This window comes from Gossypium raimondii, chromosome 6 (genome assembly GCF_025698545.1).
Source record: "Gossypium raimondii isolate GPD5lz chromosome 6, ASM2569854v1, whole genome shotgun sequence".
Taxonomy (NCBI): domain Eukaryota; kingdom Viridiplantae; phylum Streptophyta; class Magnoliopsida; order Malvales; family Malvaceae; genus Gossypium; species Gossypium raimondii.
In genome coordinates, this window is record NC_068570.1 from 33,556,187 (window position 1) to 33,628,275 (window position 72,089).

Sequence of the window (72,089 nt, forward strand, 5' to 3'; positions counted from 1 at the left end):
CTAACCTAATTTAATTTAATTAAAACCCTAACCCTAACCTAATTTAATTAAAAACCCTAACCTAACCTATTTTAATTAAAAACCCTAACTTAACCTAATTAAAAACCCTAACCTAGTTTAATTTAATTAAAAACCCTACCCTAATTTAATTTAATTAAAAACCCTACCCTAATTTAATTTAATTAAAACCCTAACCTAACTTAATTAAAAACCCTAACCTAATTTAATTTAATTAAAAACCCTAACCTAATTTAGTTAAAAACCCTAACCTAATTTAATTTAATTAAAACCATAACCCTAACCTAATTTAGTTAAAAACCCTAACCTAATTTAATTTAATTAAAACCCTAGCCCTAACCTAATTTAACTTAATTAAAATCCCTAACCCTAACCTAATTTAATTAATGTAAAACCCTAACAAAATTTAACCTAATTTGATTATCTTACTAACCATTTAAGAAATTGTAGTTTTATATAATGTTGGATTTCGTAAAATGTTTTGACTGGTACTAACATTTAAGAAATTGTAGTAATTTTATAATTTTACTAACAATTAATACAATTATCAATTAATAATTGAATAAAAGGTAATTTTTCCTAATTTAATTACATTCAACTATTGCGATTAGGGCATGATCGACTTGTATGGCCTGGGTTCCTACACCATCCGCACAACTTCTGTTAACTGGCTGTTTCTCGGATATCCATATTGTTTCGTATTCTAGTGGAGAAAGGTCGACCCTTCGGTTTGCGATGCAATTCTCTATCCGGTAACAGCTTAAAAGGAGCAAGAGATACGGGCGGCCACTTACGTTCATCTGGGACCAGTGGGAAAACGTGTTCCATCGTTGTACATGTTTTCTAATTTGTACACTTCGTCCACATAACTCGGTGGATCCGCACGGAGTTTCGATGCATCGCAATAACATGAGCGTATGGATAACGGTGCATCGAACTTCCCACACTCACAAGTCCTGTTTCGCAAGTGTACACGATATTGCCCGCCAACAACACCTTGGTGCGATATGTTGAACTCCGTCACGCGAAACCATAAATTGTCTCGATCGTGACACACAACGTGCATGATGTTTGCCTTCGCCGTCGCCTTTTTAATTTCTTGAACTACCTTCGCACCATACATGCCCACCTCGCATCCGCTCGCATAAGTTGTCGCTCGCTTTGGAAATAGCGCCAAATGAAATATGTCTCGCACAACCGCCATTATTATCGGTAGATGGCGCGTTCCTTTAAGAATGTAATTTATGCATTCGCCAGTTCGACGTCATATGGCCATATCGTAGGCCTCCGTCGTATGCTTGTGCCCACTGTTCGAAACGTATGTTGCAAAGGTAGTCCGCCCCTTCTCCATTTTGGGATCGCAAGATTGCCAACATCTCGTGAAAACGATCTTTATTCATTTCATACCCTACCAATATAAGAACATAGTGAATATTTTATACCGCTTCTACCAATAAAACTAATTGAATTTGACAAATGAAATAATACAGTTATACAGTAAATACCCATGTTGGTCACTTGTCGTCGTTCCGTCTTAGATGGATATTGCCTGTAGTAGTTCGAAGCAACGTGTCTCAGGCAATATCTATGGTGTGTACGCTGCCACAAGCTTCCCTCTCGATCAAATGCAGCTAGTATACCGGCGCCCCGATCTGAAATAACACAAATATCAGGTTGGGGGCACACATGCCTCCTTAACCTAAAAAGAAAGAAATCCCAGTCATCAGACGACTCCCCCGGTGTTATTGCATATGCAATTGGAAGAATTCTCCCACCGCCGTCCTGTGCCACTGTAACCAATAGCCGATGAGTGTACCTACGGAACATGAAGGTACCGTCAATTTGTACCAACGGCTTGCAGTACGAAAATACGTCTCGGCATTGCTTAAAGGTCCAAAATAGGCATTTGAACACTTGGCATCCACGTAGCAATCGGCCGTTGTAGTACGCATGTTCCGTTTCAAGGTCTGTGATGGCACCTGGGACGTATCTCTCTAGCACCTGACACCATTGCCATATTTCATTATATGAGCCGTCCCACCCACTATGCATCTTCTCCAATGCCTTTTGCTCAGCTATCCAAGCCTTGCGGTAAGAGGGCATGTACCCCATTTGGCTACGGATATTGCCAATTATCACCGGTACTGAAGTCCGAGGATCTGCTTTTATCGTGGGCAGTATCAAGCTAGCCAACATAGCTGAATCCATTTTCGAATGATCTTCTGAAACACCTATAGAGGGAGGGAGTACATTAAATAATGCAACATTGGAAAATAAAAATATTTTTCAGATACATTCAATACTGTACCTGCAGCACATGTATATGGACCTTTGTACTTTTTGATCTCCCACAACCCTGTCCTCTTCCTTAACGAGGCGACGATCTTCCATGAACATGTGCCGTCTTGCACCGCACACTTCGCCTCAAACTTATCAGATTTTGATTTAACGACCTGGTAATTAACACCATTTTTGATGCTATGCTGTTTCAAAGCACCAATAAAACTATCCTTATTGGTAAACTGATTACCAACTTCAAGTTCACCGAGTCTACCCCCGAACTTGTACGATCGCGCACCCGATGTGGTAGATCTGGAAACTCTAACGCATCATCATTTGACAGATCGACATTATGCATGTGGGCTGGAGGTGTGTATGCTCTGAATCGTGGATTTTCTTCATCATCTGCACTCCTATCACCATCTTCACCTTCTGTTGGAATAGGCTCTGGTTCAGAAAATAATCCCACCTCTGCACCATCCGGCCCGGGCTCTCGAGGTGGATCCACATCGGAGTCACCTTCTAACCCACAATCATCTGCAGCGTACGACGTCCCCTCACCGGTTGATGTCGTAGGTAGTACGTCATCCATTCTTCTGGGCATTTGATAACGTCCCCAATTGGATGTAGATTGCCATCCAATAGAACTTGATGCAGTTCCCCAGCTCGTATTTCCAGCGTCAAACGTCGAGCCATCGACGTACATGTCCCATCCACTGACAAAGTGTCTTGGGGGGATGTGCATTCGACACTGCTACCGAACATGGGCTGTTCCGTATTTTGTAACACGCTAACTGAGTGTCGGCCAGGGGTCGTGTATACATCTCGAACACCAGACGGAAGGACATCAGTTGGCGACGTAAATTGTGCATATAACTCAATATAAGTTGCTCCGCTAGCAAGATGAGTCTGCACCATTGCCTCCAAGCTACGAGCACCTTTCATGTCGAACGATTCATATGTCACCGGATCAACAGAAGAACAAAATCGATACGTCATTGACAGAAGTTTCATTGGCGTCGTTTCGAAGATTTTACACCTAATTCTTTTACGGAGTTCTGTCAAATCTATGTTTTGGCTAAATGACAGTCGCACCGTATTCTCCGACAAAAAAACAACACCATTCTCGGTGTGGCAAACCTCACCATCGTAGTAAATAACAAAGACTAATACGTTCACTCATTTTGAAACTCTAAGTTTCTTAGCCTCTAAAATGTTTCTCATTGTGAGTTATGCATTCTAAGAACATTTTTGCCTAATTTATAGCCTCATTAAACTTGTTATCAGAGTAAAATCGCGTCCACGAGGCGCGATTTGACACTATTTGCTCGAAACGTCAAAAAAATATTTCCTACATGACCAATTGTAGCGAAATCGCGTCCACGAGGGCGCGATTTCACAATTTCTTCTCATATAGCATCCTGGTATCAGTGATTTTATAATATTTGCTAAGAAAACGTCAAAAAAAATTATTTCTTACATGACCACTGTAGCGAAATCGCATCCACGAGGCCACGATTTCACAATTTCTTCTCAAATAGCATCCTGGTAGAAGCGATTTCCCACTATTTGACCAGATACATCAACTCGAAAAAAAATTTTCCAGGACCCCTAACCCCTAAAAAGCCTGCACCCTAAACCTTAAAAGCCAGAAAACCCAAACGGAGTATCAGCGTCAAAATCGCGTCCACGTCAGCGCGATGTCATGGTACGTGACAGGACATCGCGTCCACGTCAGCGCGACCTGCTGACGTGGAAGGAAATCGCTTCTCAAGGACGCGATTTCCTTCCACGCCGGCAATCGCTACCGACGTGACGCTGGCGTCCGCCACGCACTCGACATCGTCCGACGTGACGCAATTTCGCAAAAAATGGCCCATTCTGGTAAATAATTAAAAAATCGGCCCATTTCCGTAATTTTTTAAAAAAATAGGCTTTTTTTGGTAAATTAGCCGATAAATGTCATTTTAAAGAAAAATTAAGAAAGTGAAGGACAAAATTAGTAATAAATGTCACTTTTAAAAATAATTTAGCTTTTTTAGTTTAATGATTAAATTTTGTACTTTTCACTTTTTGGCTCAAGTTTGAGTTTCTCTCATGTTTGTTTGTTTTTTTTAATATATGTTGTTTCAAGTCTTTTTGTAACGCTCCGTAGCCGAGCTCACACCTAAACTCAAGTAAGGAATGTTATATTTACAAGTCGATCACTTCACTTTAATTCTAAATTATACATTCAAGTTCTATTCATCTTTTAAGTCTTTAAAATGTTATTTAAGGCTTATTGGACCATTTCTAAGCTTTCTCTAAAATTTGAATGCAACCAAAGGTCGTTTAAGGCTTGTTTGGGCCAAATTAAGCAAAATCAGGGTAAAATATGACACTTCTATCGATACTCAGTATTCCAAGTATCGATACAACTCCCCTGACACTATTCATTTTTTCTTTGGATTGCTTGTACCGATACAAGTTATACAAGTATCGATACCTATTTGTAGGGAACCCTAAATTATGCCCAAAACACTCATTTTCTTGCTATAATCAATTCAATTCATTCTCTACAATATCATATTCTTTAAGCATTTTTCACTAGTACTCATAAATATACCTAACATACCTATGTACATGCCATAACTAATTCCAAAATAAATATTTTATACTCACTTTTAGACCTTGAGATGAGTTCCCCGTTGAAGTGCTTCAAATTAATTTTTTCATCTACACGTTAGAAAATAACGCGTTAAGCTTATGGATGCTTAGTAAGTATATCAAGAATTTAAACTTATCATTACCTTAATTAAATTTAACGTGAAAATACTTTAAATGTAACATAAAGAATTTATCTAAATAATCATTAGATGTTTATTTTCACTTACAATCTTACCATATTTCACTTACTGATTCACTATCGATTTCACTTAACACTTTTTGTTTTGCCCATAGTAGACTCAACTGAACAAACAAGATATAAAAAAAGAACACTGAAATGCACCAAAGCACAAAATCATTGAAATGCTTTGAAGAGCCACTATCACTGAATTTCACCAAAGTGTCACTATCACTGAGTTGTATCGAAGTGCCACTATCACTGATTTGCACCACTATGCACAGTACAGGTTTCCTATTAGCATGCCATCTATATCCAACAGGTTCATATATTGTCTACTTGGGCGTTTATATTTTTATTTTCATTGCTATCACTTATCAATTAATGGCATATAAAACTTGACACTTTTTACAATTTAATGCTTATTTTCGTGAAAAATAATATTCACTAAATTATCACTTTAGTATCACTCAGAATTAAATTCATTATCATTAACATTTCATCCAAACTCTCTATTCAAGTATTTTATTTTACACGTCTAATTTTTACACACTTTGGTAATTAGTCCTTATTACATTAATTTAGTTAGACTTAGCTTTATAATCTTTTCAATTTAGTCATTGCTTACATGTATTTCAAAAATCACTATCTTACTACTTCAAATTTATTTTACTTCCACATATCACCTTACTTAAATATTTGATTTCAACATTTTAGTACACAAAATCACTTTTGAATATTTTACAACTTAGGGCCACTATGGATGGGAGTTTATGTTATGCCCTAGATTTTATTTATTTATGTGCTCTAGTTTATGTCACAAGGGAATTAATGGTTTAGAGGTTAAGTGTGTTAGTTGTTTTCTTAATGTCCCAAGTTCAAGTCCCCACAAGCACATGTTTTAATTAATTTTTTTAACAATTTTGAGCCAATGCCAACACTCTTGCCATCTAACACATAGTGCCATACAAGGGAAGATTCTTTCTTTGATTACAAGGTCAACCTTCCCAAAGCTCTCTCTTTTTCACTTCCATGATCCACTTTTGGTGTCATTGTTCCCTCAACTTGCCAAAACATCTCCCTTGCCTTACGTTGGTCGGCCATTGAACCTAGACACTCCCTATTTCATTTTTATTTTCTCCATTTTCCTCTCATCCTCTCCTTTAGCCACACCACCACTTTGCTCCTCCATTCTTCTCTCATTTTCTTCCTTTTTAATTACTTAGAAGTTCTATTTTCCTAATTTATCTTCCACTCCACCACCATACAAGGCCGTTGCACCTCCACCACACCACCACCTCTCCTCCGTCGCCGCACCGCCGCTGTTGGCCGCCACCAAAATTCTCCATTTTTCTTCTTTTTTCTCCACTTTTCAAAACTCATTTCTGTAATCCCTCAATTTTGATTTTTATTTATTAAAATATCACTTCTTATTCTATATTTCTAACTTGTTATTTTGTACGTTTTAGTGCCAAATCTTCCTTTTTAGTCGGCTTTTCAGGAAATATTGTTGAGCCTTTTCCTACATTATTACGTAAGTATGGAAGATCATCTAATTCATGAATTTGTTTCGTGTTATTATTTCGATTAGGATGTTACTAACACTTTGTTTATCGTACCTTCATGAAGTGCCATTCAAAAATCCCGGAATCATATTCCATTTGTAGAAGTGTGTGATTTGACGATCAATTGTGTAAGTTTCACCAAATCACAATCATTTTTAATCAAGGTTTATTTATTTATTAAATCCGTAATCATTTTTAATCAAGGGTTATTTATTTATTAAATCCGTACTAACACGAGTATTTAGTCGAAACTGTAGTGACTCAAGAATCCAACTCTCCCATTTCGAAATGGAATTGAGATTTGTGCAATCGGATTTACAAGGTGTGAGGATTTACTTTTACTAATGATGGTTGATAATAATATTGATAAAAATAATTTAATAAGTAATAAAATATTATTTTTAATATTATTCTTTGAATAATTAAATATTAGGTAAATACAAAAGTGTTTTTAAGGATTGATTTAAGATTGGATAAAGAGGGTACAAGTAAGTTTCCAAAACTTTAGATATATGATAATGATTGTGATTTGGCGATTTCTATAAAATATGTAATTATGTGTTTTGTTACTCATAACATGTGATTTATGGCTATTGTATTATAAATGTGCAAATGATGTGAAAATATGATTATCGATGTTTTGATTCGCATGAAAAATATGTTACTATTCTGATATTCTGATTCACATGTTAAGCATGCCATATTTCTGATTCTGATTTGCATTTTAAACATGTCATTGTGATAAAATATATACGAGAGTTGATCCGCATGTTAAGCATGCCATATTCCGATATTTTGATTCGCATGTGAAGCATACCTACTGAAAACCTATTCTGTATGCCATATCACATGCATGGGGTTGGAAAAATAAGTACGGAGGAAGTATTTGGCAGTAAATTTGCTTTATCTGGTGGCTTGTCCGTAATATTTTATATCTGGTAGTAAATCTACAATATCTGGTGGTTCGAACACATTATTCTATTTTTGGCAGCTCGACTGCACTATCTGGTGGCTAGTCCACATTATTGGTGTGTTATTGGATGGTTGAGTTCTAAGGAAATCTTTATGGTGTGTAGCGGATTAGGGTAGGATCTGTTTTCTAAAAATCTGTGTTATTTTCTGAAAAGCGTTGCATTGACATTGTCATTGTGCATTTTGCTATATCTGATTCTGTGAATGAATATTTGGCATGTTATGATCTGTTTAAATTGATGTTGTTATGAGTTAAATTCTGTTATTGTTATTATTGGTAACCTACATTGGGCTCTTTAAGCTCACTCCCTTTGAATTCTAATTTTTCAGATAATCGAGGTTAGGATGGGCTCAACTACAGAGGCGCCCTCGGTCATTTTTCAAAAAAAAACTTTATATTTATTGGTATTTGATATTCCGGGATTTGTTTTATTCCTTTGGACTTAGACTTTGATTTTATTTGGACTTTGGATTGGGATTTTTCTGCAATGTTTATGTTTTAAAAACTATCATATAAAGGATTTGCAAAATTAACAACTTAAGATGGATTTTATATAAAATAATAAAACCTCAATAACGATGTTTTCAAAATTAAATACTAAGTTTCCATTACACCACATAATATGCTTACGAAATTGATATTTTACGATATGTATGCTAATCAATGTTTTCAAATCTACAAATGAGTTTTAGATATATAAATTTTGTTAAGAAATTTTACTATTTTCATGCTTAATTCGATAAAAAGTATTAAATCGTAAAAGTTGCAAAAGTGGAGTTGTAATAGCTAAAGGTATTAAATTGTTATAGAACTTTAATGTGAGAGTCTTTATGTGGTAATTAGACCATTAATGAAGTTAGTGGATGTATATGGCTTGGTATTAATGAAATTTTTAATGTTTTAAAATGTGATAAAGGTAAATTAGTAAATAATGATAAAAATTAACTCAAACAAAGGTATCATGTAACACCCCTTAACCCGTATTCGTCACCGGATTAGGGTTATGAGGCATTACCAAACAAAACATAGCTCCTCACGATCATTTATTACAATTCATGCACAAAATTATAACGACTTCTTTACATTAGATATTAAATTCAAATAACAACCATTCACTCATTCATATATGTCAAATTCATATATATATAAAGCACATAACCAATTAATTTAAACTTGCATTATTAATCATATTACAAATACGAACCATGCTTCAAATTCAATCATATCAATATCCTTCATTCAATCAAAATTTCCGAACCAACTAACATGCATCAAATTCATAAAACACGTACTTTGTAAATATAATTTTCGAACCATATGAACATCATATTCATGGTATTTGACTACCTAAATTAAAACCAAGCGTGTATCATTTCATATGTGGTACCTAGCACATAGATTATAATTTTCAATTTTATAAATCTATTTCATTAGCAAATTGTCAAACGTACATTTTACATACCTATGCACATTCGAATTATTAACTCAAAACAAGACATACCATACGGCTTAAATAACATCCATACATGAGACATTATCAAACATTACCAAACGATTAAATAAGATCTTGTACTTTACTAATTCATGCGTAATTTACCTCTTTATGTCCATACCTAGATAACCATCCAATAAATTATAAAACATATTTGTACTTTGCCATCACAAACCGTACGTAACAACCAATATGCAAGCAATCACTTATACATAACTTAGCTTATGGGAACATTTGCATTATAGTTAAAACACATCCATCAACTAAATCGTTACTCAACCAAAACATATAACCAATACACCATACACATATACCATGAAACATACTTCTCAAATTAAGCTTATACTATGACCGAATATACACAACTTTAGCATCATTATCAAGCCATTTTCGCATGGCTATATATATATACAGATCAAAATGAACCATATCGAAACTAGCCTATACATGCCATATATCAAAAGTACAAACTTTTAAAGTACCAAAATAGCGCTCGATAGTGTGACGATGTTCATTGACGATCCCCAAACTTGAGCTAGCTTTATATAACTATAAAACAGAATAAAGAAAAACAAATGCACAAAGTAAGCTTTGAAAGCTTAGTAGGTCATAAGCAAAGAAATAGTCATTAAAACATACATAATCTATTTCAACTACGCTGAATATAACTTATCTCAAACACATATAAAAACACTTTTCTCATGTATTTCACTTTGTCTCATTAAACAACATCACTTACTTTTTTTTTCTTTCAAAGTACATATCAAATTCATACATACTTGAATCATTTATCTCTTATAACCATTCCATATCGTATCAAATTTGCCCGTTGAACCTTCCGGAATTGTTAAGGATACTAAAAAACACATATATCACATACAATGTCATATCCCAGATATGGTCTTACATGTTATCACATATCGATGCCATTGTCTTAGATAGGGTCTTACACGTAATCGCATATCGATTCCAATTTCCCAGACATGGTCTTACACGAAATCACACCTCAGGAGTCCTAATGTCATGAAATTTGTATCCTATACTATTCCTAAGGTTCATATGGGACTTTCGAACGTCGTGACTCTGTCAATTTTGGCTCATTTTCATAGTTTCAATATTTGATACAATTCAACGATAATCAAACATAATTAACATAATTTAAATGCATTTATTTGAATATGAACTTACCTTAGATACGGAACAAACGAATCGGATCGACTACTCGATAACTTTCGACTTTCCTTGATCTAACTCCGATTCCTTTCTTTCTTGATCTAAATCAATTTAAATTTAACTTATTTAATCACAAATCCATTTAATTAACATAGAAATGGGAATTTTACACTTTAGCCCCTAAAATTTCACATTCTCTCAATTTAGTCCCTATTTCAAAACAACACAAAATACACATAATTTCATTAAACCCACGCTTGGACGAATCTTCCCTAGGTCCCTAGCAGCCCATTAATTCCATTTATTTCACATTTTAACCCCTCAATTTACAAATTTTACAATTTAATCCTTAATAAGCATTTTTTATCAAAAATCACTTAGTAAAACATGATAATCTAACATCAAATATTTATTTTTCATCATCAAACAACAAAAAGCTTGAATATTCATCAATAGCATTTCACAAAATCATCATCAAATTCGAAAATTAAGGCACGGGCTAGCTAGAATAGAAAGCAACGATCTCAAAAACGTAAAAATCATCAAAAACTGAGCTCAAAACATACCTTAATCAAGACTTCAAAGTGCTGAACCGTAAAGCTTCAAAATAGTTTCTTTTCTTTGTTGTTTTCGGCCAACAAAGATGATAATAATGCATGCATTTTATGTTTTGTTTTATTTAATTAACCATTTATTAATCATTTACCAAATTAACCTTTATAATTTAATTTGAAAACCATATAATGCATGCCCACTACCGTCCACTCATATATTCAATGGCCTAATTTCATTTTAAGGACTTTAAAATCAAGAAACCATAGCAAATAAGTACTTTAACAACTAGAAAGCCACTATTTCATTTTATGCGATTTATTCCTTTTATCAAATTAACTAACCAATCGGTGAAATTAAATCACGAAATTTTCACACATATCAAATAACATACTGTAAATACCAAAAATAATATTAAAATAATTTTACGACATCAGATTTGTGGTTTCGAAACCACTGTTTCGATTTACCTAAAACCGAGCTGTTACATATCAACTTCTTTATTTCATCTAAATTCAAACGAACATCACCATTAGAGGATATTTTAGGTTTGGTCAAGCTATCCCATCACATGTAAGTGAATCTAAGTTTCATTTTTAATGATTTCTATGTTTTTAAAGTTGTTGTAACATAATCTAGCTAGCCTAGGGACTAATGTGCAAAAACGTTAAAAGATTTAAGTTTTGCCATGGATGAATCTATGTTGTTTGTGAATTTTAATGGTAGAAAATGAACTCTTTTTGTTAGATAAACAACTTTTGTTAAGTGATTTTTGATGAATTTGTCAATTAGGGATTTAATTATAAAATGTGAAACATTCATGGTGTAATTTGTGAAATAATGAAATGTGTGGGCTGGCATGAGCTTGTATGAAATTCGACTAGACTTGGGTAGGGGTGAAATTGCATGAATTTCATTTTACGAGCTTAAGGACTAAATTGTAAAGAAATTAAAATATTAGGGGCCAAAGGGTAATTTTGAAAAATGTGAATTTGGATTGAATAGAATAGAATGGTTATTAAATTGGTTGAATTTATTCATTTAGATCAAGATAGACCTCGTACGACTTTATATCGAGGCAAAGAGAAAGCTTCGGATTAATCGACTTCATTTCTACATTTTATCATTAAGGTAAGCTCGTACATGTAAATAGCATTTTAAATTATGTTTTAAATGCTATTATTGTATAATATCAAATTGTGTCTCGATGGAAAAATCCCACAACATATCTACGGTCATCGACCATTGGAAAGGGATAGTTTCGGCTGTCAAAATATGAAAAGGGATAGCCTCAGCTGTCAAATTATGAAAAGGGATTGTGATGACCATCAACAATGAAAAGGGATGGTAACGACCATCGAACCATGAAAATGGGTAGCTTCGGCTATCAAATTATGAAAAGGAATGGTGACGAACATTAACTATGAAAAAGGATAGTGACAACCATCAAAATATGAAAAGGGATAGCTTCGGCTATCGAATTATGAAAAGGGATGGTGACAACCATCGTGATTTTACTTCGTGTGAGCTTCAGTAAGAGTTTTCGATGTAATTTACCTTGTTACTATGAAAGGTTGGAAGTATGTGCATTCATGATAGTAGAAAGTATGAATTCATATGATTTAAACTTATGAAAATTATTTTATCATGTTTTGATATTGAATTTATGAAATTAAGTACTAATTTGAGTTGTTGGTGATGCTTAGGCTTGTGCCAAACTTGTGTTGGATTGATCCATATTTATTTTAAACTTATGCATTCTATTGATAAGCATTGTTTTTGAATTACAAACTTACTAAGCATTATATGTTTACCTTGTGTTCCTTTTTTTCTATAATTTGTAGTTAATCGGGAGCTCGTTTGGGTTGGAAGTTCGTCAGATACCTATCACACTATCCATCGGCATTATCGGTAGATGTTGATGATTTTGAGTCATGGTTATAATGGCATGTATAGGTTTTTTATGCTTGTTGAAATAGCCATTATGTTTGGCTTGTAAATTTGATATTTTGGATAATGAATTAGTTGTCATGTTGGCTTGTGTATATGTGGTTTTATGATGGTTAATAATTTTACTTTTTGGTGCTTTTTGTGCTTGATGTTTGAATGGATAAGTTTATGTATGTTTTAGTGACCATTTTGGTATTTTGGAATGTGATTTTGGCATGTTCTTTTTGGTAGAATTTGGTATGGAAATTGGTTGCAATTATTGAGTTGTTAAATGGTTAAGTTATGTTTGTGTTTAAGTATTTGTAATGTCATGAAAATTGAGGTGCCTTGTAACAGCTCGTTTTTAGTGAAATCGGAACAGTGGTTTCTTGTGCTGAAAACTGTGTAAAGATTGATCTTGTTTGGTTTAAGTAATGCACTTGCAGCATTTATAGATTTGATGAACATAATTTTCAGACCATATTTAGATCGGTTTGTGGTGATATTTTTCGATGATATCTTGATTTATTGACGAGATGAGACTGAGCACGCCGAGCATTTGAGAATTGTTTTGTAAACTCAGCGTGAAAAGCAATTATTCGCCAAGTTGAGCAAATGTGAGTTCTAGCTTCGGGAAGTTGGACTTTTTGGACATGTTGTATCAGCTGAAGGCATCAGAGTTGATCCGAGCAAGATTTTCACTATTGTTGATTGGAAACCTCCAAGGAATGTATCCGAGGTTAGAAGCTTTGTTGGACTAGCTGGGTATTCAAGAAGGTTTGTTAAGGGATTTTTGATGATTGCTACGTCGATGATGAGATTATTGCAAAAAGACGTGAAATTTGAGTGGTCTAAAAAATGCCAGCAAAGTTTCAATCAGTTGAAAGCGTTGTTAATCGAGGCTCCGATGATAGTTCAACTTGAGTCGGGTAAAGAATTGGTAACTTTCAGTGATGCATCCTTGAATGGTTTAGGTTGTGTTCTGATATAGGAAGGCAACGTGATAGCTTATGCTTCTAGACAGTTAAAGCCGTACGAAAAGAATTACCCGACACATGATTTAGAACTGGCAACTATTGTGTTGGCGTTGAAGATTTGGAGACACCATTTGTACGGCGAAAAATGTCACATCTTTACAGATCATAAAAGTTTGAAGTATTTATTGTCGTAGAAAGATTTGAATTTAAGACAGCGCAGATGGCTTGAGCTGTTAAAAGATTATGACTTGATCATTGATTATCATTCGGGTAAAGCGAATGTAGTTGCTGATGCTTTGAGTAGAAAGTCTCTATTTTCTTTTCGACCGTTAAATATGCGATTGACGTTGTCTAATGATGGTTCGATCTTAGCTGAGTTGAAAGCTAGACGAATGTTTATACAACAGATTTGAGAGGCTAAAAATGCGATGATGTGATTTTAGCTAAATGAAAATTGAGTGAATCGACTTCTGAATTAGATTTTCAAATTTGATCCGACGATTGTTTATACTTCAGATGTAGAATTTACGTTTTGAGAAATTTAGATCTCGTCTAAGAAATTTTGCATGAAGCTCATAATGGTAGCTTATCTGTTTATCCTGGTAGTAATAAGATGTAAAATTTCTTGAAAAAATGTACTGGTGGCCGGGTATGAAATGAGAGATTTTTGACTTTGTGTTGAGATGTTTAGTATGTTAGCAAGTTAAAGCTCAGGTACCTTCTGGTTTATTACAGTCAGTGATGATACTAGAATGGAAATGGGAACGAGTCACGATGGATTTTGTATCAGGATTACCTTTGTCTCCGAGAAAGAAAGATTCAATTTGAGTAGTCATCGATCGTCTGACGAAATTTACACATTTTATTTTGGTACGTACAGATTATTCTCTTAAGTGGTTAGCTGAGCTATATGTTACTGAGATTGTAAGATTGCATGGGGTGTCAGTTTCTATTATTTTGGATAGAGATCCGCAGTTTACATCACGATTCTGGAGCAAGTTACATGAGGCTTTAGGTACTTGGTTACATTTTAGCACTGCTTTTCATCCTCAAATAGATGGTCAGTCCGAACGAGTGATTCAGGTACTTGAAGATATGCTTCGGTGTTACGTTTTAGAATTCGAAAGTGATTGGGAGAAATTTCAATCGAGCATAAAGATGGCACCCTACGAAGCTTTGTATGGTCATAAATGTTGAACTCCGTTGTATTAGACTGAGCTCAGTGAGAAAAAGATTCACAGGGTTGCTTTGATTCGAGAGACTAAAGAAAAATTGAAAGTGATCCAAGATAGTTTGAGTGCAGCTTCAGATAAACAAAAATCGTATGCAGATTTAAAATGTAAAGATATTAAATTTCAAGTCGGCGATAAAGTATTCTTCGTTTTAGTCGTAAAGGAAAGCTAAGTCCGCGATTTATTGGGCCGTATGAGATTATCGAAAGAATCAGACCAGTAGCATATCATTTAGCATTATTGTCGGAGTTAGAAAAGATTCATAATGTGTTTCACGTATTTATGTTACGATGATATCAATCAGACCCATCACATGTTATGTCACTAGTGGATGTTGAGATTCAGCCTAATATGTTGTACAGCAAATAACCGATCAGCATCTTAGCTTGAGATGTTAAGGAATTACGAAATAAAAACATAGCTTTAGTAAAAGTTTTCTAGAAATGACACGGCATAGAGGAGGCCACCTGGGAACTAGAAGAAGCTATGAGAAAACAATATCCGGACTTCTTTTCTGGTAAGATTTTCTGCAATGAAAATCTCTTTAGGGGGAGAGTTATAACAGTCCGTTTTCAAAAAAATTAGAACAGTGGTTTCAAGATCACAAAATTGACGTGAAAATAATTATTTTATTATAATTTTAATTTTTACAGCAAGTTAGAAGTATCGTATAAAAATTTCATTAAGAAATTTTACCGTTTGCATGCTTAATTCGATAAAAAGGATTAAATTGTAAAAGGTGAAAAAGTGGAGTTCTAGTAGCTAAAGGTATTAAATGACTATAGAAATTTAATGTGAGAGTCCTTATGTGATAATTAGACCATTAATGGTTAGTGGATGTATATGGCTTGGAATTAATGATTTTTTTAATGTTTTAAAATGTTATAAAGGTAAATTAGTAAATAATGATAAAATTAACTAAAATAAATGTATCGTCTTCTTCATTTCATCTAAGTTCAATCAAAAATCACTATTGGAGGACATTTTAGGTTCGGTCGAGCTATCCACTCGCATGTAAGTGAATTTCGGTTCCGTTTTTAATGATTTCTATGTTTTTGAAGTCGTAGCTTAATCTAGTTAGCCTAGGGACTAATTTGCAAGCTTTTAAAAGATTTAAGTTTTGCCTTGAATGAATCCATGTTTTTTGTGAACTTTGATGGTAGAAAATGAACTCTTGTTGTTAGATAAACAACTTTTGTTAAGTGATTTTTGATGAATTTGTCAATTAGGGATTTAATTGTAAAATGTGAAATATTCATGGTGTAATTTGTGAAATATGTTGGCTGCTATGAGCTTGTATGAAATTTGGCTAGGCTTGTAGGGGTGAAATTGCATGAATTTCATTTTACGAGCTTAAGGACTAAATTGTAAAGAAATCAAAACATTAGGGGTAAAAAGGTAATTTTGCAAACATATGAATTTGGATTGAATTGAATAGAATGGTTATTAAATTGATTGAATTTATTCATTTAGATCAAGATAGACCTCGTACGGCTTTAGATCGAGACAAATAGAAAGCTTCGGATTAATCAACTTCATTTCTACATTTAATCGTCGAAATAAGTTCGTACGTTTAGATAGCGTTTTAAATTATGTTTTAAATGTAATTTTTATAATATCAAATTGTGTCTCGATGGAAAAATCCCACAGCGTATCGATGGTTATTGACCAATGGAAAATGATTGCTTTAGCTGTCAAAATATGAAAAGAGATAGCTTCGACTCTCAAATTATGAAAAGGGATAGCTTCGGCTGTCAAATTATGATTCGACTCTCAAATTATGAAAAGGGATAGCTTCGGCTGTCAAATTATGAAATGGGATAGCTTCAGCTATCAAATTATGGAAAGGGATGGTGAAGACCATCAACAATGAAAAGGGATGGTGACGACCATCGAACTATGAAAAGGGATAGCTTCGGCTATCAAATTATGAAAAGGGATGGTGACGACCATCAACTATGAAAATATGAAAAATGATTGCTCCGGCTATCGAATTATGAAAAGGGATGGTGACAACCATCGTGATTTTACTTCGTGTGAGCTTCAGTAAGAGTTTTCGATGCAATTTACCTTGTTACTATGAAAGGTAGGAAGTATTTGTATTCATGATAGTGAAAAGTATGAATTCATATGATTTAAACTTATGAAAGTTATTTTATCATGTGTTGATATTGAATTTATGAAATTAAGTACTAATTTGAGTTGTTGGTGATGCTTAGGCTTGTGCCAAGCTTGTGTTGGATTGATCCATATTTATTTTAAGCTTATGCATTGTATTGATAATCATCGTTTATGAATTACAAACTTATTAAGCATTATATGCTTACCTTGTGTTCCTTTTTCTATGTTTTGTAGTTAATCGGGAGCTTGTTCGGGTTGGAAGTTCGTCGGAGACCTATCACACTATCAATCGGCATTATCGGTAGATTTTGATGATTTTTGAGTCATGGTTATAATGGCATATATAGGTTTTTTATGCTTGTTGAAATAGCAATTATGTTTGGCTTGTAAATGTGGTATTTTGGATAATGAATTAGTTGTCATGTTGGCTTGTGTATATGTGGTTTTATAATGGTTGATAATTTGGCATTTTTGTACTTTTTGTGCTTGATGTTGTAATGGATAAGTTCATGTATGTTTTAGTGACCATTTTGGTATATTGGAATGTGATTTTGGTATGTTCTTTTTGGTAGAATTTGGTATGGAAATTGGTTGCAATTATTGAGTTGTTAAATGGTTAGGTTATGTTTGTGTTCAAGTATTTGTAATGTCATGAAAATTGAGGTGCCTTGTAACAGCTCGTTTTCAGTGAAATCGAAATAGTAGTTTTGGAACCACAATTTTGATGTCAAAATATTTATTTTATTATTATTTTATTGTCTGGAGCATTATAGTAATACCGTATAAAAATTTCGTTAAGAAATTTTACCGTTTACATGCTTAATTTGATAAAAAGGACTAAATCGCGTAAAGTTCAAAAGTTGAGTTCTAGTAGCTAAAGGTATTAAATAGCTATAAAACCTTAAAGTATGAGTCTTTATATGGTAATTAGACCATTATTGGAGATAGTGGATGTACATGGCTTGGCATTAGTGAAATTTTTAATGTTGTTAAAGGTTTTAATAGTAATTTGGTAAATAAATGATAAATTAAGTATTGAACTTTCGACTCTTCTTGTTTAGCTTGTATGTGAGTATTGCTCATCTCGTTTTTAATGATTTTTATTTTTTTGAGGTCGTTGTAGCTTAACTAGCTAGCCCGATGACTAATTTGTAAAACTGTTAAAAGGTTAGGGTTTTTCCATGAATGACTGTGTATGAGTTTTGATATTTTATGGAAGAATATGGTTAGTTGTTGATAGATAAACAACTTTTGTTAAATGATTTTTTGATGAAATTGTCAAATATGAATTAAATTGAAAAAGAAAAAAGTATACATGGTGAAATTGTGAAATAAATGAAATATAGGGCTTGATAAGGACCTATATGATATTCAGCTATGATGGGTTTTGGGAAAAGTGCATAAATTTTCGTTTTATGAGTTAGGAACTAAGTTGAAAAGAAATTAAAAGTATAGGGGCAAAATTTTAATTTTGCTAAAATATGAATTTTGGTTAATTTGAATAGAATAATTATTGAATTGAGCTGAATTTATCCATTTAGATCAAGACAAAACTTGTACAGCTTTAGATTGGGGCAAAGATAAAGTTTTGTATTTGTCGCCTCCGTATCTATGATTAATCGTCGAGGTAAGTTTGTGTAATTATATTGTATTTATATGTTTTCAATTGAGTTATACATGTGTTGGAAATTGCCATATATATATAACGATCGCATATCCAATGACGTATGATGCTTATCGGGCCTTGTTTGAACACAAAGAATTCGTAGGATACAAATGACATGTCATTAGGGTTCACATTATTCGGGTGCTGGTCCTAAACGTCTTATCGATGGCTGAGGTTCGACATTTCTTGTGGATACTCCATAACTTGTGTGAGCAGCATCGTGTAGCTACGTTCTGACCCACAGCTCGTGTGAGCATACATGTACAGGAATTGACGGATTATAGTTATATGAGTTGGCACATTATGTGTGAGCTATCCCGGGTATCCAACGGTATTCTAAGTGGTTCAACGGGAATTATTCAGAAAGGAAATGATAAAAGTTCGATACAAACTATGTAACACCCCTTACCCGTATTCGACATCGGAATAAGGTACGAGGCATTACCAGAACACATACACTTATAAACATGTTAAACTGAGTTATAAAATTTCATTCAAATTTAAACTCTTCAAATTTTTAACATGCTTTTATAAATCTTCACGTTATAACTTCAAAATACTATATTTGTAACAAATAGGGCTTCTGAGACCCAATACATACTTATGCAATTCAATACTTCATTTCCATTTCATTTAATTCACGATTCAATTCAATTTCTCAATCCAATATACATTTCAATACCACAATAATTCATTTAATTCAAATCATATCATTTGCAATTTCCATTTAATTCACGTACAGTTCAATTTCATTAAGTTAAATACTAATACATATTTATCGTTTAACTTAACGTCCCCTTTTTGCGTTATTTTACATTTTAAGCATGAACTTAGTATTTCATTTCCTTTCCACTCCCGTTTCCTATGCATATCACACAAGATATAAACATTACACTCAACCATAGTCGCAAGCTAGTCTTTTTTTTGAAGACTAACCTCATGATAAACCATTTTAATAAATATTACAAACTTTAAAACTTACCACCCTTTTTTGATCACAAGCATATTTCCATCTAGGCATTTACCATCTCAATGCATAATTTTATAAATTTAATGTGGCGTAATCCAACCACAACTTGACCAAAGCCTAAGCATACACACCAAATATGTTAGCCAGATAAACATATAGTATAAACATTATAAGCATGGATAAGTACCAATATGAGTTAATTCATAAACCATTTCTGACATTGCTACATACCAAATCATATACCAAGTATACCACATACACATACTATGAAACTTTATTTTCTCACATGAACTTTAACCATAACTAATAATGTATAAACATCATTTCTTTTCAATCGTTTATCGATTATAACCGAGCATATGGTCAATTATACACAAATCATTCATATGTTCTTCCAATTTTCCTCCTCCTCCTCCTCTCTATTCCACATCCTTAATGTACATAACACTCTTAGAAATAAAATTTTCTATAGTTTCACTATTCACTTACATGTATACTTAAAATTGTCTCTCCGAGTTAGAGTCACTAAATTATTTTTACCTGGAGCTATAGAGCTCCAAATTAAGAACCGCTAATTTTCCCCGAAACTAGATTCATATATCTTCTTACCATAAAATTTTCAGAATTTTTGGTTTATCCAAATAGTACATTTTATTCTTTAAAGTTTCCTCTATTTCACTGCTTGATAGTTCTGACCTCTCTTCACTAAAAATTAGTTATCTCATTGTACAGAATTCATATATTGTTTCTGTTTGTTTCTCTTGAAATTATATTCACTGACGATTCTAAAAATATAAACTCTATCCCATAATTATTTTTTTTACAATTTTTTCCAATTTTCCAAAGTCAAGATAGGGTATTCCGAACTCATTCTGAGTATGTCTAACTAAACAAATATATCAAAATATATAACTCTTTTGCTTGCTCTATTTCTTTTATGTGAAAATAGACTCATTCAGCTTCAATTTCATATATTATTCAACCTTTAATTCCATTTCCACCATTTTTTGTGATTTTTCAAAGTCACACAACTGTTTTTTTCTAAACTGTTTTGTTGTTAAATGTACTCTTTCATAAGTTCACTTTTTCACTTTCAATCACAATTCAATTCAAAATTCACTTTTCCATTTCTAAGTCGATATTAAATTCAATTCCACACCTATATTCATTATTCAATTACACTTAGTCAATTTCCCGATGAACACTTCGGAATAATAACAGATACTCAGTGGATTCAACACATAGCAACCACCTTATTAATCAATGATGTCCGGTGGAATCAGCATATAGCAACCACCTTATTAATCAATGATGTTCGGTTCACATAGTAGCCTGCACATAGTACTACACATGTGACCATTACCATCCGATATACATAGTAGCCTGCACATAGTACTACACATGCGACCTATCATTCCGGTACACGTAGTAGCCTGCACATATTACTACACACGTGACCATCACTTTCACTTTTACATAGTGGCCTACACACAGTCCGTGCCACACATGTGATCATTTCTGTCTCTTCATTCGTATCCCTTTTTATTCCAAAGGTTCATTCGGGAATTTTTCACTTTTTCTCACTTTTATTTTTATCAATCAATTTCAATTTCTCGTCTTTCTTGATTTACAACAATACATTTAACTTATAAAACATTCACACTATTCATTCCAGTCCAAAAATCATACTTTGGAAAAATTATGTTTTTACCCCTAAATTACAATTTTGCCCTTAGGCTTGTAAAATAATTTTTATTCAATTTCCTTGCATTTTAGGCTTAGCCGAACCATTTTATGACAGTTTCCATTCACAATTTTCACTTATTCACACAATTATGATACCTTTTATAACTTTTACAAATTAATACTTTTAGACATTTTTATCGAAAATTACTTAGTACAAATCATTTATCACACTCCAAACATTCATATTCTTCCATAGAACATCAAAATACATGCATATTCTCCATAGGTAAATTTTGAAACATCAGCTCTAGCTCAAATAAATGGTAGAAATAGGTAAATCATATTACGGTAATCTCAAAAACTTAAAAATCATTAAAAACGGGGCAAGGATGGACTTACTATTGAGCTTGGAAGCTTGAAAACCCTAACCATGGCTTCCCCCTTGCTAAATTAAGCCTTATGGAGAAGATGGACAAAAATTGGCTTTTAAATTTGTTTTTAATTCATTTTAATAACTAAATGACCAAAATACCCTTAATGAAAAACTTTGGAAACATGCCTAACCATGCCCATTTTTATCCACCAACTTAACCAATGGTCTAATTACCATATAAAGACCTCCAATTTAAAATTTCATAACAATTGGACACCTCTAACATATAGAACTCAACTTTTGAACTTTTTACAATTTAGTTCTTTTGACTAAATTGAGTGCCCAAACGTCAAAATTTTGGAACGAAATTTTCACAAAATCATTTTGTGAAATCATAGACCATAAAAATATAATGAAATTAATTTTTTTTCTTGTCAAATTTGTGGTCCCGAAACCACTATTTTGACTAGCCCCAAATTCGGGTTGTTACAAACTAATACATGGATACATGTGAATTTTATTGGAATGGTGATACATGGTATATCTAGAGCGAAATGGATGATATATGCATATGATACATGATTAAATGTTGTGCTCATCCATGATTATATTACCTATGTTATATGATTAAATGACTAACATGTTTGGTGTATATGCTTAGGATTTGGCCAAGTTGTGGTTGGATTATTCCATGTTTAAATTATTTAATATGTAAGAGTGTTATTTTTCGCTCTTCTAAATCAATTTCATTTCCTTTTCCAACTATAAAAATCCTTATTTTTTGATCCCTTTTTCTAACTTCCCTTCATTTTTCCCTTTGTATTTTGTTTCAAGAACCCCCAAGATTATTTTTTCCCCCATTTTTAGGTTTATAATACAAACAGATCAGAGAGAAATCAAACATGATTTTTCGGTTTCGTTGAGTTTCCACGAGAATATAAACAATTCGAGTGATTGAAGGATTTCTTTTTTTTGTTTGAAAAATGGTGGTGAAGATGATGAGGTGGAGACCAAGGCCGCCTCTAGTTTCAAAAAAGTACGAGGTTAAGTTAATTGTAAGAAGATTAGAAGGGTGGGATCTGGTCGGGGAAGGTTGGGAGAAGCCTGAGAAACTAAAGGTCGAGATTCGATGGAAAGGTCCAAAGGCTTCCCTCAGTTCCTTAAGGCGAACAGTTAAGAGGAATTTCACCAAAAAAGTCAACGGCGTTGACGAGAATGGCGTCGTTGTGTGGGATGAGGAGTTTCAAACCCTTTGTAACTTATCGACTTATAAAGAAAATGCATTTCATCCTTGGGAGATCGCTTTCTCTGCCTTGAATGGTTTGAAGCAAGGACCAAAGAGTAAGGTTCCCGTTGTTGGGGTAGCATCATTGAATCTTGCTGAACATGTCTCTGTTGCTGAGCAGAAAGAGCTTGAGTTAAACATACCTCTCATACTCTCCACCGATGCTGGAGAGCTTTGCCCCCGACTCTGTATATCACTTAGCCTGTTGGAACTAAGAATTGATCAAGAAATCAACGAGCCTATAGAGCGAGCGTTAGTGCCTTTTGCATCACCTCTCCAGTCTAGAGAAACTCTGACCATGGAAAAGGATGAGATTTCTACAATTAAAGCTGGTCTAAGAAAAGTAAAATTTTTTAGAGAGAATGTTTCTACCAGAGGAGCGAAAAAAGCCTGCCGTGAGGATGAAGGCAGTGAAGGAAGGTGTTCTGCCAGGGGTGATGATGGTGAGTATCCATTGGACACAGATTCACTTGACGATTCCGAGGAAGGAGAATCGGATGAGGTAAAAGATGACCGTTGTCGAAGTCATTTAGTTATGGTACTCTGGTGATGCAAATTATCTTTGGAGGATCGGTTTACTCTAGCATGAGGATCGGTGTAGGAGATGAGGATTGGGTGTACTATAGTAACCGTAAGTCAGATGTTAGCTGCTCAAACGTCGAGGATTCTGCTAAACTGGTGTCAGAGCCATCCCTACTGCAGAGTTCCAAGCGCAGATTTTGTCTTGGAGAAAAAGGAAGTCGAGTTTGGTCTCCTAAAGGAAAAGGGGAACCATTGTTAAAGAAAGGCTATGGAGAAAAAGGTGGGGATGACATTGATTTCGACCGTCGGTAGCCCAGCTCTGATGAATCTCATGCACCTAGGTGGCGCAAGACAGATGATGATTCATCTGCAAACTGTACATCTATTTCTGAGTTTGGGGATGATAGTTTTGCCATCAGAAATTGGGAACAGAAAGAAGTGGTAAGCCGTTATGGATGCATGAAACTTAAATCGGAGGTCTTTTTTGCTTCTATTGATCAACGGGTGAGCGAGCAATGGTGAAAGTGCATGTACAGCCCTTTTGCTGTTATTATTGCGATTGGCTTGAACAACCGTGATCGATGCCTATTAAGTCTCAATTTGATAGTTTGATCGAGAAGGCTCATTGGAATGGAGGAAACTCGTGAGAATGAATCCTACAGGGAGTGGTTCCCTGACAAGCACTTTGATCTTGAGACGGTTCTCCAAGCAAAGTTACGTCCTCTTTCTGTAGTGCCAAGAAAGCCCTTTATTGGGTTTTTCCATCCAGAGGGTGTGGATGAGGGAAGTTTTGACTTTTTGTATGGTGCAATGTCTTTTGATAACATATGGGATGAGATTAGTCGTGTTGGTGCAGAATGTCAAAATAGTGATCTCTCCGAGGTTTACATTGTTAGTTGGACTGACCATTTTTTTGTCCTAAAGGTTGACCCAGAAGCTTACTATATTATTGACACGTTAGGAGAGAGGCTTTATGAGGGATGCAATTAAGCATACATCTTGAAATTTGACCGTAATACTGTAATTCACAAGCTACCAAATGTGGCTCAATCATTAGGTGTTAAGTCAACGGGTGATCAACAGGTCAATGGGAAGGAGGGTTGTGTTGCAGGGGCTGTAGTAACAAAACCAGAGAAATCAATCAAGAGTTAGGACAGTGAGGAGGTTGTTTGCTAGGGTAAGAAGTTCTGCAAGGAATACATAAAAAGCTTCTTGGCTGCTATACCTATTAGAGAGTTGCAGTCGGATATCAAGAAGGGTCTAATGGCATCAACACCACTGCATCACTGACTACAGATTGAGTTCCACTATACTGAGTTCTCGCAACCACTACGCGAGACTTCTGCTTCTCCAATGACTACATCCGTGCCACTTGTCGAAGTTCCATTAACTGAAATTGCTACATAGGGATTTGTGTAAATTCTAGGAAAACTATGATTACTCTTAACTTGGTTTTTTCTTTTACTTTTGTATCTTATGACGTGAATGCGTTTAACAAAACGAGACCCTATTGAGCTTTTTTTGATCGTTTTGGCAAATTTTGTGTTTCGTCTAAGTTGACTAGAAATATAACATAAAATTTTCTCAAAAAAATTTATTTAATATGTGATAAAATGGTAAGTTATGTTTTATATTATACGAACTTACAAGCATTTATGCTTACTCTGTGTAATTTTTCGTGGTTTATAGTGAACTGAAAGCTCGATCGGGTTGGAAGCATATCAAAGTTATATCACACTATCCATCAGCTATATCGGTACTTTTGGATGTTTCTAAGTTTGGTTATAATGGCATGTATAAGTATTTTAGTTGTTGAAGTAGCCATTTGTCTTAGCCAATGTGTTTTGGCTTGTGAATTTGGTATTTTGAATGTTTGAAATGGTTGAATATGTTGTTATGTGTATGTGGCCCTATAATGGTTGAATTTATAGTTTATGGATGCTTAGATGATAGAAGTGAATATAGTAATTTTGGTATGAAAATGTAGTTGGCATATATGAGTTGTGATGCTATTTGTTAAATGTAAATTGGTATTTGTGGATGTGACTTTGGCATATGAACAAAGTGATAATTTTTGGTAAAATGATGCACATGGTTATATATGTTTATATGTTTTCATTAAGGTGCATTTGGGTGTATTGGTTGTATGCATGATTTTGATGCATTTTGATGGTTTGTTTAATTGTGTAAAAGTGATTGTAGGTACATGTTTGAATGGGTGAGAAAAATGGCTTGGAAATGGCCTATTTTTTGTCCACACAGGCGTGTGTCTCAGCTGTGTGTGACACACGACCTGGCGACACGGCTATGTGTTCCCTGTAGCTTTCAAAGGGTTGCAAGTCAGGCTGTTACACGGCCTAGCATACGGCTTGGCACACAGGCATGTGAGGTCATTTCGAAGGGTACATGGCTAGGCACACGGGCATGTGGCATGGTCGTGTGACCCAAGTCAGTGAGTTATATGGGCACGAACACAGGCTGGGACACGACTGTGTGTCCCTACTTTGAATGCCCACACGGCCTAATACACGAGCGTGACTCACACGGCCTGGCCACACGGCCGTGTGACCCCTGCAGTTTTGAAAATTTTCATTGGTTTTTGAAAAATTCTATATGATTCCGGTTTGGTCCTGACTTGTTTCTAATGTGTTTTTAGAGCCTCGAGGGCTCGTATAAGGGACGATATGCATTTTATGGACTGGTTTTGATATGATTAATGGTATGAATTTGAATGTTTATAATCTTTGTTCATTTTGAAATGAAAACTCCGGTAATGCTCTGTAACCTTATTCTGGAGACGGATACAGGTTAAGGGTGTTATATATGCCTTTTGGCATTATTGATTGTATGAATAGGTACCATATTGTGCTAGTTTGATTATGCATATTATAGGTACTTTTTGGATGCTTGAAATAGGTGCAAATGGATTGTATGACTGTGCATAATTTGGGTGAGGGAAATGGCTTGAAAATGACCTATTTCTTGTCCACACGGCCTAAGACACAGGTGTGTGGCTCATCCGTGTGTGACACACTGCTGTGTGTCCCCTGTAGCTTACAAAGGGTTGCAAGTGAAGCTGTTACACGGCTTAGCATACGGCCTAGAACATGGGCGTGTGAGGCCATTTCGAAGGGTACACGGGCTGGCACACGGGAGTGTGAGGCCATTTCGAAAGGTACACGGGCATGTGGCTTCGCCTTGTGACCCAAGTTATAGAGTTACACGGGCATGGACACAGCCATGTGTCCTTAATTCGAATGCCCAGACGGCCTGAGACACGAGCATGTGTCTCAGCCGTGTGACTACGGCCGTGTGACCCCTGCAGTATAAAAATTTTTAACTTTTTCCCAAAAATTCTATGTTCTGATTTAGTCTTGATTCATTTCTAATGTGTTTTTAGGGCCTCGAGGGCTCGTATAAGGGATAATATGTATGAGTTTGAATAATATTGTTATGATTTATGAATTATTTTGAATGTTTTGTAATGTAAACTTTCAGTAATACTCTGTAACCCTATTCCGACGATAGATATGGGTTAGGGGTGTTATAGAAAAATCTTAACAAGTTTTTTGTGGTTTAATGTTTAGGGGCTACTGATCTACTTGATGGAAACCCAGGTCTGATGTTTGGAGCTGCCAAAAGTGAGTAGTGTAAAGTTGTTAAGGTGACGATATTGTGAGCCCCTTGTGACTACCTTGAGCATCTCTAACTGACCTCTTTGTTTACACGTGTATGTTTGTATGTTTATATGTTGACCTCTCTGTGTTTATGACTATTTTGTGAATTGAGAAAGAAAGGCATGCAAATTTAATACGTTGATTCTGTGAAGATGAATGCTTGATGAACTTGCATGTGGTGCTTGCATAATGTTATGCGCCTCTGTTAAGGTAAAGAAATTTGTGCACAATGAATGTGTAAAGAAGACGTGAGCTTGATGATATGTTTATGCTCCACAAAAGAAAGTGTAAGCGTAAAGAATACACATGAAAGTATGTTTCTGTCTGCTATAAGTAAGTATGCACATGCATAAACACGCCTGAAAGCATGAATAAGTCTCCGCATAAGTTGCATGAGTTGCATAAGTTTGCATGTTGAGTTTACTTGCGTGTGAGTCCGTCGGGATAATAAACACGAATTCTGATATGGAAGTCCATTGCTGTAACAGCTCATTTTACGAGTCAAATATGGTATTAAAAGTAAATTTTTAATTGGCAATTTATGTTATTTGAATGAATAATTAGGTTTAAGTGGTATGAACCTAAAGTCAAATGGTCTTAAAAAATGAGGTATTGGGTCCTCGTTTCTATAAACTGAGCTGTAAATATTTTATTAAATATTTACGAAGTGTTATTAAGGTTGTATTAAAGTTTTGTTAAGAAATTTTGATGTTTAAATGATTAATTAATTTGAAATGACTAAATTGTAAAGATGTGAAGTTTAACAGCTATAGCTTTATTTGTATTTAATGGGTATAAAAGCATGAAATAAGCGTCTTAAGTAGTAATTCAACCAATTTTAAGGTTAGTGGATGATCACGGCTTGACATTTGGTGAAATTTGGTTAAATATTTCAAGGCAAAATAGTAAATAGATAATAAAACTTAAATTAAGTAAAAGTAAATAGTTACCTTCTTCATTTCAAATTGAAGAAACCAAAACTCCATAGAAATTAAAGCTCCAAGCTTCGGTCTTACTATGGTTAATGCATGTGAGTCTATTTTTCATTCAATTCTTGTAATTTTTATGTTTTTGAAATCGTTGCAATTAGACCCAGCTAATCCGTACCTCTATTTTCGAAATTATTAAATGTTTTAGAATGTTCCATAGATGAGTTAGAGGTGTTTGTGAAATTTTATGATAGATTGTTAAGCTTTGTAGTTAAATAGACACATTTTATTAAGTAACTTTTATGATTTTAAGGTATAAGGACTTATTTATGAAAATGGTAAAATTAAAGGAAAATATTGCAAATAGATGATAAATATGGGCTGTTATAAAAATAGGTAAAAATTGGTTTGCATGAATTTTAATTAGAAATGGTGAAATTGCAAGTTTCGAGTTTAGGGACTAAATTGCAATAAGGGTAAACTTTGAGGGTAATTTTTAAATTTTCATTATTATGGGTTATAAGCTAAATTAATTATTTTAAATGATAAAATGAGATTAATTGAATAAAATGGTTAATTTGCATGTTTTGAACTTAGGGACAACATTGTATAAAGGTAAAATGTTAGGGGCAATTTTGTAAAATGTAAAAAGACTTAATTGCATAAAATGAATTTATTTTTCTGTTAGAATTAGTGAATTGAATGGAATTATTATTTTAGATCAAGAACGACTAGAAAATCGAGGAAAAGAGAAAATTACCAAATAGCCCATGTACTTAGTCATTGTTGCAATTTAGTCAAGTAAGTTCGTATGAATTGTAATCGTTATAATGTTATTTAAATTCAATGTTTACTATGTTGTTTTGAATGTAAATGAATCAATATATATATGAGAATGTATCCACATTATGATGAATTGACGAATATCAAGTCCTGGTTGAACCTTAAGAATTCTTATGATACAAATGACATGTCATTAGGGATTTCATGTTTCAGGTGCTGGTCTTGAATGTCCTACCGATGGATGAGGTCTTGCATTTGTTGCAGATCCTCCACAGCTCATGTGAGTAGTATTGTGTAGCTTACATTCTGACCTACAACTCGTGTGAGCAGGCCCACTTCACAGCTCGTGTGAGCATTGTAAAGGAAATGTTACAGCTATATGTAAAGGCACACTTCGTGTGAGCTTTCCCGAGTATCCAATGAAATTCTAGATGGTTCAACGGGTAAGAAAAGGAGTGGAACGGTGAGTGACTTAATGGAAAGGTTCATAACTACATGAAAAGGTTGATGCTTATGTAATGTATCTTATGATATCTATTTATGTTATAAATGAGTTTATACGATTGTCAATGAATCTACTAACAAATGGGCTTGATGATGCTTGAATAGGCTTATATCAAACTTATGGTATTGAAAACAGTAAGTAAGCAAATGTAATGAATCATGATCATATGGTAATGATGATGAATTAAATGTTATATTTATACATGGTTGATTTCATATGTACCATGAACAAGTATACTAACTTGTGAGTTTGATGGTGTTATATAGACTTTTATTAAGCTTAAGGCATCAGTAAAGGTTTATACTTGTTGACACCATTTTTTCAAATTTAAAAAAAACGGGGATCAACTTTGAAAAATGAAAAGTAGGGAGTCGCCATCGATCTTTTATTGTGGTGTGATCGGATCACCTTGAAAATAAATTTAGGTCTGCAAATTTTTGAGAAAACAGGTTCGGGAGTCGATTACGCACGAGGAAGGGTTAGCACCCTCGTGACGCCCAAAATTGGTACCGATTTGATTGTTTAATGTCTTAATGTCGAAATTTTGAAAAAATTTTAAAATACGATCCTTTTATTTTGAATGAATTGGAAGATAAGGCTCATTTATTTTAAAGAAATAAATTGTTACACTCAGTAAGTTAGAGTACAACATTTCAAATCCTCAAAATTAAGCTTATCCTTTGATTTTTAAAACCTATGCGTTTTGAGAAGGATATCCGATTATTTGGGTCCGATGAGAAAATCAAAACCCAGTAAGTTAGGGTTCGATTTCACAAAATTCCTAAATATCGAACATTGCCTTTATTTTTTTAAAATCCTTGTCTTGAGAAAATAACATGTCATATCCAATGCATTAGGACACAACGTGTCGAATTCCCAAGAATGGGTTTTTATTTGAAATTTGTGAATTCATTGCAAAATGAATACTTGGCTTTCTAAATTCATCGAAAAATAATCGCAATCCAGTAAGTTAGGACACGATCTTTCCCGAGAATCATGAATGCCAAATATTTTGGAAATTTGTAAAATATGATGATTTTAATGCTTTGACGCAACCAAAATATAAATTTTAAAAGGCATGTTAAAAAGTTAATGTATAGCATGAAACAAACACTTTAATTTAAATTATATATGTATATGTATTTATAAAATATATATAAACAAGCACAATATACAAGTAAATTTGACAATATGTGTATGCATATAGTAAACCCACATATATTAGTATACATATAAAAGGAATGAAACATGTAAAGCAAAAGACTTATAATAATTTCTAAAAAACATGTACGTACATATTATAAAAATATAATTATGTACATGTAAGAATTATGAAAATAAAATAAAAATAAAAGTATGTACATGTGCATATATTTACGAAATAAAAGAAATGTATAAGTATATATATAATATAAAGTATATAAAGATTAAAAATAAAATAAAAAATAAAATAAATGTAAACGTATGTAAAATGCATGCATTCATAAAAGTTATATATATTATATAAAGAAATATGTATATACATACTAGATATAAAAATGCGTGTATAAATATAGAAATAGTAATAAATGATAATGAATAATATAGTAATAATTCTAAAAATAAAAATTAAAAAAAACGAATTGCAAAAAAAAAGAAGAAAAAAACAAAATAACCAAAAAAATGAAATTAAAATAAAACGGGGACCAATTTGCAATGCACGCATTATATGAGGGGGGCCCAAATGGAAATAATCTGCTCCCCCCACACGGTGCACATCGACGTGGGCTGGAATGAACATGGGTTGAAACATTTGGGCCAAATTAAAAAGGAAATAACTGGCTTAATAAAACATGGCGCAAAGGAGGGAGGGCTGAATGCGCAATTTTCCCACCTAAAGCCAGAACGCGCGGATCCTCCCCTCCGGGTCGGGTCACCGCGTGGGTCATGGCCACCCAAACGGTGTCGTTTCTTTCGTGGTTAAAAAAACTAAACCCTAATCTATTGAACATTTTCTAATCTAACAAAACAAAAAAAAACTAAAAGAAAAGAGAGAAAAACTCTCTCTTTGCGCCGTTCGACGAAGAACATCTGGAGGCGCCTGAACCACTGCTTGGTTTCGATTGTGACGAAAAAAGTGACACCAGCAAGCAAGGTAAACTCTCTTCCTTAAACCTCTCTTTTTCTGTATTTAATGTATTCGTGAAGAAGCAAAAAAAAAAAGAGAAAGCAAACAGTGAAGAAAAAAACGAAAAAAAGATGAATTTACCTCTCGAATCTTTTTTTCTTTGTATTCAAAAAAAAATCCTTTACAAAATTTTTATAATGGCTTTATACAAAATCCCTATTTTGTTTTTTTTTCTTTTTTCTCTCTGCCATTACAATTTTTAATTCGCTCGCTTTTGTGGTTTTTTCTGTCCGATTTGTTTGCTTGCGCTCTTTGCTTGTTGTTTGTTGGTGTCTACTGCAGGTGTACGGGCGTACGAGGGCCAGCTGGGACGTGGCATGGCTTGTGTGAGTGCTGCTACGTGCGTGGGGAGTGGCTCGTGCGGTGCTGAAGCTGGGCAGAGGCTGGAACGGCGGCCAGCAGTAGCTAGGGCTAGGGTTTCTGACTCTTTGTGTTGGGCTTGGGTCAACTTTGGGCTGATTTTGTTTTTGTATTATTTATTTTTTGTTTTGATTCTTGGGCTTCTAACTGGTTTATTTTGGTTTGCAGGCCCGGGCAAATATTGGGCCTTACAATACTTATTTCATAAAATTTCATTATTGAAATGGTATGTTATGTTTAAAGTTTATACGAGCTTATTAAGCACTCGTTGCTTACATAGTTATTTTCCTTTGTTTTTTAGATTATCGGAAGCTTGATCTTTTGGAAGCTCGTCGGAGACCTATCACACTATCCAGTAGACGATTCGATAGTTTTTGAGTAATTTGGTTAAGGTTTATAATGGCATGTATAAGGTGTTTTGTAGTGGTATTATGATGTGTGTGTTAATAGCGTTTTGGTATGTATAAACTTTAGAAAGCTTTATTGGTTTGGCACACCTTGATGCCTTACCAAGTTATGTGATTTTGGTTACTTTAAAGTGCTTGTTGATATAGTTCTCTTGGCATGTTGATGATGGTTTGAAAATAGTTACTTGTGACATATTTTAGATCATAATAGAACTAGGTTATTATGTTTGGAAATGGCAATATTAACATGTATAGGGTGGTTTATAATGGTGTTTTTGATGAATATGCAAATGGTAACTTGGCATGCTTGTGTTTCGATGTTTATGTATGGTTGATGAACTTATAATGTTTGTTTAGGTAGGTCCTTTTGGTCACTTTTTGGATAATGGATGTGTATGGCTTATTGGTACAATTGGATGGTTTGAAAATGGTCAATTGTGATGTGTTTTAGGTACATAATAGAATAAGGCTCTTGTGGTATGTCTTGAATGGTTTGGAAATGGTTAAATGTGGTATGTTTTAGTACCTAAATAGACTAGAGTCATATGCATGAAATGAGCCATATGAACTTGCTCAAGTATGTAATGCTTGGATACTAATTGTGGTGCCTTGAATGACATACTGGTTTGTTGAATTAGCGTCTTGGAAAATAGGAAATATATGTGTGTTTAGATGAGGTTTTGGTGCTTTGAAAGTGTGCATAATTGGTCTAAATGTTCCTGCATGAAATGGTTTTGAAATGGCCTGATTTTAGGTAAATTTGGTTCCACACAGCCTGAGACATGAGCGTGTGACTCAGCCGTGTGAGGCAAATGGCCTAGTGACATGGTCGTGTGTCATCTAAGGATTTCTTAGGGTTCAAGTCAGTGAGTTACACGACCTAACACACGGCTTGGCACACGAGCGTGTGGGGCATGTCAGTGAGTTACACGGGTGATGACATAGTTTGGGACACAATCGTGTGTCCCTTGTTCGAAAGTTACACGGCATGTGGTGATTCCACACTGCTGTGTGTCCCCTATTTTGCAAATTTTGTATCTTTTTCCTAAACTTTCCAAATTGTTTCAAATTGGTCTCGAGTTGCTATTTTTAGGGCCTCAAGGGATCGATTTAGGGACAGTATGCATGTGCATGAATGGTTTATGATGTGATTTAAATTATTGAATGATATAATGTTTAAATGTTTTTGATTGTATGGTAATGCTCCATAACCCAATCTGGCGACGGAGACGGGTTAAGGGTGTTACAATGGATATGGTAAGTGAAGACCATATAGTGTAAGACCTAGTCTGGGACTATAGAATCATATGGGGAAATGAATACCATATAGTGTAAGACCTAGTCTAGGACTATGACATCATATGGGGAAATGAAGACTATATACTATAAGACCTAGCCTGAGACTATGACATCATATGGGGAAATGAAGACCATATAGTGTAAGACCTAGTCTGGGACTATTGCGTCATGTGAAAATAAAAAAAAAAGACGATTGGGTGAGTACCAAGAGATGATGGGCAAACCTCATGACAATGAGTTTAGGCAAATCCCTATCGTCGAAAACACCATTACCTAAAAGTGATGTCTTTGTGGCTGAATTTGTTATATGTAAGCCTTTGTGGTTGAATCTGTTACATGTGAGCCCTAGTGGCTGAACTTTTTATATGTGAAAGCCTTTGTGGTTGCTCTAGGTTACATGTGAATCTTCGTGGTTGATTCTGTTGGAAGTTCCTTCGTGGAGAAGTTTATTGTATGAATATGGATGCCTTTGTGGCTATCTAATGATGTTTGGATGCCTCTGTGACTATCTAAGTCAAGTGGACGCCTTCGTGGCTATCTGTTGATCAAGTGAGTGTTTGAAGCTTCCGAAGACAAGGGAAGATATTTGATGTTAAAAATACGTCTTAGTGACGCAGTTTGTGAAATGACTTTGGGACAAAGATTTAATGGCAACGTCGAAATTGCAAACTCTGAATAAAGAGCAACTGTTTGGCTTGTGAAAATGAAAGAATTGCGAGAAATGTATGATGATGAGAAGTGGACGAAATCTACCTTAACCAGGAGTAGGAAGGTGAAATGGAAAGTAAGTTACCAATATAACCCGTAAGTAAATCGTGCAGTAACAATTGAGGTAAGAATGTTTACAGAATAAAAAAGAGTACAAGGTATGCAAAGATTTAATACATGTTCTTGCTGTGTTTGATGAGTATTTGTCTGGTTCCATAAAGTGAAATGCGATGTTTTATATTTAATGTGAAATGATGAATAAATGTATGATAATGCTTCACTAAGTTCTTGTGAACTTATTTTGGATGCCTTTGATTGTAGGATCTATTAGAAAGATGGGAGATGAAGAAACAACACCATAAGAACTACGGTTCGTGCTGATATGCATACAGAGAAGAGAAAGATTGTGGAAAATCTCAGTGATTTTTGGGAAAATTAATTTTGATCAAGCAAAATTAAATTAATCGAATTAATTAAAATAAATATGATATTTTAGAAACTAATTTTTAAGTTAGATAGTTGGCCAAATGGGTAATTGAACTTGAAAATTGGACCTGAGATCGAAAATTGGAACCAAAAACTAAAACCCAAAATTGGTTGAATCGGGCCGATGGTCTAACCAGTGCTTGACCAAATCGGTTGGGTTATCACTGGCCTAAACCAAACCGACAATATTCAAATCGGCTCGGGGTGTAGGGTGTCGTGCCTGCAATGACATCACTGGGCACGACAATGCCAGTGACATTCCGATGGCTAACGGATGGCCAGCGGTGGTGGTTCTTCCGTGGTTAAGCAGTGGAAGAATTACACTCTTACTGGGACTCTACCAGATAATTTGATTTTAGATTAACTATTACAAAAATAATATTAATTTAATAAATTTAGTATTAAATTTAATTTAATACTTATCTTGATAATATGTTATTAATTTAATATTAAAGTGATTATCTTGAATATTTATCTTGTAGATAAATATTCTATTAATTTAATAGATTTAACATTAAAGAATCTAATACTTATCTTGATATAAGCATTATAATAATTTAATATTAAAGTGAATTAGTTTGATCTTAGTTGAACTCTCTAAACTATCCTTATATAAGGAGAGTCTTGGGTCATTATTTTTCACAAACTTGAATTCAGAAGAAAGTTGTAGAGAGAAAAATTTTCGAAGGAATTATTTTAGAAGATTTCTAGTGATATTTTCTTATTTACAACTTGACCTAGAAGTTTATAAAAATTACGAAATTGCCCCACTGATAATTTTGTGAAAAATTTTCTAATTCGAAGCAAGCCTACACTCGACAGACGTGTGCTTGAGGATACAGAAGAAGACTACTCGGTTGAAGTGTTCATCTTAGACGAACCGAAAAGGTAAAATTTTGATCAATTGTTTATTAATTTAGATATCACAACCAAAATCTTGTTTTCGGAAAAAAAATTAAAACTTCGATTTTCCCTAAAACATATTTTTCGCTGCGTTTTCCAACAAGTTTTTTCCAGCAGGGTCAACACCTTTCAATCCCTTGAATTCAGTTGCTCCATATTTTCGTAACTCTTTTATTGGAGCTCGCCTAACTTTAGCTATTGGTGCAGCTTGCGAAGCAACTGTTGCTACTCTCTAAAGTACATCTGCTATTGTGCGGGGTAAATCTTCATCGCATCAACCCTCTCGACGAGGTAAATCGATTCTGTTTATGCGTTGAGCACCAACTTGATAAACACTGTGTGCCTTAATCTCTACTCGATTTTTTCCCTCAATGGAGTGATCACTATTGTTAACTTCCTCCTCAATAGCATATATTGATTCGTCAAACATTTTCAACTATAAAATAAAACAGTACATAATCAACATCGAAATCTCGACTCAAACTTGACTTAACCTTGGCATATGCCTCTAAACTCAATTTGGATCTCGATTTTGTTTGAGAATCAATTAAACTTGTAGCCCTGACACCACTAAATGTAACACCATACTCGACCCAATCGTTGGGTCCTAAATACGAGATGTCACATTCGTTGCCGGAGCAATTACAATTTTGTTTGCCTATTAAATAAACAATCTATACAAGTCATTATGATTCATTCTTAATTATAATCCATAATCCATGAAAATGATAATGATTGTCAAGATTATACATCTATAATGAAGCGAAGCAAGTAGTGGAGTAGAACATGCCAATTGCGGAGCGATGATGAATTTAGCAATATTCGTCCTTGTCTTACTCCATTATTATCCCTAGACATGAAAACAAATATAAACAAATATAAAATGTCGCTTCTCGAATAAATTAAAATAATATTTTTAGGCTAAATGTAATAAATAAAATATAAAATAATAGATTAAATATTAATTTTCCAAAACTTAAAATGATAAATAGATAAAGTTGAAATGTTAAACAAAATATGAAAAAGGAGAGCATTCAATTCATTAAAAAATCACCTAATAATTGGAATAAAATTGTAACAAAAAAAAAACACTTGCTTTCCTCATCCGTCAGATTTCGAAAAATCCATTGGCACATCCGTTTCCCGCCCTTTGGTTCGTCAGTTTCATCATCATCACCACCAACACAATATCTCAAACGCTGACTTTCGAAATTTTGAAAAACCACCGTTTCAATCTCCGACACCGTTTCTTCTTACCGAGTACGGCGGCTCCAAACTCAGAACACACTCCCTCCCTCGCTTTTCGCTCCAAATGTGAATCTAATCGCCCCATCTATCGTTACTTCCTCCGCAATTTCATGCGATTTTCTTTTCTTTCAAATTCTAGAGTATTCCTTCTATGAGTCCCTGAATTTAAGGCGCGATTTACATGTTTTTAAAATTGCAAATATTGTTTTCTAAGAAAAGATTATCAATATTTAAATAAACTATTTTTCTCATGATTATGACTATTAAATATTTTTAATTTCTATTTAAATAATAATAATTTTATAAAATACAGGAGCTGAGATTAAAAAACTAGTATATATATGAAATAATGTTTTGGAGAGAAAAAAAAGAAGAAATAAGCTTAAATGGCAGGCTTCAAGTTTGACAACATGAACATTTAGAGCACGTTTGGTTCCCTGTATTGGAATAGAGGCGTAATGGATTAGAGGTGTAATAGCAAATTAATTGTTTGGTTGAATGTAATGGAATAGAGGCGTAATAGTATTCTTATGTTTGGTTGAATGTAATAGAGGTGTAATAGCATAATGGAAAAAACTAAAATGACTAAAATACCCTTAGCATAAATTTGTTTTGGTAAATGATTATTGTTATTGTTATTTAAATTTTAATAAGATTATTAATATCAATAATAAATAATTTAATCATATTTAAACATAATTATTATTAAATATATTATAATTAAAATATATAATTTAATAAAATTCTTAATAATTAATATTCTTATATGAATTTACTCAAATCATAATATATGATACTATAAAATATAAATTAACATAATTATTATTAAATATATTATAATTAAAATATATAATTTAATAAAATTCTTAATAATTAATATTCTTATATGAATTTACTCAAATCGTAATATATGATACTATAAAAGATAAATTAACATAATTATTATTAAATATATTAGAATTAAAATATATAATTTAATAAAATTCTTAATAATTAATATTCTTATATGAATTTACTCAAATCATAATATATGATACTATAAAATATAAATTAACATAATTATTATTAAATATATTATAATTAAAATATATAATTTAATAAAATTCTTAATAATTAATATTCTTATATGAATTTACTCAAATAATAATATATGATACTATAAAGGATAAATTAACATAATTATTATTAAATATATTATAATTAAAATATATAATTTAATAAAATTCTTAATAATTAATATTCTTATATGAATTTACTCAAATCATAATATATGATACTATAAAATATAAATTAACATAATTATTATTAAATATATTATAATTAAAATATATAATTTAATAAAATTCTTAATAATTAATATTCTTATATGAATTTACTCAAATCGTAATATATGATACTATAAAAGATAATTTGAAATAATTAATATTAAATATATTTTAATTAAAATATATGATTTAATAAAATTTAAAATAATTATAACTAATAAATTATATTATATGAATTTGTATAATTTAAAATAATTATTATTACATATAATTTAATAATAATATAAATTTCATAAAATTCTTGATAATAAATTTTCTTATATGAATTTATACAATTTAAAATAATTAATATTAAATATAATTTAATAATGATATATAATTTCATAAAACTCTTAATAATAAAATGTTCTTATATGGATTTACTAAAATCAATATATAACTTGAGAATTATATTTTGCATAGACATAATTAACTTATATTAAGAAAAGGTTAGATGAAAATGAAATTCTACATCATAATCCATATGTTATATAGTTTTACAACATCAAAAAGTTTGAACATTGATTTTTAATGGTGAGAAAGAAATCTTCTGACCCATTCCAATCGGGCAACAGAAGGTAAACTAAAGAAAACGATCATTTGAGTTGGATGATCTGGATTTTACTCAAAGCTTCATACCGCTGATCATCGGTTAAACCTTCAGTTTCCCATAAGGCTGAATATAAATTTGAAGCTTTCTCTTCCATCTTTTGATATTCTTCTGACTTCTGCTGAACTACCACCTCCAAGGCAATACTCCTACTGATTTGATCGCCAACGGCCTTGATGTTTTCGGCCAATAAAGTGGCAGCCTCATCAAATGAAGAAGACATATCACGAGCATCAGATTTCTTCTTTCTCTTGTTTGAAGATGAGGAACCCCCTTGGTCTCTATCTCGTTACGGCTTCGCAGCAGAAACATCCATGTCATCCAAAGAGATGTCAGCTTCGCAGTCATAGAATGAGTTTCTTTCTTCATCCATACCTGTAGTACGTACATCATCAGCATTTATTTCTTCAAGAACATCAGCAGCTATTTGAGCATCTTTCCCAGTTGCTCGATCTCTTGCGTATATGGTAGTAAGCTGGTCGTAGTAAGGGAAAGTACGATATCTGAATTGAGCGGCTTCTTTGTGACTTTAAAAAAATGAGGAAATCATATTAGTCATAAGTTTGGTAAAAATAAGATAATAAAGACTTGAAATAATCTTACCTTTAAATAGGAGTCCCAAACCGCATCTTCAGCAACAACGAGCTGCCTATGCTCGTCCCAACCAAAACCGCTATTGTTTTGGCCATTAAGCATGTCGTAGACGATTGACCACTCCCTTTTTAGTAACCTAATCCTCGATTCAATATTAGGTTTCGCCTTCAACATTGCATTTGGTAAAACCGTTTGTAGCATTCTTTCCAACTCGTTTAAATAACTGACTTTGAACCTGGTATCAGCATTAAATGTTCCAACATTGTGCAGGTCCACCATGCAGGAAACCAATGCTGCATCTTCTTCTGGAACCCATTTTCTTTTGCTTCCTTGAGAAGCTTGAGAAGAAGCATTTGATTCTGGAAGTAGCAATGTTATATTAATTACTATTTTAATATCATGATTCAAAAGGTGAACACTTTATAAAATTAGAATTAAATTCAATATCATGAATATATATGATTCATACCACAAAAAATTTAAATTTATAACAGATGCTGAATGAGAAGAAACTAAATTATAATTCAACAAGTTTAGTACAATACAAAAATCAATACAAAAGTTTCACAAAAGTTTCACAAACTAATTTCTAGATGCTTGCCATTCATCGAACATTTGGTTGGCTAGTTCCATCCTCCAACTAGCCCAAGCATCCGATGGATGAATATTTGTGATATTCGGTTCATCGTCATCCACCACATTACTAGGTAATCCTTCTCCCACCTCCGCTTCAATGGGATCAATACTCATATGGGTTCGAATAAAATTATGGAGCAAACAACATGCAATAATAATTCTATTGTGCACCCTTACAGGATAGAATGATGGACTCCTAAGTATTCCCCATCTAAGTTTTAATAAGCCAAAGCATCTTTCAATAACATTACGTGCTGAGGCATGTTTCATATTAAAAAACTCTTGCGGAGAACTTAGCTGATAACCCTAACGCCACTCGTTCAAATGATATCGCTGTCCTCTAAATGGTGCAAGAAATCCCTCACAATTTGTGTATCCAGCATCAACTAGATAATAACAACCTATAAAATAATTTTTTTTAAATGATTAATTCAGCACACAAAGTTTGATCTTAATGAATAATTCAAAGTCCTCTACCTATACACTTTACCATGAGGAAATTTTAGTCCATGTCTTCTACTAATGGCATCTCAAAGAACCCGTCCATCGGCAACTGAACCTTCCCAACCAGGAAGAACATAAACAAATTGCATCTCAGGTGTACAAACACCTAGCATATTTGTTGCTATGTCACCTTTTCGCGTTCGATATCTAGGTTTATCAACTGTTGGAACCCTAATCTTGATGTGGGTTCCATCAAGAGCACCTAAGCAATTCTATATCACATGATATAAAACCTTGAGTTAGAATACTAATTTAAATCTAAAAGACCTAAATGTTGTACAAGCTATATATAAAACTTAGTCCAATACCTTAAACCATTTCCACCTTGTGTCAGAAGAATCGGCTGTAATTGGCTCCGACTTTTTAAATAACACATCTTGTAAGCGTATGACAGCATTTAAAACACTATGAAATGCCCTGCTAACAGTTTCCCCAGACCTTCTAAAGTGATGCTTGATAACTCGATTTTTCATGTGATGGGAGATGATATGTAAAAACATTGCTACTTGCTCATCAACAAGCATGAACCTTGACGACTTCAATCCCCCTATCGATTCTAACATCTCACATAGTTTAAAAAAGGCAGCTCTATTCATCCTAAGTTGTTCAATACAGGTCTCGTCACTAGCATATGCAAGCCTTTTCACATAATCCCGTTTTGCATAAAAATCTAAGGTATAAGACCTAATCCTTGGTCTATGTAGGCTAAGGCTGGCACCCATTCTAGATAAGAAATAAATCGCAATTCTACAGATTTCCAACCATATTGTCACAGCAATACCAATTCTTTTACGCCTCACACTTTGTGCAATTAAAGGCAGACGAGCCATTACTGCAACATTTAGAAGACACATTATAACTAAACTCACGAATTTAGAACACACGAAGCAAAAAAATATATATTAAATGATATCGTTGCAACTTTAATTTCATTTCTTTATCAATCACCCAAATAATAATGAAAGATAATATATTTAATTACATTTTAAATATATTAAAATTTAATATAATATGTATAATTGACCTAAAATTAATTGTTGGTATTTGTTAGATTATAACTAAACTCATTATAATTTAAAATTATAAAGCATGTTCAAAGTTTGAACATTGATTAGTTTTAACATTTCATTTCGTATAAATATATTGATTAGTTAATTAAAGCATGTTCAATGTTTGAACATTGATTAGTTTGGACATTTAAATTTAAATTTAAATTTAAATATAATTTCGTATAATGAAATTAAAGATTTAATAAAGCATGTTCAAAGTTTGATCATTGATTAATTTTTTATTGATGATTAGTTTAATTAAGGTTTTCTAATTTCAAAATAAATAAAATGAAGAATGAACATTTGGTTTAATAATGAAATTGAAGTTTTAAAACTTTTATAACATTTTAAATTTAAATTTCATTTTGTAAAATATATATAACTTTTATCTCATTTACATGTACAAATTATTATTAATAGTATTGTATTTGCAATTATGATTGGAAAAGATTGAAATCTAGTATTGTATTTACATGTACAAATAATTGTGATTTAAGCCCATTATTTGTAGGCATAATGCTCTTTAAGATTGAACATAATTAAAGGTTGAACATAATTATTATTATTTGAATAATATCAATTAAAGGTTGAACATAATTATATATTAGTATCAAATTTGTATCACATTGATTTTATGTACGCTTTCACTAATAAATTATATATTAGTAAAAGTTGGTGCATTGGTACACCAATAATTTGAATACATACTACTTTTTTTTAAATATTACCTATTAGTAAAAACATATAACCTATTTTAAATTCAAAAAGTTTTCAACTTTAGATTTGAATACATACTACTTTCTTTTAAAAAAAATTTAATATTTTTTTTAATAATCCAGAAAAGAAAAATATCAAATAAAAGATAAAGGTCATAAGACATTGGGGTATGGTTCATTGTTGCTGCAAATAAATAAGGGAAAGAAAAAGTGTGTGTGTGCCATTTCGAGTCATCCACGTACAAATTGGTGATAAAAAAGAACAATAATTATGCAGCAATAACCATAACCATACAAACAAAAGCTATAATGAGCAATACAAACATACAAACAAAACCATACAAAGGAAACAAGAAAAGCTGCTACAACAATACAAACATGCAATCGGGGAAAACATACAAACAAAACCATGAATACCAATGGAAAACTAACCTGTAATGAGCAAATCGGGGACGACTGCGATGAAGAAGTGTTGGAACAAAGAACCTGTAATGAGAAAAGGGAAATCGATTAAGTGTTGAGAGACAACAAAAATCAATAAAGAGGATACTCTTCAATTTTATTCATTTAATAATTCCAACATTAAATCAGTTTTTGGTTCATCATCCAATAACCAAAGCAGCCTCTCTTTTAGTAACCAGTCCTTTAGATTATTAAATATACCAACTTGGCAGCTTTGAATATATATGATTCAAAATCAATATTACAGCAAACATTATGAAAACAAGATAAAAACAAAGGAAATGGGTGATTCCGCAAAATCTATTCAACTAAACAACAAATAAACTGTTAAAGAGTAATTAATGAATTCGATCCTCTTCCGCGTTAAGGCCGTGTGTGAATTCATACATGAAATCTTTAGGATGGAACCAAACAATCAAATTCATATATATTCACATTTGACTTGCAGGGTAGAATTAAAAACGAAGACTATAAAATGCCAACTCTGCATCATAGACTGAGTTTAGCTGTTATGTTTTTACGTAATTTTGCTTGCCATACATTAAATGGTCAAACTACATCCATTTCTAACTTCAAAACCAAACATTTACCAACCCTTTAAACCATTTTTTTAAAAAGAAGAGGAATAATGAAGTTTATTTCAATATTATTAACTGATATTTTCAAAATTCATACAAAATAAGCATTTTCAAAGTTAGAAAATAAGTAACAAAAAAATTCAGAATAAGTGACTTGTCGGCATCAAGAAATTAAGATCCAACACAAAACAGAAAAGAAAAAGAATTATATGCCCTAGGAAGTTTAATACCTAACACACAAGAAAATGCCATTACTCCTTACTCATAAAGAATGATTTATTCCTAGTGATGACAATTGAGAACTCATAACATCGCATGCATCAAAAAATGACAACTTAAAGATCACACCTCAGGTTTCTCCCACATTATGCAGTGACAAATAATTTGAAGATAAAGATCCACGACAATTTAAGACATCAAGATGCTCCAAATTTAAGAATATTAAGTCCTAATCTTCCTAATTTTATGGAGATTAAGCATGCAGTAATTGCACAGTTCATTTTTCAACATTTCCTCTATTTTGCTTCTGTTTACTTTTGCTTGGTGATAATAACCCCAGTCATACGCCCTATCTAATTGAGATATACTATCCTATCAATTGAAGTTGCATCTAGATAATGTAACTGGCACCAACAATCTTCGCTTTTGATAGTTTTTATTGAAGACATTTACAAATTTCAAACAAGGAAAATATGGTCTTCAACACAACATTCCCTGTTAAACCAATCCAAGCAGCTATGAATAATCACTATGAAATCAATCATGGTATTACCCAATAAAGAAAAAAATGAGGTGTTCGAATAACATAGATTTTCAATTCCCTTTAAACGGTTCTCCAAACCAATAAAGATTGTACCAATACCTTATCCAGATTATTTACATTCTATCTTAGTTACCATTATTTTATCTAGATTTTAGGTGAGTATCGAATATGAATATGCAAGTATACTCAATTTTCTTTGTTATTTTATATTCTTGAAGATCATATCCTATAGTTATGTCCAAATAAGTATCAAATACTACCAGATCCACTCTCCAACTCCAGCAAACACAATTAATTTATTTACTTTGCATGATTCAATGCAGGAGGTGGTTTCCATTCAATATGTCTCAATATGTACAACAACAATAATCCATCAACTATGTATATAAACATTATTGAATCACATTACTAAGAAACTAATAAATAGGAAAATAATGTGGTGTATAGGACGACTTGTAAGATTGCACTTTGTTCTAATATTTCTAATTTTATTACATATATATTAATTTTTCAGATGATTCTTCAATTGAATTTATACAAACAAAGAGAAAGAGAGATCACTGAATCACCGATCATGTAAGGATTCATTTAGAACAAATTGGAAACACACTGTTATGGAACAAAATAGAAAGCCAGAAGAAAAGTAGAAAAAGAAAGGAGGACAGAAACAGCAGAGAATTCAGAAGAAAATAGAAGAAATAGAGACAGAATAGCAAGGAGGAGGAGAAAGGAAGAAGGGAGACGAAACAAATTTAATTCATCAAAAATGCCTTAAAAATACATAAAGAGGATTACATTGTCAGAAACAAGATGACACAAGGACAAAGGAATAAAGAGGATTCAAATGAGAAACACAAATAACTATCGTTTGAATCGAACACTACTGAAAGTTAGATAACAAGAAAGCATAAAAACAAACTGATCAACCAATTGATCAACCAAAATCAGCAGCAGCACAATGAAAGCAGTGTAATAGGGTAATCGTTCAAGATTCATACCTCAACAAAAACCAAACGCCGAGACCGTAGAGAAAAAAATGAAGCAGTGGATTTCGGGTAAAGAAATGGGAGACCGAGAGAGAGAATCGGTAAAGAAATGGGAGGAGAAATGATGAGGATAGAAAAATGAGAGGGTGGAGGTCGATTTCGGGTAGGGAGGGAGGGTAAAACAGAGACTTGGGAAGGGAAGCCGGACGTAATGGGTAAGCGTCGATTTGGGAAGGGAATAGAAAAGTTGTGAATTTGGGGATTAGGTCGGTATTGTAATAGGCGCGTAATACCGATTACAGCGAACCAAACGCCGGAATAGGTGGGTAATGTAATAGGCGCGTAATCGAGGCGTAATGGATTACCTATTACACTGAACCAAACACGCTGTTAATGTGTTAACATTTTTATAGGTCTCACTAAAAGCAATATTTAAGTGTAAAAATAGAAAAAAAAAATATATGTCAATGTTTTAATATTATATAGTTATTATAACAATAATTATAAAAAAAACCAATCCCTTAATTTTCGTATATTAAAAAATTAAAAATAATAATAAAATAATTCTTAAATGCATGTTTTACTTTCAAAAATGTTTTGATTTTTCTTGGAAATTTTGAATAATGGCTAAGATATTCAAAAATACCAAATATAACTTCACATATTTGAATTCCTTGATCGGTCAACGTCAAACTTAATATTTAAAAAATATATTTCTTACTTTACCAAATTACAATAGAAATTCATATTACATTTAGGAAAATGTGTAATTTCTTTTACATTCCTCTTCCATTTCTTCTATATATCAATCTTGCACCGGAGGGTGGTTGTTGTTCTAGAAAAATTTGTCAGCCATCAAAACAGTAACTATCAAACTAAAACTTTATTTTATTTTTATATAAATTTTAATAAACATATTTCTTAATCTAGATATTATTAACTCTTTAATTAAGTTGGTGTAAGAAAAGATAAAAATAATAATTTTTTTGTAAGTATTTATGTCTTTTAATAACTTTATAATTTTTTTAAATTAAATAACTTAAAATACAATTTTAAAAATGTTTAAGTTTAATGTTGCAATGTTTTCAAAAGCATCTTTGGGGTCAAAAGCATTATTAGAGCAATAAGTGATGTAAAATAGGGGCAAAATATCAAAAAAAGCTCTATTTTTTTTAAATTTACCGAAATGGGCCCGGTATTTTATTATTTACCGAAATGGGTCATTTTTCCCGAAATCGCGTCCACGTCAGCGCGATGTCAGGGGACGTGTTAGCAAATCGCATCCACGTCGTATGATTTACTTACGTGGACACAAATCGCTCCTACGAGGACGCGATTTGCTGACACGTCCCCTGACATCGCGCTGACGTGGACGCTATTTCGGGGAAAATGGCCCATTCCGGTAAATAATAAAAACCGGGCCTATTTCGGTAAATTTTAAAAAAATAGGGCTTTTATGTGTAATTTGCCCCTTTTTTTGATATTTTGCCCCTAATAATACATATTAATGTATTACTGTAATATGTAGCTCAAATTATGTATTGTAGTTAATATTCATAATATTGTAGCTCAAATTGTCAATCCGTCTATACTATTGTACTAATAATATATATTAATGTAATATTGAAGAGTTAATTGATTAAAAAAATAAATGCAACAAGTACAAAAATATTCAAAATTATTATCAACAAGATTTGAACCAAGGTACTAAGGAAAAGAGCAAGCATCTTAACCAACTAAGCTAAACTAATTAATTGACATATTATATTATCTTAATTATATTACTTACGTTTTAATGATTTATCGGACCTATTCCATACACGTGTCAAATCAAAAAAAATAATACAACAATTCTGTAAAAAAAAATCCAGTGTTTACTTCAAATAAATAAGGAAAATAATGATTTGAATGTTTCAAAATTCAATTTTAAACCGAAAAAATCAAAATTTAGAGGCAAAAAATGATCTTTTTCGATGAAAACTGCGGCAAACCGCCTTCGGCCATTTGTCAATGCGTAGATCTCGAAAAGTTATTCGAAATAAAAAAAATCGTCTCAATCGGACAACTGAGCCAAAAGTTATGGCCTTTCAAAGTTTTCCAAGCTAAAAAACATAAACTGCTCATGAATTATTGCTTCCACGTCAACAAATCGCGCTTACGTGGACGCGATTTGTTGCCATGTAAGTAATCGCGCTGACGTGGACGCAATTTGTTGACACATCCCCTGACATCGCGCTGATGTGGACTCGATTTCGGAGAAAATAGCCCATTCCAATAAATAATAAAATACAGGCCTATTTCGATAAATTTTAAAAAAATAGGGCTTTTATGTGTAATTTACCCGTAAAATAGTTCATTTTTAGTTTAAAAGTATTTTTAAACCAAGACGCAAAAACATTTTTAGAGTTAAATTATATTTTTAACATTTATTTATAATCTAATGTACTTTATGTAATTTTTATATTGAGTATACAATTATTTCGTTATTAAAATTTATTTTAAATATATAATATTATATATTTGAATTGATAATGTCTATATTTTAATATTTAAAATATGGGTTTATATATTAAAATAAAAATTAACAAATAACTAAATTAATTGTTTAAAAATATCTAAAAGTTTATTTTTATCATTATAATATTGGTGATGATTGCCAAATGATAGTTTTATACAAGTAAGCCTTAACAATTTATATTTCATATATTAAACTTAATCATGAATTATAATAAATTATTTTTTATATTTTTATTGAAATATCAATTTAAATATCTTTATATCTTTATATTTGAATTATAATATTTTTATTGAAATAGCAAAACATTAACACATTTAAACATTTATATATTTTTATTTTATAAGATCATATTTAAAATAAATATTTTATTTTTAAAAATACTTTTAACAACATAATAAACACTTAAATATTCAATAAAGTTTTTGAAAAGTAATACTAAATTAATATTGATGATTAAATTAGATGATTTGAACTCTTTGGTATTAATAATAGATAATGTCACTTTGGTATTAATTATATATTTTTCATAAAATATTTAATGTGAAATTTGTACTTTGAAATTGCCTAAGAACCTAAATTATCAATTTATTTTTGGTGTTAACATCGCTAATTAATAGCTAAAATGAATTAATAAAAATTTAACACATATAATTTTATCCAAATCATAAAGTCCACCTGGATAATATAATATTATATGAGAAACTAAATAAAACAAAAAATCAAATTAAAACAAAAAACTAAACATATAATTAATAAAAAGAAGTAAATATTAAACATAACCGTTATCTTTTTATTTAAGTAAATGATTATCTTCCAATGATTTTTTTATTTGAAACAATATTTTAGTTTATTTTAAATAATATATTTTATTATCCATGAAAGTACAATAATTTTATATAAGTTTAATATTTATTTTTTATTAACCATATGTTTAGTTATTTATTTTTAATTTAATTTAATTTTTTGTTTTATTTAATTTTTCAGGTAATATTATATTATTCATGTGATATTATTCTTATATTATATATCTTGGGTAAACTACCTAGTTAGTCACTCAACTTTTAGGGCATTTTCATTTTGGTCATCCCAAATTTTTTTACGTATTAATTAGGGTAAAAAATTAAGGATTAAAGTGAAAATTGGTAGAAAATAAAATAATGCATTAAAAATGTGTCATATTGTACTTGTTTACATCATTATCAAAAGTTCTAAACTTTTTAATTTTAATTTTAAAATGTCAAAATCAATTAAATAAATTATTGAAATTTTTATCCCTTGATAGTATCAACTAATTTGTTACTATAATATTGAAATAATTTAATTTAATCTCCTAAAATTTAAAATTTTGTTTTATGTTTCCAACTTAAAATCAAATCATATAATTCATCTTTAATAATTGTCTACAAAATCAAAAAAATTCTTTTGATTATATGATCTTGTATCTTCCATCCTAAGCTAAAAGAGAAAATGAAAATTCTTACAATTAATTTAATTAATTAATTTTATCTTCCATGCCAAACAAAACATATAATTGTTTTCATCATTTTTTATCCGAATGGAGAACAAGCAATTAATTCAATTAATTGAATGATTTTTTCTTTCCTTTTAGCTTAACTTGAAATATTTAAGATTATATAATAAAAAATTAAGTTTCATAGACAATGATTAAATATGAGTTATTTGAATTGATTTTGTTAAAGCTAATATGTAAATATAAAATAAAATTTAAATTTAAAAAGATATTAAATTAATTAATTTCAATATTATAGTAACAAATCACTTTAATCCTTAATTTTTTTTACTCGAATCAAGACTTAAAAAACATTTTTCCTGTGATTAAAATGAAAGTTACCTAGAAATTGGGTGTGTGATCAAAATGAAAGTGTAAACGAGATGTGGATATGATTTGGCGTCCTCCATTAGAGATTTAACGGTTGGGTGAGTAGAATGAAAGCTTTCTATAAGTTGGATGATGAAAGTGTAGGAATTTTATTTTTGTGATCAAAATGAAAATACCCTAACATTTAGGTGATCAATTAGGCAGTTTACCCTATATATATGTGTGTATATATTTGTTTTCACTGTGTGATATAATCTGGTAGATGGGAAGTATATGAAAACCTGTTGTTTTAACAAGAAGCAATCCGTCTTTAAGAACAGAAGGTCTGTAAGTATCACAATTTTCCGCTGCCCTTGTTCATCTCAAATTTACAAGAAAAAGTCATGAATGGTGTCCCTACAAAAGCAGCTAAAGCCATTAACTTTCTTAACCAAAATCGACTTAGAGGTATTAAATCTTTGTGCAATAGTGGTGAACTTCAACAAGAGTCCAAGTTGATTCAATTAGATTCTTCATTTTACATGCAAATTTTGCAGCTTTGCATCGATTCTAAAGCCAAAAAGCAAGCCCTTCTAGCTCACAGTCAAATTATAAAAAAAGGGTATTCTTCAAATGTCCATTTAGGTACCAAATTAATTATTTTCTATGCCAAATTTGGTAACATGGTGGCTGCAAAGAAGGTGTTTGATAAAATGGCTGAAAGAACTGTTGTGTCATGGACAGCAATGATATCAGGGTATTCCCAAAATGGGTTTTTTGAGAATGCTTTGTTGGTGTTTGCAGAGATGAGAAAAGCAGGTTTTAAGGGTAACCAGTTTAGTTATGGGAGTGCACTGAAAGCTTGTACCGGTTTGAGGTATTTTAAAGGTGGGATGCAAATTCAAGGGTGTATTGAGAAAGGGAGGTTTGTTGGCAACTTGTTTGTTCAGAGTGGGTTACTTGATCTGCACGCAAAGTGTGGAAACATGGAGGATGCAAGTCGGTTGTTTTATGGAATGGGAAAAAGGGATTTGGTTTCTTGGAACGTGATGATTGGTGGATTTGTTCTTCAGGGTCTTGCTGACAAAGCATTTCAGTTGCTCCGACAAATGATGAGAGAAGGTTGGCTTTCATTCCTCGTTTTTATAGAGCAACAAGTACTTGCTTTGCGTTTTTGGATTATATTTTGTTGAACTTAAAGCGGAAGATAAATGTTAAGTGGTTTACAAGAGAGAGAGAGGTTAAATTTGATGGTGGGAAATAACTGTAATGTATAAACTAATCAGGACATACATCAATAAGAACACTTGTGAATTACGTACGTCAAATTTTAAATGTCTGAAAGTTACTATCCATATCTTCATAACGACTAAGTCTTTGTTTTCTCCATTAGCATAATGTTCATATTATTCACAGTTTATCAATTTCCTTAGTGACATTGTCTTATTTTGACTGCTCTTATTGCATAGTCTGTTCCACTTTCAATTAATGTTAAAAAATCACCTTGTCTCTGAAACACTCTGCTTCAATAGGAAATGTCCCTGATTGCTTCACATTGGGCGGTGTTTTGAGAGTCTCCTTTGGAGATGATGGTATTATGAAGATCGGACAAGTTCATGGACTGATACAGCAACTAGGGTTTGAATCACATAATGTGTTGGCTGCATCACTTGTTGATGCTTATTCTAAATGTGGAAGTTTGCAGTGTGCTTTTAAGTTGTATAAAAACATGCCTATGAAAGACATTACATCTTGCACGGCCTTGATCACTAGCTTCGCACGTGAAGACAAACACAATAGAGATGCTTTGGATCTCTTTAAGGAAATAAATTCACTGCAAGTGGAAATGGATGATATGATATTATGCTCTGTTCTTAACGTATGTGCTAATGTAGCAGACTTGAAGTTGGGAAGGCAGATTCATGCTTGTTATTTGAAATGTCAACCTACTAATGACGTGGCAATGGGCAATGCTCTAATTGACATGTATGCAAAATGTGGGGCAATAAAAGATGCTAACAAGGTGTTTAATGAAATGGATGAGAGAAATGTGATTTCGTGGACATCACTTATTGCTGGGTACGGAAAGCATGGATATGGACATGAGGCAATTGCATTATATGAGAAAATGGAGCATGAAAGGATGAAGCCTAATGGTGTAACTTTTTTGTCCCTCCTTTTTGCTTGCAGTCATACTGGGTTGATTAACAAAGGTTCAGAGTTGTTTAATGCAATGGTCAACAAATACGGGATATTTCCCCAAGCTGAGCATCTTTCCTGCATGGTGGATCTCTTTGCACGTGGAGGGCAGTTAGAAGCTGCTTATGAACTGATACGTTTGATGAATATTGAGCCTACCCCATCACTTTGGGGTGCCATTCTTGGGGCTAGTAACATCTATGGCAACATGAACTTGGGAGAAGAGGCGGCCACACATCTTTTCAATATGGACCCAGAGAAGTCAGTTAACTACATTGCTTTAGCTGGTTTATATGCAGGAGCTGGTGCATGGGAAAATGCTTGGGAGGCACGTAAATTAATGGATGAAAGAAGTGCTATTAAGGATCCAGGATACAGCCTTCTCAGCTCTGCAGATAAGTAAATGATGCTTTTGCAGCCAAGTTGAAATGGTCAAGTTGTCTTATTATTGTTAAAGTGGGAGATACACAGCTGTATTTACAACTCTCCAAGACACTTAAACTCGCAGTGATGGTTAAGAAGAGATGGAGCAATGGTTTGTTTATTTTCATTCTACTGGAAGGACATCAATCTGCTCCTTCTAGTAGCTGGACAGCTTCGGAACATCTAGTTATATGCATACCCTGAGATGTCAAATATGCATCACATTTTCACTTTATATATGCTAAATGGCTTCCCTTTTTGGGTTAGTTGCTTTCTAAGTCACAGACAGTTTGTCTTGTTTGGTGGAACATCAAGCACGGATGAAAACATAAATCATATCAAATACTAACCTCAATTACTCAAAAATAAATGGTCATGCTTAGTAACAAGTTAAAAATCATGCTTCAGTTATATTTTTCTTTAAAAAAAAGAATCTATCATGACTAAACAAGCACACGCAAACCAAATAAAATAATTAAATCAAGTACAGGCAAGGGCATTAGTCACTAATTAAAACCATATAAAATAAAATCTTAAATTTGAACTTACATTAATAAATAAAACAGTTATGTAATTAAAATTAAATCGCATAGGTGACAAACTACAAAACACCAAAAAATGAATTACACCGTTCAATAAAAATGCACGGGTCAACGTGAGAACCTTCTCCCCTTTTAATCTAAAATCGAATGGGTAAATTTAGTTATTTACTTCTTTTTGTTAATACTTTACAATTTCATCCAAGTGTTTATGTTAAAAACAATCTGTTAAAAGTTATATTGATTTAGTGGATGATATAAATTGGTTACTATGTGTTTGAGTTTCAAACTTTGCATCTATCAATTAAATAGTTGTTAATTCTGGTGGGGTTTCGCTAAAACTCAAAATTAAAGCATCGTTTGTATACCATTACACATACTAACAAGTATTTTGTACTTTTAAACACACACACATATATATATATATATATATATATATATATATAAAATCCATGATCTAATTATCCATTTATCAACTTTGATTACATTTTCTTAAAATTCTATTACATATATCATGATGTAAATAATCATTCACCTTATTAATGATTTAAGTCATTTTGATATAACCCTCGATTGAGTTTCATTTACACCAACCATATAATGCATTTAAGAGAGCACTTTTAACTCTTAGTGGAAACTATGATTTGGTATATATAAGTTAAGCTACACCATGCATAAATTGTATACCCAGATATGTAGTCATATATTTACTTGAGATTAAAGTTAAAATGAACGTCACAAGTCAATTGATCTACAAACAAATTTAAGATCATTCAACTTGGTCTAGTTTAATATATTGTTAATTCAAACCGATACATCTATCTCTACTTGGGAATCACTCCAATTTTTATAACTAAGACAAACTATCTCCTTTTACAAACTTTAAATGAAATGAATAGTTAATTACATAAAATAATATTTATCTATCTACTATATATAAATGTACCAACTCTAAAATTGCAAATGATGAAGGACACATATACCTTTAATAATTTTTAATTAATTATTATATCTTACTTTTATTTAAAATTAATGTGCAATTTAATATTTAAACTATATATCAATGCAATATTTGTGATTTTTCTTTTCCAATTTGATAACTCTAGAATCATTCTGTTAACCATTTTACCCCCTCCCAAAAATCACATGACATTATATGATGAATGAAAAATTGCCACATGTAAAATTCATGCCATAATTTTTAAATGATGTGGAAATATTAAAATTAAATGAATTTCTCTTCCCTACGTGTGCAAAAAAGATTTTTCTTTTTGCTTTGGTAAATATTTTCAATCTCCAACTCCCTTTTTCACCCTCCTTTCTCCGACGAACCAAAGCCACCCTTGTGGATGCTCTCTTCTGCCATTTGAATCTCCACTCCAACAAAAAATCGAGAACAAAATAGAAAATATGAAAATCCAGATAGAGTTTTAGATTATCCTTGAGTTGGTCTACACTGGTGATTGTCCGATGAACCTCCAAACAAAGTCATAGCTTCTTCGAAACTCCTTCATTGTCTTCACCGTTCTGATTTTCAAAGGGAATTCCACAACGTCGATAATTCGAGAAGAGACGAAAATCGGTTCTTTTATTTTTGAGTTTTCATTTTGGGGGGCTTTTTTTTTTTTTCCTTTTTGTATTTGGTTCTTTGATTCTTCCAGCCTGATGTAAATAATCACTAGCAGCTTTTGGCAGGTCAAAGTTGTATATGCTAATAGTTTCTCGAAAATCAATCCCTTTGGCTGCAATATTCTTTGCTCTTTTTTTTTCAAATAACGACAATTTCCCCTTTGCTGCAAATTTCCATTCACATAAAAATGGTGATGAAGAAAAAATCGAGTCCCTGGAATGGTGTTATGTATTTTTCATTTTTTTTCAAAATTTCTCCATGTTGGAATTTGGAAATGGTCACCGGAATATGAAATTTCTCGACGGAGTTCGGAAAATTATGAACTCTGATAGTCGGAGTTCATGTTCCGAAGAACAATAAAATGAAATAATGGAAAAGTAAAAAAAAAAAAAAAGCATGCGTGTTATTGGATCGGAAATTTTTGTTGGTTGTCCCATTAATTGTTATGGTAATAAAATATTGGGATAAGGGTGTAAAAATCTTTTAAACTTAAAAAGAAAAAACAAAAAAAGTAATTAAAAATTTTTTCACTCAATTAGATATTTGAATTTTTAAAATACATAAAAAATTCTTAAACTTTTTAAAGAAAATAATTAAGCCTTTCTTTTACACTTAATTGGATAATTTAATTTTTAAAATACATTAAAATACCTTTAAACTTTTTCAATAAAAGTAATTAAGCTCCTAAATTTTTTTTGCACTTAATTTGTTACTTGAACTGTAAAATTAATCAAAAGAACTCTTTGATCATTAACTTTAACAGTTAGTCCTTAAAGTTAATCACCCTAATTTTTTTTTATTAAAAGCCACCTCATGTCACAAGTTTGATGTGACATATGGCAAAAATTATAAAAAACATCAATAAGAATATCAAATTTTAATAAAATAATAAAATAGAAAAAAATAATAAAATCGTAAAAAATATAAAATATTGTAACATTTTATAAAAATCATAAAAAATATAAAATGCATCAAAAGACCTATTAACCATTAATTTTAACTGTTGATTGTTAAAGTTAACGATCCCCAATTTTTTAATTAAAGCCATCATGTGTCACAACACAAGTGACATGTGGTGAAAAATGATAAATAAATATCAATAAAAGTTATAGAAAAATTATAAAATGCTTCTTTTAATATAATAATATTTATAATTTTTAAGAATTTTATATTTCGTTATATTTTTTATAATTTCCTTACGACTTTATAAAATTTTATAATTTTTTCTATATTTCTATATATTTTATAAAAAATTTTACTATTTTTATAAAATTTTACATTTTTATATGTTTTTAACAATTTTATAACTTTTTTTCTAATTTTAAATATTTTATTAAAATTTAATCATTTTTATAACTTTTATTGATTTTTTATCATTTTTTTCCACATGTCATGCCGTGGTTGTGACATGTGGTAGCTTTAACTGAAAAAAATTAGTGGTAGTTCAAGTACCCAATTGAGTGCAAAAAAGAAACAGGGGCTTAATTGCTTTTCTTGAAAAAGTTTGAGGGTCTTTTTGATGCATTGTAAAAGTTCAAGTACCCAAGTGAGTACAAAAAAAAAAGCAGAGGCTTAATTCCTTTTTTTTTTTTGAAAAGGTTTAACTGCTTTTGACACCCTTAAGCCTAAAATCTTGTTGGTTCTTATTCCTAAAGTAAAAAGTCTAGAACCCTTGTCTCAGTTTCGTCCTATTAGCTTTTGTAATTTCTTGTATAAAATTATTACAAAGATTATTGCTAACCGTTTCAAGCCTATGTTTGCCCAAGAAATTGTTCACTTGATGAGAACAAAGAAGGGGAGAAAGGGGTGGATGGCCATCAAGATGGATTTGGAGAATACTTATGATAAATTAAGATGAGATTTTATCGAAGACACTTTACTTGATGCAGGTATCCCTTCTTCGTTGTTTAGGATTATTACGGATTGCATTACTTTTGTATCTATGCAAATTGTTTGGAATGAGAGTCTTTTAGAGGGGTTTAGTCAGATGAGAGGAATCCGTCAATGGTGCCTTGTTTCCTCTTATCTGTTTGTTCTTCGCATGGAGAGATTGGGTCAACTTATTCATAAAAGGTGTCCAGGATAATTCTTGGAGGCCTATTTTGATTGTAAAGAATGGCCCGACTTTATTGCATCTGATTTTGCTTGTTAGTACAAAACTTCGGTGAGGAAAATCTCGAACACATGAATGAAACTCGAACAGAAAATAAAGAAATAGGATAAGACTTTAAGGTGTGTATCAAGCTACTATCTTTAATGTTCTATTCACACCATCTATATTCGGTGTGCAAAAGAGTTTCAAGCAAATTAACCTTAAGGATACAATGAAGCCAATGGCTATTTACATTTTGCATTGACGAGAATAGTCCACTAAGCACTGAGCAATGTATAACAAGAAGCTCAAATTTTATAAAGAATTTCTGCAATAATACTTTATAGAATAATCTCATAAAATTAGAGAACGGAGGAAGGAAAGAAAGAAATTTTAAAACTTGTTGGTGTTATTTCCAAATGAAATCTCATTCCTATTTATAGGAATTTTCATGTCTCTTCATAGAGACATCTTTCAATAGGTGTCATTTATGAATAATAACATCTTTAAAAAGACACATGATTATTCATCTAATATTATAACTATTCAAGTAATATTGTTCGAATAGTTATAATTTTTGTAAAAATCAAGTGATATGACTCTTGACCATTAACTAAAATATTTAACTTTTGATTAATTATACCCTTCCATTTATAGTTATTGGAACACTATAAATATTTGAAAATGTTCCAACAATCTACCCCCATTTTCAAAACAATTTAGATTTTGATAATCTTGGAAATCAATTTGTATAAATGAAGATGTCTTACGATTAAACCTTCACTTAGTGAAAACATGTTAAAGTTAATCGAAATTGCATGGTAGACTAAGCTTTGAACCAACTATTTCATTTGATTAACCAAACACATCTCACACAATGATTTCAACATCGACCAATGCATAGTATCCAGGGACATTATTATGGCCATATGTTTGTGTCCTCTTTTCATGAGTGTTGTTAGAGCCAAGCCCTTGAGCTCTTACAAGCGATTACACTTCCACTCACATAGGTAGATTCCATCAAGAGTGTTCCTGTAATTATAACACTCTAATATATTTATGTTATGAGTCTATTAAGAGTACATTACTTATCATTCCCTTATCATTATGGGTACCTAGAACTTTATTCTTAAGATGAATTTATTTATAGTGTTAGCAGTCATATACTAATGATGTACTTTGTCTCATTGAACTCAAGACTTGACATTATACCAAGCGTTGAGTTAAGTTTCTATCATGGGTGACTCGAATTAATGAGCTTGAGTCCCATCCCTTTTGAGTTCTTGCTGACTACATCTCTAACAAGACTTTTTGTCAAATGATCCGCCAAATTTTCACTTGACCTCACATAATTAACAGTGACCACTCTATCAGAGATTAATTTTCGGACATAGTTATGTCTTAATCCAATGTGTCTAGACTTTCCATTATATACTTGACTATATGCCTCTGCTAAAGTAGTCTCACTATCACAACCGATGGAAATAGCTGAAATTGGTTTAGGCCATAGAGGCACATCATAAAGCAAGTTTCTTAACCATTTTGTTTCTTTAGATGCAACGACTAGTGCAGTAAATTTGACTGCCATGGTGGAATAAATAATACATGGTTGTTTCTTGGAACCCTAAGAAATGACTGCTCCATAAAGAATGAAGATCCATTCACTAGTAGAAGCATGATCTTCCAAACTTGTAATCCAACTGGCATCCAAATCCTCTTTTAAAATTGAAGGATATTCGTTATAGCACAACCCATAGTTAATCGTTTTCTTTAAGTACCTAAGTACTTTATTTAAATCTTGCCAATGCAAACTACTTGGATTACTTGTGTACCTATTCAATTTCCTAACAACATATGCAATATTTGGTCTTGTACAAATCATTATGTACATAAGACAACCAATTAGACTTACATATTTCAATTGATCAATTTTCCCACCAACATTAGATACTAATTTTATTTGAGGATCCATGGGTGTAGTGTAACATCTTGTTCGACAAGATCTTAGTATCTGAATATTTTTCAAAGAATGGGTTGAATACGATGAGTTAAAAGTGAACGGTGTTCAAGCTAGTATAAAGATAATAACCATTTTGAGCGCGCATGTGTCGCCTTAATGTTGGCGGACACTGGAGTAACACATAGCGATTAAGATTTATGTCTAATAAGGAAAGATTTTCCCCATAAGCCTTTGCTAGGCATGAATGGGATGGGCAGAATCTGTTATAGGTAATGAAGAAATAAATTTTGTGCTGAGAAGTTTATTTAAGCAATGAGGGCACTTAGTACCGATAACTTTGAGCTAGTTAAGTTATAGGGAAACAATAGTTAATGCTTAATTGAATATGAACTAAATAGTTAAGAACCAAAGGAAAACCCTTGATTAGTATTCTTAGAATTGGGAAGATTTGGATAAAACCACCAAATGATTGATGTGACATTTGTTTAGTCCCAATAAAGTTAAGAGACAAGTCAAAGAGTTTAAGACAAGAAAGATATATTCTCTCTCTACAGGCGAGCAAGGCTAAATGAAGATAAAAAAACTTCTCTGAGCTAAAAAAAATGCCGGAGGTTAGGCGAAGTCAAGGTAAAGTAACACCTGACGTATGGAAAACTCTGAAGTCAATAAGTAAATAAAGCACGGTCTGCCTCACTGAAGCTTTTGCGTGTATGTGGGCATGTACAATATTGAATAGTAATACGAAAATCCTTCCTAAAGGCATGATGCGCCAAAGCGTGAATAGTTACGGCATTAGATACGCTCTGATGAAATGACTAAGGATAAGGGATGAGTTGAGACCCAAGGGTGAGTCTCGTATGTGTTTTCGTACGCCAGTCTTTATAAATGTCGTGCATCTAACTGGTGATCACATGAATTAATACACGCGTCGAACATCCATTAGAGTAAAGGAAAATATCTAGTCGATTGGGTAAGTGAAGAGGATTGTTCCCTTCCTTCCTCATGAAGTATTCTCTGGCTATATAAGGGTGAGTTGAGGGAAAAAACCTCTCATCCTTTAGGATGAGCCGAGAATGAGAGGATCATCTCTTAGATGCCCATTGTAAGGTAAGTCTCCCAACCTTGTATGCTAAGTTATCGGAGAGCAATTCTGTTTGACTTGGTAAAGCAAGCTTGGTAGAGCTTTGCTATGTGATTTTAATGTTTGAGGTAAAAGGGAAAAAATAAGTTAGATGAGTAGATCTTGATAATTTTTTTACGGTTTAACGTTTAGGGGTTGTTGATCTACTCGAAAGAAACCCAGATCTAATGTTTGAAGCTATAAAAGGTGAGGAAAAAGGTAAGGATTATGTGAGAAAAATGTGAGGGTTCTGTGAGTACCTTATGAACTTTTTTTTGTCTGTTGCATGTATGTTTATATAGTTATTTCTTCTACATTAAAAGACTGATTTGTGAAACAAAACGAAAGCTATGCATGTGTGATATACTGATTCTGTGTAAATGTGCATCTGATAATCTTGCATGTGTGGCTTGATGCCTAAATGACAATGCACCTTCGTTATGAAAAGAAAGTATGAAAACGATGAATATGCAATAAAGCATGATTTGAATGATAAGTCTCTATTCTATTGAAAAGTATGCGCATGCATGAGTGTGCTTAAAGTACGATTGTTTTTGCACGATGAGTTTGAGTTGCATGTCTGGAAACGTAAATGCATCTGCATGTTGAAGTCTATTGCAATGAGTCAGTCAGGCATGAGTCTGCATGTTGAGTCTACTTGCGTGTGCTAGTCTGTCGGGACAGTAAACACAAATTCTGATATGGAAGTCCATGGCCATGGCAAGCGAAGACCAAATAGTGTAAGGATTATGTGAGAAAAATGTGAGGGTTCTGTGAGTACCTTATGAACTTTTTTTTGTCTGTTGCATGTATGTTTATATAGTTATTTCTTCCACATTAAAAAATTGATTTGTGAAACAAAACGAAAGCTATGCATGTGTGATATACTGATTCTGTGTAAATGTGCATCTGATAATCTTGCATGTGTGGCTTGATGCCTAAATGACAATGCACCTTCGTTATGAAAAGAAAAGTATGAAAACGATGAATATGCAATAAAGCATGATTTGAATGATAAGTCTCTATTCTATTGAAAAGTATGCACATGCATGAGTGTGCTTAAAGCACGATTGTTTTTGCACGATGAGTCTGAGTTGCATGTCTGGAAACGTAAATACATCTGCATGTTGAAGTCTATTGCAATGAGTCAGTCAGGCATGAGTCTGCATGTTGAGTCTACTTGCGTGTGATAGTCCGTCGGGACAGTAAACACAAATTCTGATATGGAAGTCCATGGCTATGGCAAGCGAAGACCAAATAGTGTAAGACCTAGTCATGGTGGCTATGACATCAAATAGGAAAATGAAGACCGCATAGTGTAAGACCTAGTCATGGTGGCTATGGCATCGTGTAGCACCCCAAAATTGGGCTTAGAAGTTTCGAGGGTATTTTGGGGATTTTAGCTTTAGTGTGATCAAGAATTTCGTAAGCATGGTAATTAGAAATGTTTTTGTCTATGATTTTTAGAAAATTAAATAAATTTTTTGAAAATGGTGTTTAAAATATTATTAATTTTGAAACAAGGACTGATTTGTAAAATGGTCTAAATTGTGAGGTTTTAAAAGGCCATTAAACCAAAAAATTTAAAAATCTTCCCCCACATAGTTTCATATTCACGATAGTTTTCTCCTTTCTCCATAATGTTGCCGTCCCTTACATTCCCTTGCTCTCCCAATTGATTTTTGATTTCCAAACTACATTACTTTGATTCTCATCATTCCCAAAGCCTTAAACCTTCATAAATCTTCAAGAAAACATCTTAAAATCTCATTGGAATCATCATCTTCTTCATGTGTGAGTTTTCTGGGTTTTCAAAAAATGTTCATTTTTCTTCACTCGAATGTAACCATTCATCTTTTTATTAGTTTTAAATATTATCTAGTCTTTAAAACTGAGTTTTAGCTAATAAATCGCATGTTTTGATTAAAAGCTGAAAATAGATTTGTTAATGGTGAATTTCAGGATTTTGAGTAAAAATGTGGTTTCAAAGTGTTTTTCAATTAGTTTTGACATGATTAAGAGGTTTCTAAACTTTTTTTTATGTTTTGATAAAAATTTCTTAAATTTTAATGAATTTTTGGAAAATAGCCATAAAGCATGCCGAAAAAGTCGATACCAGGAATTGAGTATTTTATTATATTTTAAAGGTTGAGAACTAGTCGTAGGTGAATTGTAAGATGAACAAAATTGGGTTTAAGGGAAAAAACTGAGTATAGATTGAGATATTCAAATTTAAAGTTTGCTATGTTAAAGGCTTCGATTAGATGAGAACTTAGTTAGGCTTATGTTTTTTATTGCTTGTGGTTAGTCCTTGGCTGTTTTTTAAATGTATTGTTGCGTGAATTTATTATGGTAAAGCTTTGGAGTCACTAAGGCCATCTACGCGTTAGGAAAGTATAGATTGAGCTTTCAGCTTCTCGGTCAAAGCGTATTGTTGAGTGTTTAGAATAATTGCTTGTGGACATGATTCAATGCGTTATTTGAGAATTTAGTAGTAGCCTAAACCCCTACTCTAAATTTCGAGTGTAAGCTTTCTCATACCTATGTTATCTTGTGAACTATATGCTTATGTCTTTGTAAGTATGTTATCTCATACCTATGTGTTTGTGTTATGGATATGATAAATGTTAGTGGGAGTGTTTTGCGAAAAATGCAAATATGCAGTGGTAGTGCACTGATAATCAGTAAGTGATATGTGTTTGATTTCAGGTGTTTTGGCATTGTGATCTTGAAACTGTTAGATATAGTTGACATGCCATAGGATTGTGAGTACTTATATGTAAAGTGATTTTAGGCGTTGAGACCCTAGGACATGCTGGAGGGATAAGGGAATGTGAGCTAACCTCCATTCAATGGGACATGTGAGGGGAAATAATGAGAGTGTTAACTTTATGCTTCACTTTTGGGGCATGTTTGACTCTATGAGTTTATGTGGTGTGTCGGATATCCGTGTATCCGATGAGTGATGATAGAACCCACTTTTATGTTTCATAGCTCAAGTGTCAATTTATCTGTAAACATGTTTTTGAGTATTGCGATATATGTTTAAATGTTATGTGATTATATGAGTATTGTGATATATGTTTGAATGTTATGTGATTATATAAGTATTGTGATATATGCTTGAATGTTATGTGATTATATGATAATTATGATATATGCTTAAATGTTATGTGATTATATGAGTATTATGGTATATGCTTAAATGTTATGTGATTATATGTGTAATGTGATATATACTTAAAAGTGAAAATGATTACCATGTAAATGAAGTAGTAATAATGCATGAGTAAGTATATTATGACACTAGAGTTGGAACTGTTAAGGTTGTGCTATATGGTTGTTTCATTGATGCTTGATGAATTCTTTGTATGGTAGTTGTTCTAGGCTTTCACTGAGCTTGTTAAGCTCACTCCTTTTAAACCATTGTAGATTAGTAGTATCTCAGTGTGAGCAGTGTGGTTTCAAGGGATTGATCCAAGAAAGACTATTTTATTATTTCGTAGGCTTTATTTGTCCATTTTTTTGTTTTGGGGAAATAAAGGCAATGTAGTAGACTTTTTGCTAGTATTTGCCATGATATTTTGGATGTTTCCATAGCTTATTTGTTCTTAGGATTTAAAGATTTGAATTGTGATATGTTGATTATTTCTTGGACTTATTCTCGATGTTTTAAACTGTTACTATAGTCGTTTTGATGTTTATTGGATATGGTAAATGACGCATGATTATTACACTTAAGTTGGAATGGATCATATGCTTTTATTTACTGTATTTTTGTGGTATGGAGCAGAGGTATCAATATTCAGGTTTTAAAAACAATACCTCTGTGATTTTTCGATGTGTAGGAAGTCAATATTGTAATTTGGTATTGATACCTTATCAAGAGTATCAATACTCGAGGTAAAATAATCGATACCAAGGCTTTGATTTTTAAACGAGAAACAGTAAGCAGTTTTGGTATCGATTTTTCAATCGGTACCGATACTATTTAAGTGAAATATCAATACATTTGATTCAATATCGAAACCTACGTGAATAATTTATAATTTATGTTTAATGGTCTATAAGCATGTTTAACTCTTGTTTTAAGTTTGCATGATGAATGTCTAGCATGTTTAATGACGATTGGAATACGTATGACTTAAAATTTTTACAAATGCCAAAATGGAAGATGTTTGCTTAATAATAAGATCATTTGAGTTGCATGTGATGTATGACAGTGCTGTGGCATCTTGATATTTGGGTTCGGCGACTAGGTCGGGTATAGGGTGTTACACATCATTTGGAGACAAGATAAAATGAATGGTTGGGTGAGTACCAAGCGAAGAGGGGGCAAACCTCATGACGGCGAGTTTAGGCAAATCCCTATTATCGAAAATACCATTACCTAAAAGTGATGCCTTTGTGGCTGCATCTTTTATATGTGGAAGCCTTTGTGGCTATTCTCTGTTACATTTGAGCCCTAGTCGCTGAACTTGTTATATGTGGAAGCCTTTGTCATTTTTCTCTGTTACATGTGAACCTTTGTGGAAAAATCATCAAGGAGAAGCCTTTGTGGTTGATTTTGTTATAAGAAGAGCCTTCTTGGCTGATTCTGTTGAAAGCGCCTTCGTGGCAAAGTCTATTGTATGAATCTGGATGCCCTTGTGGCTATATAATGATGTATGGATGCCTTTGTGGTTATCTAAGTCAAGTGAATGCCTTTGTGGCTATCTATTGGTCAAACGAGTGTCTGAAGCTTTTAGAGTCAAGAATACGCCTTAGTGGCGTAGTCAGTGAAATGACCTCGGGACAAAGAATTCAATGGCAACACTGAAGTGGCGAGCTCTGAATAAAGCGCATCTGTCCGACTTGAGACAACGAAAGAATGGCGAGAAATGCATAATGATGAGAAGTAGACAAAATCTGCCTTGACCACTAGTAGGAAGGTGAAATGGAGAGTAAGTTACCAGTACAACCCCTAAGTAAGTCGTGCGATAACGACTGAGGTATGATTGTTTATAGAATATGATGGAATACAAGGTATGTAGAGATTTAATACATGTTCATGCTAAGTTTGATAAGTACCTGTCTGGTTCCATAGAGTTAAGTGTAATGTTTACATTTAATATGAAATGATGAATAAATGTATAATAATGCTTCACTAAGTTCTTGTGAGCTTATTATGGATGCCTCTGATTGTAAGATTTGTTAGAAATATAAGAGACGAAACATGATGCCAAGGCTACGCCATTGAAACGACAGTCTGTGCTAATATGCATACAGAGAAGAGAAAGTTGTGGCGGAGTAACGGTCTATGCCCAAGGAAAAGTTAAGAGAGTAATATGATTAGTTAGAAATAACACATGAGTTCATTCGAGAAGCCTTATGGCGAACTTTAAGTCTGCGCATAAGATGTAATACATTTTGATTATCTTTAATAATAATTAACTATATTAATTGAATGAATTAAAAATCTTTATTAAATAATAAAAAGTAAGTCCATTATTCATGTAGGGGATAAACCCGATTAATCAACGAACAGAGTGAAGAAAATAAGAATCGAAAAGATCGAACACACAAATTTTACATGAAAAACTCCTCAAAAGAGGATAAAAAATCACAGGCAAAAAACCATGACCAATTAAGTTATAACATATATGACTACAACAACTCTAGGTTAATTAGAGTTTAAGTGGAAAACTAAAAACAAATTTTAACTAGGAAAAGAAAAACCAAAATAAATTTTGGTCAAAATAAGAGGCATTCTCCCATAAATCTCCACCTTGACTCGTATTTGGACCAATTCCCTTGTCGAGCCCTATTACGGGCTTAACTGATTCTTTGTTGGATACTTACCAAGTCCAAGCAATGCTCGCACTTTGAAACTGGAAGGCTCTTTGTCAACATGTGGGTTGGATTGTGTTCTATGCCAATTTTAAGAATCTGAATATCCCATTAAATGATCACCTCTCAAATAAAATGATAAAAAAGTCTATGTGCTTTATTCTCTCGTGATGTATTTGATCTTTAGTGAGATCTATGACACTTTGACTATCATAATATACGACAGTTACCCCTTTTTCACTTACCAGTTCACTGAACAGGCCTCTTAACCAAATTGCTTCTTTTACTGCTTCTATAATTGTCATGTATTCTGCTTCAGTAGTCGACAAAGCCGGTGTAGCTTGAAGTGTCACTTTCTAACTAATGACACAATTCCCAAAACCAATACCCAAAACCAATAGGTAACTTGTGAGAGACCTTCTTCGACCTAAGTCTCTTGCATAATCAGAATCAACATATCCGGCTAGACCCTTTTGAGTTTTTTAAACTCTAAGCATATGTTAGAAGTATCCCATAAATATTTGAAAATCCACTTAATTGTATGCCAATGTAACTTACCAGGATTTGCGATGTATCAGCTAACAACATGTGAAATATCGAGACAAGTGCATACCATTGCATGCATCAAGCTTCCAACTGCGCTTGAATAAGGTACTTTTGACATGTACCTTTCATCTTCTTCATTCCATGGGGAATCTGAAATTGAGAGTTTAAAGTGTGCAACTAAAGGAGTACTTATCAGTTTTTCATCTCAAATCGCTCAAGGATCTTTTTGATGTACCTTTGTTGCGATAAAAACAATTTCTCGGAATGCCTATCTCTCAAAATTTCTATCCCCAAAATTTTCTTTATTGCACCTAAATTCATCATCTCAAACTTAGAGTTAAGCATGATTTTAAGACGATCAATTTCAAATGGATTATTAGCCACAATTAACATATCATCAATATAAAGTAACAAATATATAAAAGAACCATCATCAGGACATTGTAGATAAACACAACTATCATACTTACCTTTAGAAAAACTAATACTTATCATGAGGGAGTCAAACTATTTATACCACTGCCAAGGAGACTGGTTCAAATTGTACAATGACTTTTTGCAAGAGACAAACATGATCTTCTTTACCTTCAAATTTAAAGCTTTCCGTTGTTGTATGTAGATGTCCTCCTCAATGTCACCATGAAGGAAAACAACCTTTATATCTAACTGCTTTAACTCAAGATTATTTGATTCAGAAAGGGCCAAAAGTGCCCGAATGGACGTATGTTTTACAATGGGAGAGAAAACATCATGAAAATCAACTCCCTCCACTTGACTGTAGCCCTTTGCAACCAATCTTGCCTTGTACCTAGTGTCGTTAGGACTCGAACCTTCATTCTTTTTAAATTCTTTTACCCATGGGTGGTTTAACTAGCCTTCAAGTCTCATTCTTTTGAAGAGATTTAATCTCTTCTTCCGCTGCAACAAGCCATTTGCTAGAGTCAAAGGCTTGAACTGCCTCATAATAACATGAAGGATCGATTGAATCAACGTTTTTAGCAATTTAAACCCTAAACCACTAGGTTTCATTCACAATATTTCTGTTGTGGTCATATTTCTTGCCTTATCGTGTCACGAGCAAACTTATAATTCGTTAACTAAGATGGTGAGGGTACCTAAGGGTCAAATGGAAGCCCAAATAGATTTGAAAAAGCTTCAAACTTGCAAGAATCAAAATTTTGTCATGTCTTCGCAACGTCATGACAGTTTGATTTGTTGTGTCTTTAAAAATAAAAGTCCCCTTTCTTGATCGAAAAATGACAGATTCATCAAACATAACATCTCTACTAACAATTATTTTATCGGTTTTTGAACACCACATCTTAAAACCTTTTGTACCAGTAGAGTATCCTAGAAAGATACATTTAACGACCCTTAGTTCGAGCTTTCCCTAGCTTACTTTAGCATAAGCAAGACAATCAAAAGTTTTAATATTAGAATAATTGAGAGGATTAACTGACCATATCTCCTCTGGAACTTTACCGTTCAATGATCAATGAGGAGATCCATTTACCAAATAACTTGCCAAGTTTATGGCTTGAACCCAAAATTTCTTCCCTAAGCCTACATTAGAAAGCATGCATCAAGCCTTTTCCAGCAAGGTTTTGCTTATTCTTTTTGCAACTACATTTTGCTGGAGAGTTCCAATGACGGTTCGATGTCTTTCAATTTCTTCCAGTTTGTAGAAATCATTACACTCTAATGAAGAGAACTCAAGAGCATTATCCGTTCTCAATCGCTTCACAGATTTTTCGGTTTGTTTTCTAACAGTGTCTTCCACTGTTTGAAGATTCTGAAGACTTCGATTTTTTGTTTCAAGAAATATACCCAAATTTTGCAAGAGTGATCATCAATAAAAGTTAGTAAATATTTATTACCTCCTTTTGAGATGTCAAAAGATAGACCCCATAAACTGGAATATATGTAATTTAAAGTCCTGAATTGAAACTAACTCAGATTTGTTTCCGAAAATGTAATGCTCGCAAAAACCTAACTTACCAACTCCAATGTCTTTGAGAAGACCTATTGCACAAGACTATCATACCTTTCTCACTCACATGACCCAATCACACGTGACAAAGCTTGGTTGAATCAAAATCATTGGATAAAGAGTCACGTCGTGTCACCGTGACGTAGTGGCGGTTTCAAATTTTCTTCAGTAATAGCAGTCGCGCCAATAACCGTTGACCTTTGTAGAATGTATAGGTTTCCCTTTTCTATCCTTTCATTATAATAAGATCCCCATGGGAAACTTTGAAGTCATTTGACTCAATGACTATCCTGAAACTGTTAGAATCCAAATTTCCCAATGAGATAATATTTTTTTTAAATCAATAACATACCTGACATCTGATAGTGTCCGAATAATTTAATCATGCATATTAATTTGTATTGTTCTGATTCCGTATATTTTACATGGAAAGTTATTCCCCATGAGCACAACTCCGCCTTCAACTGAACTGTATGTGGAGAACTAGTCCTTGTTAGGACACATGTGATAGGAGCAACCTAAATCTAAGATCCATTCGGAAGTAACATGAGAACTTTCACTCGTTGACACCAACAAGAAATCATCACCTCTTCCCTCAGCTACGCTAGCATCAGTAACTTTGGCTTTCTGCTTATCTTTCTTGTCATTTTCGGCATCTCTTTTGATTTTATTTTGAAGTTTCTAACATTCTGCCTTAACGTAACCCACCTTTTTACAATGACCACAATATTTGTCACGATTTCTAGATTTGGACCTTGCTTTAGACTTATTTTGATCTACCTTTTTGGTTTGTTGTCCGCCTCTTGTAATTAGAACTGAGGCTTGCCCGTCTAATTTTTTTTTGGCCTAACTCATTGTTGAGTTTATCCTTGCTCAGAAGATTCCTCTTCACATCCTTGAATGAGAGATGATATCTTCCATAAATCAAAGTTTCCCTGAAAGTTTTATAAGAAGAGGGTAAAGAGCATAACAACATAGCTTGATCCTCGACATTGATCTCTACTTCGAGATTCTTTAAGTCATTAAGAAGGCTAATAAACTCGCTAATATGAGTTTTGATGGACTCACTTTTGGCCATTCTAAACATGTAGAGATGTTTTTTTAATACTAGCTTGTTGGTCAGAGATTTCGTCATTTATAAGGCTTCTAGTTTCTTCCATAATGCACGCGCTATTTTCTCCTTCAAAACCTCTTGTAACACATTATTCATAAGGCATAATTGAATAGTGGATAGAGACTTTTCATCGAGCTCTTCCTATTCTGGTTGATCCATATCTACATGCTTTTTCCTTGTAATGACCTTTTTCAGACCATTCTGAACCAGCATTGCCGTCATCCAAACTTGCCACAAACTGAAATTTACAATTCTATCAAACTTCTCAATAACCTTGACACTGTCATATCTAAACGAGTTGACTATGGAAATCGAGCTAGCTCTGATACCAGTTTGTAGGGGATAAACCCGATTAAACAATGAACATAGTAAATAAAATAAGAATAGAAAAGATTGGACACGCAAATTTTATGTGGAAAAACTCCTCAAAAAAGGATTAAAAAAAGGGGAAAAAGGAGATTTCTATATAGTAAAAGAGAGTACAAAAGATGGAAATAATTAAAAGAAAACCTGAAGCCCTACAAGAAAAACTCTTCGAAACAAAGAACAAAATTCTCTCAATCTAAATATTTTTGTTGTGTAAAACCTAGGGTAACTAAGATCTATTTATAGGTTGAAATTCGTTGCATATATGACTACAACAACTCTAGGTTAATTAGAGTTTAAGTGGAAAAGTAAAAACACAATTTAACTAGGAGAAGAAAAGATAAAATAAATTTTGGTCAAAATAAGAGGCATTCTCCCACAACTCATGTACAACACACCGACAAAAGATAACAAAAATTAAAAAAAAAACCTATTTTCTTATAAAGGTATGATAAAAAATTTAAAGACGTTTTTTAATATTGTTGATCATCATTATCAAATTATATATTTTAATTATCTTTAAAATAATTAATTATATTAGCGTATTCTTTCCTCTTTTTTTTTTTTTGGTTCAGATAAAAGTGTACAAGCTTAGCTTGTTGAAGATCAAGGTCGGCGTTATGGGAACTCATTAAGCCTTTAAAGTCATCATTTTCTTTGCTTCTTTCCATGGCAGCCAATGCAACTAAAGTCTGCCTGAAGTCTTCAAACTCCCTTTTTTTACTCTCTTCCTCTTGTGTCCTTGCGATCCTCATGATTAAGTTTGAAGCTCTAGGTTAGTTTAAGCTCTTGTTGCTATAATTGTCTGCAAAGGAGTTTAAGCTCTCGTTACTATAATCGTCTGCAAAGGGGAACTAAAATTAGAAGTGCTCATGTTTCGGGCTGGGTCTAAACATGATATTAATATATTTCATATTTGTCCAATCTTGGTTCAAAATATAAGTCTAAAATTTTGCACAAATTCGTCCATATTTGTAAAAGATTAATTCAAGCCCATTTTAGGTCCACTCATTATTTTTACAATTTTTTAAAAATATTTATATTATTTTAATTTAATATATTTTTTATTTATTGAAATTTTTTATATGGTTATCTTAACATTATTTTTTTTGTAAGTAAAATCAACATATGCATTTATTGGGGAAAGCAAAGAAACACATTTCCTAAAGAAATAACTCGACCCTGTCAGCTTTAACAGTTGTCCAACAACCCCTAGTGGAAATCATGGGCAGTGCATCGGAAAGCAGCCAACCCTTATCAACAGAAAAACCCTAAAAAGGACTATGAACAGACAACTCAATAGTCATTAAAAACAAACAACAGAAGAAAAAAACAAACCCTAATTCCTAAAGGACTCTCCCCTTTTGACATTTGTTACTATTCAGGTATCTTAACGTCATTTTAATATTTACATTAGAGTATTATTATATATTTAGTATAGATTTATTTTTTAATATGTTATAAATTACATAATTTATAAAGATAATATAATATAAAATATTATAAACTTAAAAACGGGTCGGATTGAGCTGAGTTTGGGCCTTGAATGTTCAAGCCTAAATTTGGCTCATATTTTAAACAAAGTAATTTTTTTGTTCAAATCTATTTTCTGAATCTAATATTTTTATTCAAATTTTGAATCAATCTTCAAGCTCGAACAAGTAACCGGGAATAAACAGTTAACCGGTGATGCAATTGTAGCTAAAACCGAAAGATCTAAGCATTCCTCCTACATTGGAAAGCTTATTTATTTAGCAAATTTCAATGAGGTGGGCCGCGGAGCAGTCAAATGGAGATAATAGAGACCCTTGGCTTGCTCGCTTGGTTTGATTTAAGTGGCTATAAATAAACGTGTAATGTTTGAATTTTTTTTTATTTGTTTAAGTTTACTACTTTATTAAACTTAAGTTTAGTATTGCTCCATATCATATTTTGTATTAGGTTAATTATTTTTAATTAAATTATAGAATAAAATTTAAAATATATTTCAAGTGTATATTTTTTGTGCATTTAAAATTTAAAATTTAATATTCATATTTTTATTTTTAAAAGTTTAATATCTTTACTTTCAAATTAAAATTTCAACTCCAATTTTTACACAATTAAAATTTTCTATTAAATTTGACTGATATTTTGTTTTTTATTTAAATATTCACATGGAAATCATGTAAAAATTACATTACAATGGACGTAAATTTAATAGATAATTTTAAAGGTGTTAACAAATATTAAAAATTACAACATTTTAATCAAAAGAAAACATTTGGGCTAATCAATGACCTTATAAAATTTGAGGTACCAATTTATGTCAAAAAGTTAAAGTATAAAGATTAAATCTTAAATTTGAGTATAATAAGAGACCAAAATTAAAACTTGACCATTGTTATATAATCTATAAAAAAAATACGGTGTCATGCCACTTTGCGACGTTCATAGTTCTTTTCTTGTCAGGACGTTTATAAATAGTTGAAAATAATTACTTTTAGTCTTTCAACTACAGATAACTTTTTTTATTCTTGAACACTTGTCAGCATACAAAGGATAGGATAGTAAATAATAAGGTAACTATGAAATTCAAGACGTGAAGTAGGAAGGTCGAAAAACCTTCGATTTATGTATAATAATAGATATT

At 32.5% G+C, this 72,089-nt stretch overlaps 1 protein-coding gene and 1 pseudogene across 1 annotated transcript; both read left to right on the forward strand.

Annotated features, from left to right (window-relative positions):
- The first annotated feature begins 22,799 nt into the window (after positions 1-22,799).
- LOC105774695 (uncharacterized) lies at positions 22,800-25,045 on the forward strand (annotated as a pseudogene).
- A 24,736-nt stretch (positions 25,046-49,781) lies between these two features.
- LOC105774763 (pentatricopeptide repeat-containing protein At3g20730) lies at positions 49,782-52,564 on the forward strand. Its single transcript, XM_012597340.2, has 2 exons — positions 49,782-50,771; positions 51,182-52,564. Exons 1-2 carry the CDS (start codon positions 50,054-50,056, stop codon positions 52,249-52,251), a joined length of 1,788 nt encoding a protein of 595 aa, XP_012452794.1. The 5' UTR covers positions 49,782-50,053; the 3' UTR covers positions 52,252-52,564.
- Positions 52,565-72,089: the final 19,525 nt, after the last annotated feature.

Coding starts and splice junctions, on each gene's coding strand:
- LOC105774763 (XM_012597340.2), top strand. CDS start 50,054: ATGAATGGTGTCCCTACAAAAGCAGCTAAAGCCATTAACTTTCTTAAC. Junction 50,772..51,181: donor CCGACAAATGATGAGAGAAG/GTTGGCTTTCAT, acceptor CTGCTTCAATAG/GAAATGTCCCTGATTGCTTC.